This window comes from Pseudophryne corroboree, chromosome 6 (genome assembly GCF_028390025.1).
Source record: "Pseudophryne corroboree isolate aPseCor3 chromosome 6, aPseCor3.hap2, whole genome shotgun sequence".
NCBI lineage: Eukaryota > Metazoa > Chordata > Amphibia > Anura > Myobatrachidae > Pseudophryne > Pseudophryne corroboree.
In genome coordinates, this window is record NC_086449.1 from 508,051,128 (window position 1) to 508,123,216 (window position 72,089).

At 45.4% G+C, this 72,089-nt stretch overlaps 1 protein-coding gene across 2 annotated transcripts; it reads left to right on the forward strand.

Annotated features, from left to right (window-relative positions):
- Window positions 1-21,453: 21,453 nt before the first annotated feature.
- On the forward strand, window positions 21,454-51,878 carry NAP1L1 (nucleosome assembly protein 1 like 1). Of its 2 annotated transcripts, none has more exons than XM_063927430.1 (15): window positions 21,454-21,568; window positions 25,309-25,344; window positions 29,802-29,887; window positions 32,352-32,454; window positions 33,713-33,854; window positions 35,407-35,487; window positions 35,946-36,074; window positions 37,844-37,915; window positions 38,182-38,321; window positions 48,028-48,173; window positions 48,850-48,869; window positions 49,693-49,815; window positions 49,957-49,989; window positions 50,529-50,579; window positions 51,205-51,878. In XM_063927430.1, the coding sequence occupies exons 2-15, from the start codon at window positions 25,328-25,330 to the stop codon at window positions 51,238-51,240; spliced, it is 1,179 nt and encodes a 392-aa protein (XP_063783500.1). In that variant the 5' UTR covers window positions 21,454-21,568; window positions 25,309-25,327; the 3' UTR covers window positions 51,241-51,878. The 2 variants fall into 2 exon arrangements, with proteins under 2 accessions (XP_063783500.1, XP_063783501.1); XM_063927431.1 differs by having other exon boundaries at window positions 35,949-36,074.
- Window positions 51,879-72,089: the final 20,211 nt, after the last annotated feature.

The window sequence follows — 72,089 nt, forward strand, 5'->3', positions numbered from 1 at the left end:
GCCGCCGATTTTCCGGACCTCTTCTTGCTTCTGGCTCTGTAAGGGGGCCGGCGGCGCGGCTCTGGGACCGGACTCCATGGCTGGGCCTGTGTTCGATCCCTCTGGAGCTAATGGTGTCCAGTAGCCTAAGAAGCCCAATCCACTCTGCACGCAGGTGAGTTCGCTTCTTCTCCCCTTAGTCCCTCGATGCAGTGAGCCTGTTGCCAGCAGGTCTCACTGAAAATAAAAAACCTAAAACTAAACTTTTCACTAAGCAGCTCAGGAGAGCCCCTAGTGTGCACCCTTCTCGTTCGGGCACAAAAATCTAACTGAGGCTTGGAGGAGGGTCATAGGGGGAGGAGCCAGTGCACACCAGGTAGTCCTAAAGCTTTACTTTTGTGCCCAGTCTCCTGCGGAGCCGCTATTCCCCATGGTCCTTACGGAGTTCCCAGCATCCACTAGGACGTCAGAGAAATATATATATATATGCACATACACATGTCAGAGTACACAGCGCTATAACAGAGATATTATAGGTGGGTTGCCACTATGATTTTCAAAGTTATTCTGTTCCAAAGGTGCACTGCAGCCAACAAGATCTAGCTGTGTCAGCCCCCATCCGTCTCCTCTCTGCTTTGATGTCCCCCAGATACCTCTTCCACCCATTAGATCCCCAATAGGCCCCACGGACAAAGAGCGGGCACAAGCCTGTTAGACCAGTAGTTACCTATTCAGTGGGGATGGGAAACTCTTGAATCTCCCACCGCTTGCCCCAGACTCTGTAAAGCACCCCAGGCAAGGCTGCTTTGTATCTCCGCCTTTCTGTTCCTCACTCCCTACCCAGTGGTTAATGTTCTCGGGTGTTCAGCTTGTTTCACTGTGTCGGTGCAGAGAATCAACATCAGCCGGTTCACCACAGTAAAAAAATAAGATTTTACTTACAGATAAATCTATTTCTCGTAGTCCGTAGTGGATGCTGGGGACTCCGTCAGGACCATGGGGATTAGCGGCTCCGCAGGAGACAGGGCACAAAAATAAAGCTTTAGGATCAGGTGGTGTGCACTGGCTCCTCCCCCTATGACCCTCCTCCAAGCCTCAGTTAGGATACTGTGCCCGGACGAGCGTACACAATAAGGAAGGATTTTGAATCCCGGGTAAGACTCATACCAGCCACACCAATCACACCGTACAACTTGTGATCTGAACCCAGTTAACAGTATGACAAACGTAGGAGCCTCTGAACAGACGGCTCACAACAATAACAACCCGATTTTTTTGTAACAATAACTATGTACAAGTATTGCAGACAATCCGCACTTGGGATGGGCGCCCAGCATCCACTGCGGACTACGAGAAATAGATTTATCGGTAAGTAAAATCTTATTTTCTCTGACGTCCTAGTGGATGCTGGGGACTCCGTCAGGACCATGGGGATTATACCAAAGCTCCCAAACGGGCGGGAGAGTGCGGATGACTCTGCAGCACCGAATGAGAGAACTCCAGGTCCTCTTTAGCCAGGGTATCAAATTTGTAGAATTTTACAAACGTGTTCTCCCCCGACCACGTAGCTGCTCGGCAGAGTTGTAATGCCGAGACCCCTCGGGCAGCCGCCCAGGATGAGCCCACCTTCCTTGTGGAATGGGCCTTGACAGATTTAGGCTGTGGCAGGCCTGCCACAGAATGTGCAAGTTGAATTGTGCTACAAATCCAACGAGCAATCGTCTGCTTAGAAGCAGGAGCACCCAGCTTGTTGGGTGCATACAGTATAAACAGCGAGTCAGATTTTCTGACTCCAGCCGTACTTGAAATATATATATTTTCAATGCCCTGACAACGTCCAGCAACTTGGAATCCTCCAAATCGCTAGTAGCCGCAGGCACCACAATAGGCTGGTTCAGGTGAAACGCTGACACCACCTTAGGCAGAAACTGAGGACGCTTCCGCAGTTCTGCCCTGTCCGAATGGAAAATCAGATATGGGCTTTTATACGATAAAGCCGCCAATTCTGACACTCTCCTGGCTGAAGCCAGGGCCAGTAGCATGGTTACTTTCCATGTAAGATATTTCAAATCCACCGATTTGAGTGGCTCAAACCAATGGGATTTGAGAAAATCCAAAACTACATTAAGGTCCCACGGAGCCACTGGGGGCACAACCGGGGCTGTATATGTAGTACTCCTTTTACAAAAGTCTGGACTTCAGGAACTGAAGCCAATTCTTTCTGGAAGAAAATCGACAGGGCCGAAATTTGAACCTTAATGGACCCCAATTTGAGGCCCATAGACAATCCTGTTTGCAGGAAATGTAGGAATCGACCCAATTGAAATTCCTCCGTGGGGGCCTTCCTGGCCTCACACCACGCAACATATTTTCTCCAAATGCGGTGATAATGTTGTGCAGTCACCTCCTTCCTGGCTTTTACCAGTGTAGGAATGACCTCTTCCGGAATGCCTTTTTCCCTTAGAATTCGGCGTTCAACCGCCATGCCGTCAAACGCAGCCGCGGTAAGTCTTGGAATAGACACGGTCCCTGCTGAAGCAGGTCCCGTCTTAGAGGTAGAGGCCACGGATCTTCCGTGAGCATCTCCTGAAGTTCCGGGTACCAAGTTCTTCTTGGCCAATCCGGAGCCACGAGTATCGTTCTTACTCCCCTTTGCCGTATAATTCTCAGTACTTTTGGTATGAGAGGCAGAGGAGGAAACACATACACTGACTGGAACACCCACGGTGTTACCAGAGCGTCCACAGCTATTGCCTGAGGGTCTCTTGACCTGGCGCAATACCTGTCCAGTTTTTTGTTGAGGCGAGACGCCATCATATCCACCTTTGGTTTTTCCCAACGGTTCACAATCATGTGGAAGACTTCTGGATGAAGTCCCCACTCTCCCGGGTGTAGATCGTGTCTGCTGAGGAAGTCTGCTTCCCAGTTGTCCACTCCCGGAATGAACACTGCTGACAGTGCTATCACATGATCTTCCGCCCAGCGAAGAATCCTTGCAGCTTCTGCCATTGCTCTCCTGCTTCTTGTGCCGCCCTGTCTGTTTACGTGGGCGACTGCCGTGATGTTGTCCGACTGGATCAACACCGGCTGACCCTGAAGCAGGGGTTTTGCCAGGCTTAGAGCATTGTAAATCGCTCTTAGCTCCAGTATATTTATGTGAAGAGACATCTCCAGGCTTGACCATACTCCCTGGAAGTTTCTTCCCTGTGTGACCGCTCCCCAGCCTCTCAGACTGGCATCCGTGGTCACCAGGACCCAGTCCTGTATGCCGAATCTGCGGCCCTCTAACAGATGAGCAACCACCACAGAAGAGACACCCTTGTCCGTGGCGATAAGGTTATCCGCTGATGCATCTGCAGATGCGATCCGGACCATTTGTCCAGCAGATCCCACTGAAAAGTTCTTGCGTGAAATCTGCCGAATGGAATCGCTTCGTAAGAAGCCACCATTTTTCCCAGGACCCTTGTGCAATGATGCACTGACACTTTTCCTGGTTTTAGGAGGTTCCTGACTAGCTCGGATAACTCCCTGGCTTTCTTCTCCGGGAGAAACACCTTTTTCTGGACTGTGTCCAGAATCATCCCTAGGAACAGCAGACGTGTCGTCGGAAACAGCTGCGGTTTTGGAATATTTAGAATCCACCCGTGCTGTCGTAGAACTACTTGAGATAGTGCTACTCCGACCTCCAACTGTTCTCTGGACCTTGCCCCTATCAGGAGATCGTCCATTTTCTTTGAAGAAGAATCATCATTTCGGCCATTACCTTGGTAAGGACCCGGGGTGCCGTGGACAATCCAACCGGCAGCGTCTGAAACTGATAGTGACAGTTCTGTACCACGAACCTGAGGTACCCTTGGTGAGAAGGGCAAATTGGGACATGGAGGTAAGCATCTGTCCCGGGACACCATATAGTCCCCTTTTTCCTGGTTCGCTATCACTGCTCTGAGTGACTCCATCTTGATTTGAACCTTTTTATGTAAGTGTTCAAATATTTCAGATTTAGAATAGGTCTCACCGAGCCGTCTGGCTTCAGTACCACAATATAGTGTGGAATAATACCCCTTTCCTTGTTGTAGGAGGGGTACTTTGATTATCACCTGCTGGGAATACAGCTTGTGAATTGTTTCCACTACTGCCTCCCTGTCGGAGGGAGACGTTGGTAAAGCAGACTTCAGGAACCTGCGAGGGGGAGACGTCTCGAACTTCCAATCTGTACCCCTGGGATACTACTTGTAGGATCCAGGGGTCCACTTGCGAGTGAGCCCACTGCGTGCTGAAACTCTTGAGACGACCCCCCACTGCACCTGAGTCCGCTTGTACGGCCCCAGCGTCATGCTGAGGACTTGGCAGAAGCGGTGGAGGGCTTCTGTTCCTGGGAATGGGCTGCCTGCTGCAGTCTTCTTCCCTTTCCTCTATCCCATGGCAGATATGACTGGCCTTTTGACCGCTTGCCCTTATGGGGACGAAAGGACTGAGGTTGAAAAGACGTTGTCTTTTTCTCCTTTATACGGCAATACTTCCATGTGCCGTTTGGAATCTGCATCACCTGACCACTGTCGTGTCCATAAACAACTTCTGGCAGATATGGACATCGCACTTACTCTTGATGCCAGAGTGCAAATATCCCTCTGTGCATCTCGCATATATAGAAATGCATCCTTTAAATGCTCTATAGTCAGTAAAATACTGTCCCTGTCAAGGGTATCAATATTTTCAGTCAGGGAATCCGACCAAGCCACCCCAGCGCTGCACATCCAGGCTGAGGCGATCGCTGGTCGCAGTATAACACCAGTATGTGTGTATATACTTTTTAGGATATTTTCCAGCCTCCTATCAGCTGTCTCCTTGAGGGCGGCCCTATCTGGAGACGGTACCGCCACTTTTTTGATAAGCGTGTGAACGCCTTATCCACCCTAAGGGGTGTTTCCCAACGCGCCCTAACTTCTGGCGGGAAAGGGTATACCGCCAATAATTTTCTATCGGGGGAAACCCACGCATCATCACACACTTCATTTAATTTATCTGATTCAGGAAAAACTACAGGTAGTTTTTTCACACTCCACAAAATACCCTTTTTTGTGGTACTTGTAGTATCAGAAATATGTAACACCTCCTTCATTGCCCTTAACAAGTAACGTGTGGCCCTAAAAGAAAAATACGTTTGTTTCTTCACCGTCGACACTGGAGTCAGTGTCCGTGTCTGTGTCGACCGACTGAGGTAAAAAGACGTTTTAACGCCCCTGACGGTGTTTGAGACGCCTGGACAGGTACTAATTGGTTTGCCGGCCGTCTCATGTCGTCAACCGACCTTGCAGCGTGTTGACATTATCACGTAATTCCTTAAATAAGCCATCCATTCCGGTGTCGACTCCCTAGAGAGTGACATCACCATTACAGGCAATTGCTCCGCCTCCTCACCAACATCGTCCTCATACATGTCGACACACACGTACCGACACACAGCACACACACAGGGAATGCTCTGATAGAGGACAGGACCCCACTAGCCCTTTGGAGAGACAGAGGGAGAGTTTGCCAGCACACACCAAAACGCTATAATTATACAGGGACAACCTTTATATAAGTGTTTTTCCCTTATAGCATCTTAATATATATAATCATATCGCCAAATAAGTGCCCCCCCTCTCTGTTTTAACCCTGTTTCTGTAGTGCAGTGCAGGGGAGAGCCTGGGAGCCTTCCCACCAGCATTTCTGTGAGGGAAAATGGCGCTGTGTGCTGAGGAGAATAGGCCCCGCCCCCTTTTCGGCGGGCTTCTTATCCCGTTTTTCTGAGACCTGGCAGGGGTTAAATACATCCATATAGCCCCAGGGGCTATATGTGATGTATCTTTTAGCCAGTATAGGTATTTCATTGCTGCCTAGGGCGCCCCCCACAGCGCCCTGCACCCTCAGTGACCGCTGGTGTGAAGTGTGTGACAACAATGGCGCACAGCTGCAGTGCTGTGCGCTACCTCATGAAGGGGTATATGCAATAGCGGGCGAAATCGCGGCAATTATCGCCGTTTTTTCAATTCGACCAAATTCGCCAGGTGAATTCCGGAAGGTGGCTTCCGGAATTCACCATATGCAATGAAAAACGGATTCGCCAGGGTCGCGGGCGAAAATCGGCCGATTTGGCGGATTTTGCCGCGATTTTTAAAAACGGGAAAAAACGGGGAAAAACCCGAAAAAAAAATGGCGTGGGGTCCCCCCTCCAAAGCATAACCAGCCTCGGGCTCATCGAGCTGGTCCTGGTTCTAAAAATGCAGGGGAAAAATCGGCCAGGGATCCCCCGTATTTTTAAAACCAGCACCGGGCTCTGCGCCTGATGCTGGTGCCAAAAATACGGGGGACAAAACGAGTAGGGGTCCCCCGTATTTTAAACACCAGCATCGGGCTCCACTAGCTGGACAGATAATGCCACAGCCGGGGGTCACTTTTATGCCGTGCCCTGCGGCCGTGGCATCAAATATCCAACTAGTCACCCCTGGCCGGGGTACCCTGGGGGAGTGGGGACCCCTTCAATCAAGGGGTCCCCCCCCCCCAGCCACCCAAGGGCCAGGGGTGAAGCCCGAGGCTGTCCCCCCCCATCCAATGGGCTGCGGATGGGGGGGCTGATAGCCTTTGTGATAAAAAAAAAGATATTGTTTTTTCCATTAGTACTACAAATCCCAGCAAGCCTCCCCCGCAAGCTGGTACTTGGAGAACCACAAGTACCAGCATGCGGGAGAAAAACGGGCCCGCTGGTACCTGTAGTACTACTGGGAAAAAAATACCCAAATAAAAACAGGACACACACACCTTGATAGTAAAACTTTATTTCATACGCCGACACACACATACTTACCTGTGTTGACACGCCGACTGCAACGATCTCCGACGATCCGAGGGTACCTGTCAAAAAATTATACTCACCTTCCAGCGTCCGTCCAGAGGTCCAGGTCCAGAGGTAAATCCACGTACTTTGTAAAATAAAAAAACGATCACCGAGCCATACCGGACTAGAAAGGGGTCCAATGTTTTCACATTACACTCCTTTCTCCCGAATCTATTATGAAAAAGTAGCTGTAGTTTTGCCAGGGTTAACTAGTCTCGGGCAAGAATTTTGACACCTGAAATCAACTGAATAGGGTCACTTGCATATGACCCACATGGATTTTGCCTTGCCCAACGCTGGTTTTGCCATGAAATATGCTGCCCAAGTGGGCACATTCACAGTATTATGAATTACTAATTTGAATAAGTAGCTGTAGTTTTGCAAGGGTTAACGAGTCTCGGGCAAGAATTTTGACACCTGAAATCAACTGAGTCGGGTCACTTGCATATGACCCACATGTATTTTGCCTTGCCCAACACTGGTTTGGGCATGAAATAAGTTGCCCAAGTGGGCACCTTAACACTATCATTTTCTATTATGAATAAGTAGCTGTAGTTTTGCAAGGGTTAACGAGTCTCGGGCAAGAATTTTGACACCTGAAATCAACTGAATCAGGTCACTTGCATATGACCCACATGGATTTTGCCTTGCCCAACGCTGGTTTTGCCATGAAATACGCTGCCCAATTGGGCACATTCACAGTATTATGAATTACTAATTTGAATAAGTAGCTGTAGTTTTGCAAGGGTTAACGAGTCTCGGGCAACAATTTTGACACCTGAAATCAATAGAGTCGGGTCACTTGCATATGATCCATATGGATTTTGCCTTGCCCAACACTGGTTTGGGCATGAAATACGCTGCCCAAGTGGGCACCTTAACACTATCATTTTCTATTATGAATAAGTAGCTGTAGTTTTGCAAGGGTTAACTAGTCTCGGGCAAGAATTTTGAAACCTGAAATCAACTGAATCGGGTCACTTGCATATGACCCACATGGATTTTGCCTTGCCCAACGCTGGTTTTGCCATGAAATACGCTGCCCAAGTGGGCACATTCAAATTAGTAATTCATAATACTGTGAATGTGCCCACTTGGGCAGCGTATTTCATGGCCAAACCAGTGTTGGGCAAGGCAAAATCCATGTGGGTCATATGCAAGTGACCCGACTCTATTGATTTCTGGTGTCAAAATTGTTGCCCGAGACTCGTTAACCCTTGCAAAACTACAGCTACTTATTCATAATAGAAAATGATAGTGTTAAGGTGCCCACTTGGGCAACTTATTTCATGCCCAAACCAGTGTTGGGCAAGGCAAAATACATGTGGGTCATATGCAAGTGACCCGACTCAGTTGATTTCAGGTGTCAAAATTCTTGCCCGAGACTCGTTAACCCTTGCACAACTACAGCTACTTATTCAAATTAGTAATTCATAATACTGTGTATGTGCCCACTTGGGCAGCGTATTTCATGGCCAAACCAGTGTTGGGCAAGGCAAAATCCATGTGGGTCATATGCAAGTGACCCGACTCTATTGATTTCTGGTGTCAAAATTGTTGCCCGAGACTCGTTAACCCTTGCAAAACTACAGCTACTTATTCATAATAGAAAATGATAGTGTTAAGGTGCCCATTTGGGCAACTTATTTCATGCCCAAACCAGTGTTGGGCAAGGCAAAATACATGTGGGTCATATGCAAGTGACCCGACTCAGATGATTTCAGGTGTCAAAATTCTTGCCCGAGACTCGTTAACCCTTGCACAACTACAGCTACTTATTCATAATAGAAAATTATAGTGTTGAGGTGCCCAATTGGGCAACGTATTTCATGCCCAAACCAGTGTTGGGCAAGGCAAAATCCATGTGGGTCATATGCAAGTGACCCGACTCTATTAATTTCAGGTGTCAAAATTGTTGCCCGAGACTCGTTAACTCTTGCAAAACTACAGCTACTTATTCATAATAGAAAATGATAGTGTTAAGGTGCCCACTTGGGCAGCGTATTTCATGCCCAAACCAGTGTTGGGCAAGACAAAATCCATGTTGGTCATATGCAAGTGACCCGACTCAGTTGATTTCAGGTGTCAAAATTCTTGCCCGAGACTCGTTAACCCTTGCACAACTACAGCTACTTATTCATAATAGAAAATGAGAGTGTTAAGGTGCCCACTTGGGCAGCGTATTTCATGCCCAAACCAGTGTTGGGCAAGGCAAAATCCACGTGCGTCATATGCAAGTGACACGACTCTATTGATTTCAGGTGTCAAAATTCTTGCCCGAGACTCGTTAACCCTTGCAAAACTACAGCTACTTATTCAATTTAGTAATTCATAATACTGTGAATGTGCCCACTTGGGCAGCGTATTTCATGGCAAAACCAGCGTTGGGCAAGGCAAAATCCATGTGGGTCATATGCAAGTGACCGGACTCTATTGATTTCTGGTGTCAAAATTGTTGCCCGAGACTCGTTAACCCTTGCAAAACTACAGCTACTTATTCATAATAGAAAATGATAGTGTTAAGGTGCCCACTTGGGCAACGTATTTCATGCCCAAACCAGTGTTGGGCAAGGCAAAATACATGTGGGTCATATGCAAGTGACCAGATTCAGTTGATTTCAGGTGTCAAAATTCTTGCCCGAAAATCGTTAACCCTTGCACAACTACAGCTACTTATTCAAATTAGTAATTCATAATACTGTGTATGTGCCCACTTGGGCAACTTATTTCATGGCCAAACCAGTGTTGGGCAAGGCAAAATACATGTGGGTCATATGCAAGTGACCCGACTCAGTTGATTTCAGGTGTCAAAATTCTTGCCCGAGACTCGTTAACCCTTGCAAAACTACAGCTACTTATTCAAATTAGTAATTCATAACACTGTGAATGTGCCCACTTGGGCAGCGTATTTCATGGCAAAACCAGCGTTGGGCAAGGCAAAATCCATGTGGGTCATATGCAAGTGACCGGACTCTATTGATTTCAGGTGTCAAAATTGTTGCCCGAGACTCGTTAACCCTTGCAAAACTACAGCTACTTATTCATAATAGAAAATGATAGTGTTAAGGTGCCCACTTGGGCAACGTATTTCATGCCCAAACCAGTGTTGGGCAAGGCAAAATACATGTGGGTCATATGCAAGTGACCAGATTCAGTTGATTTCAGGTGTCAAAATTCTTGCCCGAAAATCGTTAACCCTTGCACAACTACAGCTACTTATTCAAATTAGTAATTCATAATACTGTGTATGTGCCCACTTGGGCAACTTATTTCATGGCCAAACCAGTGTTGGGCAAGGCAAAATACATGTGGGTCATATGCAAGTGACCCGACTCAGTTGATTTCAGGTGTCAAAATTCTTGCCCGAGACTCGTTAACCCTTGCAAATCTACAGCTACTTATTCAAATTAGTAATTCATAATACTGTGAATGTGCCCACTTGGGCAGCGTATTTCATGGCAAAACCAGCGTTGGGCAAGGCAAAATCCATGTGGGTCATATGCAAGTGACCGGACTCTATTGATTTCAGGTGTCAAAATTGTTGCCCGAGACTCGTTAACCCTTGCAAAACTACAGCTACTTATTCATAATAGAAAATGATAGTGTTAAGGTGCCCACTTGGGCAGCGTATTTCATGGCCAAACCAGTGTTGGGCAAGGCAAAATCCATGTGGGTCATATGCAAGTGACCGGACTCTATTGATTTCAGGTGTCAAAATTGTTGCCCGAGACTCGTTAACCCTTGCAAAAATAAGATTTTACTTACCGATAAATCTATTTCTCGGAGTCCGTAGTGGATGCTGGGGTTCCTGAAAGGACCATGGGGAATAGCGGCTCCGCAGGAGACAGGGCACAAAAAGTAAAGCTTTTCCAGATCAGGTGGTGTGCACTGGCTCCTCCCCCTATGACCCTCCTCCAGACTCCAGTTAGGTACTGTGCCCGGACGAGCGTACACAATAAGGGAGGATTTTGAATCCCGGGTAAGACTCATACCAGCCACACCGTACAACTTGTGATCTAAACCCAGTTAACAGTATGATAACAGCGGAGCCTCTGAAAGATGGCTTCCTCCAACAATAACCCGAATTAGTTAACAATAACTATGTACAATTATTGCAGATAATCCGCACTTGGGATGGGCGCCCAGCATCCACTACGGACTCCGAGAAATAGATTTATCGGTAAGTAAAATCTTATTTTCTCTATCGTCCTAGTGGATGCTGGGGTTCCTGAAAGGACCATGGGGATTATACCAAAGCTCCCAAACGGGCGGGAGAGTGCGGATGACTCTGCAGCACCGAATGAGAGAACTCCAGGTCCTCCTTAGCCAGAGTATCAAATTTGTAAAATTTTACAAACGTGTTCTCCCCTGACCACGTAGCTGCTCGGCAAAGTTGTAATGCCGAGACCCCTCGGGCAGCCGCCCAAGATGAGCCCACCTTCCTTGTGGAGTGGGCCTTTACAGATTTAGGCTGTGGCAGGCCTGCCACAGAATGTGCAAGTTGGATTGTGCTACAGATCCAACGAGCAATCGTCTGCTTAGACGCAGGAGCACCCATCTTGTTGGGTGCATACAATATAAACAACGAGTCAGATTTTCTGACTCCAGCTGTCCTTGCAATATATATTTTTAATGCTCTGACAACGTCCAGTAACTTGGAGTCCTCCAAGTCACTTGTAGCCGCAGGCACTACAATAGGCTGGTTCAGATGAAATGCTGACACCACCTTAGGGAGAAAATGCGGACGAGTCCGCAGTTCTGCCCTGTCCGAATGGAAAATCAGATATGGGCTTTTGTAAGATAAAACTGCCAGTTCTGACACTCTCCTGGCCGAAGCCAGGGCTAGAAGCATGGTCACTTTCCATGTGAGATATTTCAAATCCACCTTCTTTAGTGGTTCAAACCAATGAGATTTTAGAAAGTCCAAAACCACATTGAGATCCCACGGTGCCACTGGAGGCACCACAGGAGGCTGTATATGTAGCACTCCCTTAACAAAGGTCTGGACTTCAGGGACTGAAGCCAATTCTTTTTGAAAGAAAATCGACAGGGCCGAAATTTGAACCTTAATAGATCCCAATTTGAGACCCATAGACAATCCTGATTGCAGGAAATGTAGGAATCGACCCAGTTGAAATTCCTCCGTCGGAGCACTCCGATCTTCGCACCACGCAACATATTTTCGCCAAATTCGGTGATAATGTTGCACGGTTACTTCCTTCCTTGCTTTAATCAAAGTAGGAATGACTTCTTCCGGCATGCCTTTTTCCTTTAGGATCCGGCGTTCAACCGCCATGCCGTCAAACGCAGCCGCGGTAAGTCTTGAAACAGACAGGGACCCTGCTGAAGCAAGTCCCTCCTTAGAGGTAGAGGCCACGGATCTTCCGTGATCATCTCTTGAAGTTCCGGGTACCAAGTCCTTCTTGGCCAATCCGGAACCACTAGTATCGTCCTTACGCCTCTTTGCCGTATAATTCTCAATACTTTTGTTATGAGAGGCAGAGGAGGAAACACATACACCGACTGGTACACCCAAGGCGTTACCAGCGCGTCCACAGCTATTGCCTGCGGATCTCTTGACCTGGCGCAATACCTGTCCAGTTTTTTGTTGAGGCGAGACGCCATCATGTCCACCATTGGTCTTTCCCAACGGGTTACCAGCAAGTGGAAGACTTCTGGATGAAGTCCCCACTCTCCCGGGTGAAGATCGTGTCTGCTGAGGAAGTCTGCTTCCCAGTTGTCCACTCCCGGGATGAACACTGCTGACAGTGCTATCACATGATTCTCTGCCCAGCGAAGAATCCTTGCAGCTTCTGCCATTGCACTCCTGCTTCTTGTGCCGCCCTGTCTGTTCACATGGGCGACTGCCGTGATGTTGTCCGACTGGATCAACACCGGTTTTCCCTGAAGCAGAGGTTCTGCCTGGCTTAGAGCATTGTATATTGCTCTTAGTTCCAGAATGTTTATGTGAAGAGACGTTTCCAGGCTCGTCCATACTCCCTGGAAGTTTCTTCCTTGTGTGACTGCTCCCCAGCCTCTCAGGCTGGCGTCCGTGGTCACCAGGATCCAATCCTGTATGCCGAATCTGCGGCCCTCCAATAGATGAGCACTCTGCAACCACCACAGAAGAGACACCCTTGTCCTTGGAGACAGGGTTATCCGCAGGTGCATCTGAAGATGCGACCCTGACCATTTGTCCAACAGATCCCTTTGGAAAATTCTTGCGTGGAATCTGCCGAATGGAATTGCTTCGTAAGAAGCCACCATTTTTCCCAGGACTCTTGTGCATTGATGTACAGACACCTTTCCTGGTTTTAGGAGGTTCCTGACAAGCTCGGATAACTCCTTGGCTTTTTCCTCCGGGAGAAAAACCTTTTTCTGAACCGTGTCCAGAATCATCCCTAGGAACAGCAGACGAGTTGTCGGCATTAACTGGGATTTTGGAATATTCAGAATCCACCCGTGCTGTTTTAGCACTTCTTGCGACAGTGCTAATCCCATCTCTAGCTGTTCTCTGGACCTTGCCCTTATTAGGAGATCGTCCAAGTATGGGATAATTAATATGCCTTTTCTTCGAAGAAGAATCATCATCTCGGCCATTACCTTTGTAAAGACCCGAGGTGCCGTGGACAATCCGAACGGCAGCGTCTGAAACTGATAGTGACAGTTTTGTACAACGAACCTGAGGTACCCCTGGTGTGAGGGGTATCCCCCTCTTCCAGGTTCGCTATCACTGCTCTGAGTGACTCCATCTTGAACTTGAACTTCTTTATGTACAGGTTCAAGGACTTCAGATTTAGAATAGGCCTTACCGAGCCATCCGGCTTCGGTACCACAAAAAGAGTGGAATAATACCCCTTCCCTTGTTGTAGAAGAGGTACCTTGACTATCACCTGCTGAGAGTACAGCTTGTGAATGGCTTCCAAAACCGTCTCCCTTTCGGAGGGGGACGTTGGTAAAGCAGACTTCAGGAAACGGCGAGGTGGATCTGTCTCTAATTCCAACCTGTACCCCTGAGATATTATCTGCAGGATCCAGGGATCTACCTGCGAGTGAGCCCACTGCGCGCTGTAATTTTTGAGACGACCACCCACCGTCCCCGAGTCCGCTTGAGAAGCCCCAGCGTCATGCTGAGGCTTTTGTAGAAGCCGGGGAAGGCTTCTGTTCCTGGGAAGGAGCTGCCTGTTGCTGTCTCTTCCCTCGACCTCTGCCTCGTGGCAGATATGAATAGCCCTTTGCTCTCTTATTTTTAAAGGAACGAAAGGGCTGCGGTTGAAAAGTCGGTGCCTTTTTCTGTTGGGGAGTGACTTGAGGTAGAAAGGTGGATTTCCCGGCTGTAGCCGTGGCCACCAAATCTGATAGACCGACTCCAAATAACTCCTCCCCTTTATACGGCAAAACTTCCATATGTCGTTTTGAATCCGCATCGCCTGTCCACTGTCGCGTCCATAAAGCTCTTCTGGCCGAAATGGACATAGCACTTACCCGTGATGCCAGTGTGCAGATATCCCTCTGTGCATCACGCATATAAAGAAATGCATCCTTTATTTGTTCTAACGACAGTAAAATATTGTCCCTGTCCAGGGTATCAATATTTTCAATCAGGGACTCTGACCAAACTACCCCAGCACTGCACATCCAGGCAGTCGCTATAGCTGGTCGTAGTATAACACCTGCATGTGTGTATATACTTTTTTGGATATTTTCCATCCTCCTATCTGATGGATCTTTAAGTGCGGCCGTCTCAGGAGAGGGTAACGCCACTTGTTTAGATAAGCGTGTTAGCGCCTTGTCCACCCTAGGAGGTGTTTCCCAGCGCTCCCTAACCTCTGGCGGGAAAGGGTATAATGCCAATAATTTCTTTGAAATTATCAGCTTTTTATCAGGGGCAACCCACGCTTCATTACACACGTCATTTAATTCTTCTGATTCAGGAAAAACTATAGGTAGTTTTTTCACACCCCACATAATACCCTGTTTAGTGGTACCTGTAGTATCAGCTAAATGTAACGCCTCCTTCATTGCCAAAATCATATAACGTGTGGCCCTACTGGAAAATACGGTTGATTCGTCACCGTCACCACTGGAGTCAGTGCCTGTGTCTGGGTCTGTGTCGACCGACTGAGGCAAAGGGCGTTTCACAGCCCCTGACGGTGTTTGAGTCGCCTGGACAGGCACTAATTGATTGTCCGGCCGTCTCATGTCGTCAAACGACTGCTTTAGCGTGTTGACACTATCCCGTAGTTCCATAAATAAAGGCATCCATTCTGGTGTCGACTCCCTAGGGGGTGACATCCTCATATTTGGCAATTGCTCCGCCTCCACACCAATATCGTCCTCATACATGTCGACACACACGTACCGACACACAGCAGACACACAGGGAATGCTCCTAACGAAGACAGGACCCACTAGCCCTTTGGGGAGACAGAGGGAGAGTTTGCCAGCACACACCAAAAGCGCTATATATAACAGGGATAGCCTTATAATAAGTGCTCCCTTATAGCTGCTTTATATATATCAAAATATCGCCATAAATTTGCCCCCCCTCTCTGTTTTACCCTGTTTCTGTAGTGCAGTGCAGGGGAGAGACCTGGGAGCCGTCCTGACCAGCGGAACTGTGAGAGGAAATGGCGCCGTGTGCTGAGGAGATAGGCCCCGCCCCTTTTCCGGCGGGCTCGTCTCCCGCTATTTAGTGAATCCAGGCAGGGGTTAAATATCTCCATATAGCCTCTGGGGGCTATATGTGAGGTATTTTTAGCCTTTATATAGGTTACATTTGCCTCCCAGGGCGGCCCCCCCCAGCGCCCTGCACCCTCAGTGACTGCGTGTGAAGTGTGCTGAGAGGAAAATGGCGCACAGCTGCAGTGCTGTGCGCTACCTTTAGAAGACTGCAGGAGTCTTCAGCCGCCGATTCTGGACCTCTTCTGACTTCAGCATCTGCAAGGGGGCCGGCAGCGCGGCTCCGGTGACCATCCAGGCTGTACCTGTGATCGTCCCTCTGGAGCTGATGTCCAGTAGCCAAGAAGCCAATCCATCCTGCACGCAGGTGAGTTCACTTCTTCTCCCCTCAGTCCCTCGTTGCAGTGATCCTGTTGCCAGCAGGACTCACTGTAAAATAAAAAACCTAAGCTAAACTTTTTCTAAGCAGCTCTTTAGGAGAGCCACCTAGATTGCACCCTTCTCGGCCGGGCACAAAAATCTAACTGGAGTCTGGAGGAGGGTCATAGGGGGAGGAGCCAGTGCACACCACCTGATCTGGAAAAGCTTTACTTTTTGTGCCCTGTCTCCTGCGGAGCCGCTATTCCCCATGGTCCTTTCAGGAACCCCAGCATCCACTAGGACGATAGAGAAACTACAGCTACTTATTCATAATAGAAAATGATAGTGTTAAGGTGCCCACTTGGGCAGCGTATTTCATGGCCAAACCAGTGTTGGGCAAGGCAAAATCCATGTGGGTCATATGCAAGTGACCCGACTCTATTGATTTCTGATGTCAAAATTGTTGCCCGAGACTCGTTAACCCTTGCAAAACTACAGCTACTTATTCATAATAGAAAATGATAGTGTTAAGGTGCCCACTTGGGCAACGTATTTCATGCCCAAACTAGTGTTGGGCAAGGCAAAATAAATGTGGGTCATATGCAAGTGACCCGACTCAGTTTATTTCAGGTGTCAAAATTCTTGCCCGAGACTCGTTAACCCTTGCACAACTACAGCTACTTATTCAAATTAGTAATTCATAATACTGTGTATGTGCCCACTTGGGCAGCGTATTTCATGGCCAAACCAGTGTTGGGCAAGGCAAAATCCATGTGGGTCATATGCAAGTGACCCAACTATTGATTTCTGGTGTCAAAATTGTTGCCCGAGACTCGTTAACCCTTGCAAAACTACAGCTACTTTTTCATAATAGAAAATGATAGTGTTAAGATGCCCAATTGGGCAACGTATTTCATGCCCAAACCAGTGTTGGGCAAGGCAAAATACATGTGGGTCATATGCAAGTGACCCGACTCAGTTGATTTCAGGTGTCAAAATTCTTGCCCGAGACTCGTTAACCCTTGCACAACTACAGCTACTTATTCAAATTAGTAATTCATAATACTGTGTAGGTGCCCACTTGGGCAGCATATTTCATGCCCAAACCAGTGTTGGGCAAGGCAAAATCCATGTGGGTCATATGCAAGTGACCAGACTATATTGATTTCTGGTGTCAAAATTGTTGCCCGAGACTCGTTAACCCTTGCAAAACTACAGCTACTTATTCATAATAGAAAATGATAGTGTTAAGGTGCCCACTTGGGCAACTTATTTCATGCCCAAACCAGTGTTGGGCAAGGCAAAATACATGTGGGTCATATGCAAGTGACCCGACTCTATTGATTTCTGGTGTCAAAATTGTTGCCCGAGACTCGTTAACCCTTGCAAAACTACAGCTACTTATTCATAATAGAAAAGGATAGTGTTGAGGTGCCCACTTGGGCAACGTATTTCATGCCCAAACCAGTGTTGGGCAAGGCAAAATACATGTGGGTCATATGCAAGTGACCCGACTCAGTTGATTTCAGGTGTCAAAATTCTTGCCCGAGACTCGTTAACCCTTGCACAACTACAGCTACTTATTCAAATTAGTAATTCATAATACTGTGTATGTGCCCACTTGGGCAGCGTATTTCATGGCCAAACCAGTGTTGGGCAAGGCAAAATCCATGTGAGTCATATGCAAGTGACCCGACTCTATTGATTTCTGGTGTCAAAATTGTTGCCCGAGACTCGTTAACCCTTGCAAAACTACAGCTACTTATTCATAATAGAAAATGATAGTGTTAAGGTGCCCACTTGGGCAACTTATTTCATGGCCAAACCAGTGTTGGGCAAGGCAAAATACATGTGGGTCATATGCAAGTGACCCGACTCAGTTGATTTCAGGTGTCAAAATTCTTGCCCGACACTCGTTAACCCTTGCAAAACTACAGCTACTTATTCAAATTAGTAATTCATAATACTGTGAATGTGCCCACTTGGGCAGCGTATTTCATGGCCAAACCAGTGTTGGGCAAGGCAAAATCCATGTGGGTCATATGCAAGTGACCCGACTCTATTGATTTCTGGTGTCAAAATTGTTGCCCGAGACTCGTTAACCCTTGCAAAACTACAGCTACTTATTCATAATAGAAAATTATAGTGTTAAGGTGCCCACTTGGGCAGCGTATTTCATGCCCAAACCAGTGTTGGGCAAGGCAAAATTGATGTGGGTCATATGCAAGTCACCCGACTCTATTGATTTCTGGTGTCAACATTGTTGCCCGAGACTCGTTAACCCTTGCAAAACTACAGCTACTTATTCATAATAGAAAATGATAGTGTTAAGGTGCCCACTTGGGCAACGTATTTCATGCCAAAACCAGTGTTGGGCAAGGCAAAATACATGTGGGTCATATGCAAGTGACCCGACTCAGTTGATTTCAGGTGTCAAAATTGTTGCCCGAGACTCGTTAACCCTTGCACAACTACAGCTACTTATTCAAATTAGTAATTCATAATACTGTGAATGTGCCCACTTGGGCAGCGTATTTCATGGCAAAACCAGCGTTGGGCAAGGCAAAATCCATGTGGGTCATATGCAAGTGACCCGACTCTATTGATTTCTGGTGTCAAAATTCTTGCCCGAGACTCGTTAACCCTTGCAAAACTACAGCTACTTATTCATAATAGAAAATGATAGTGTTAAGGTGCCCACTTGGGCAGCGTATTTCATGCCCAAACCAGTGTTGGGCAAGGCAAAATCCATGTGGGTCATATGCAAGTGACCCGACTCAGTTGACTTCAGGTGTCAAAATTCTTGCCCGAGACTCGTTAACCCTTGCACAACTACAGCTACGTATTCATAATAGAAAATGATAGTGTTAAGGTGCCCACTTGGGCAGCGTATTTCATGGCCAAACCAGTGTTGGGCAAGGCAAAATACATGTGGGTCATATGCAAGTGACCCGACTCTATTGATTTCTGATGTCAAAATTGTTGCCCGAGACTCGTTAACCCTTGCAAAACTACAGCTACTTATTCATAATAGAAAATGATAGTGTTAAGGTGCCCAGTTGGGCAACGTATTTCATGCCCAAACCAGTGTTGGGCAAGGCAAAATAAATGTGGGTCATATGCAGGTGACCCGACTCAGTTGATTTCAGGTGTCAAAATTCTTGCCCGAGACTCGTTAACCCTTGCACAACTACAGCTACTTATTCAAATTAGTAATTCATAATACTGTGTATGTGCCCACTTGGGCAGCGTATTTCATGGCCAAACCAGTGTTGGGCAAGGCAAGATCCATGTGGGTCATATGCAAGTGACCCGACTATTGATTTCTGGTGTCAAAATTGTTCCCAGAGACTCGTTAACCCTTGCAAAACTACAGCTACTTATTCATAATAGAAAATGATAGTGTTAAGGTGCCCAATTGGGCAACGTATTTCATGCCCAAACCAGTGTTGGGCAAGGCAAAATACATGTGGGTCATATGCAAGTGACCCGACTCAGTTGATTTCAGGTGTCAAAATTCTTGCCCGAGACTCGTTAACCCTTGCACAACTACAGCTACTTATTCAAATTAGTAATTCATAATACTGTGTATGTGCCCACTTGGGCAGCGTATTTCATGCCCAAACCAGTGTTGGGCAAGGCAAAATCCATGTGGGTCATATGCAAGTGACCCAACTCTATTGATTTCTGTTGTCAAAATTGTTGCCCGAGACTCGTTAACCCTTGCAAAACTACAGCTACTTATTCATAATAGAAAATGATAGTGTTAAGGTGCCCACTTGGGCAACTTATTTCATGCCCAAACCAGTGTTGGGCAAGGCAAAATACATGTGGGTCATATGCAAGTGACCCGACTCTATTGATTTCTGGTGTCAAAATTGTTGCCCGAGACTCGTTAACCCTTGCAAAACTACAGCTACTTATTCATAATAGAAAATGATAGTGTTGAGGTGCCCACTTGGGCAACGTATTTCATGCCCAAACCAGTGTTGGGCAAGGCAAAATACATGTGGGTCATATGCAAGTGACCCGACTCAGTTGATTTCAGGTGTCAAAATTCTTGCCCGAGACTCGTTAACCCTTGCACAACTACAGCTACTTATTCAAATTAGTAATTCATAATACTGTGTATGTGCCCACTTGGGCAGCGTATTTCATGGCCAAACCAGTGTTGGGCAAGGCAAAATCCATGTGAGTCATATGCAAGTGACCCGACTCTATTGATTTCTGGTGTCAAAATTGTTGCCCGAGACTCGTTAACCCTTGCAAAACTACAGCTACTTATTCATAATAGAAAATGATAGTGTTAAGGTGCCCACTTGGGCAACTTATTTCATGGCCAAACCAGTGTTGGGCAAGGCAAAATACATGTGGGTCATATGCAAGTGACCCGACTCTATTGATTTCAGGTGTCAAAATTGTTGCCCGAGACTCGTTAACCCTTGCACAACTACAGCTACTTATTCAAATTAGTAATTCATAATACTGTGAATGTGCCCACTTGGGCAGCGTATTTCATGGCAAAATCCATGTGGGTCATATGCAAGTGACCCGACTCTATTGATTTCTGGTGTCAAAATTCTTGCCCGAGACTCGTTAACCCTTGCAAAACTACAGCTACTTATTCATAATAGAAAATGATACTGTTAAGGTGCCCACTTGGGCAGCGTATTTCATGGCCAAACCAGTGTTGGGCAAGGCAATATCCATGTGGGTCATATGCAAGTGACCCGACTCTATTGATTTCAGGTGTCAAAATTGTTGCCCGAGACTCGTTAACCCCTGCAAAACTACAGCTACTTATTCAAAATGGTGAATTATAGTGTATGTGCCCACTTTGCCAGCGTATTTCATGCCCAAACCAGCGTTTGGCAAGCCAAAATACAGGTGGGTCATATGAAAGGGACCCTACTCTGTGAATTTCAGGCGTCAAATGTGTTGCCCAAGACACATTAACCCTTGCAAAACTGAATGATCTGAATAAGAAGCTGGAGCTCGAATAAGAAGTGAATAAGAAGCTGGAGCTTGAATAAGAAGTGAATAAGAAGCTGGCCGAATAAGAAGCTAACTTCAGCCTCGTAGCTCCAGGCCCATGTGGACCTTAATCTGGCTCTGGTCACAGACCATACATGACTGCAGTCAGAAAACAGATTATGTAGAAGCATTGGAAACACAGGCTACTGTGAGCAAGAGAATAATGTTACTGCTGAACCCGGGATTCCTGCGGTGCTGCTGTGGAGAAGTGAATATGCATCACTCTCATACACTCAGCGTATAAACTCCCATTGCAGGATGAGTTAGAACTGCCATACTGAAAATGAGACACAAGTTCCATGAGAGGAGAGCAACGGCCGCACTCTGCAACGCCTCACCTGCGACCGCAACTCCGCTCCCCTACACACAGCTGTGTGACTGACAGCTCAGACATCTGCACGCGCCGGCCACGCCCTCCAAAGACGCGCGCGAACCGGGCGGCAGACGACGCTCGTTGCCATGGAAACAGGGGGGGGGAGACTACGTGCTGACGCCTCCTGATCTATATGAGCGTGAGCGGCGGGATCATTGCTCCTCTTATTATTTTTGCCGCCATCCCAGAGGGGCGCTCCCTCCCTCCCTGCTCCTGACAGCACTGCGCGGCGGCAGCGGCGGATCCCTCTCTCTGTCACCCCGGTAAGAGCATTGCCTGAGCGGGCGGAGTCTGCCGTCATCCGGTCCGCACGTTGTATGGTCGGCGGTGCAGGGTGATGTGGATGGGCCCGTGGCGTGATCCGGGGAGCTTTGTCATGTGTCACCCGGGGGCTTCTGGTAACACCCCGATCCTAGGCCGCTCTCGCACCATAGTACGTACACAGGCCGCGGCCCGCTAACATGTCAGGCTTGCGGTCGCCAGGTGGGGTCATGGGATCCAGCCGGGGCAGCAGCCTGGCAGTGCGGGGCCTGTGTTGTGTGTGCGTGGTGCCAGGCGGCTGCAGCAGGGCCCTGCACGTGTCTGAGGCTCATCGCACCCAGCGGCGGATGCAGTGCGGCCTTTCCTGCTTCTGCTTCCTGCTCTCACCCCCACGTTCTGTCCGCGGCCCACAGCTGGCCGGGCGGTGGCCTGACGATGAGTCCGCTGTGTGCGGCAAGCCGTATAGGCAGTGACGGCAGGACCGGTTACTGCAGTGCCATAGCTGCATCCTCCATCACTAGCTGGTTTGTAATAAGTAACTTCATGCCCCACTCCCTGTTAAGAACGCATTAAGCATTTAGTGCCCCTAGCCGTAATGTCACGTCCTGTGTCACCGCTTACACCTAGTGGGCCAGATGTACTAAACCATGAAAAGTGATGAAGCACCAACCGGCTCCTGTCATTTTTCAGAGGGCTCCTAAGTGCCCACATAGCAGTCTAAAGCTGATTGGCTGGTACTTTATCGCTCTCCTCTTTATCACTTTTCAAGGTTTAGTACATCAGGCCCAATGTTCATATTTTTCTTGTTTTTATCCTTTCCTGAAATGCTATGAGACAAGAGCACAGTTGTCTATAAGAGCAGTGACTGTAACCACATGTTTGTGGGCTCGCTTAAGTGTTGAGCACTAAAGTGCTTCACTGTGCCCCCACATCGCCAGAAACAAACGGCCATGGACTTGCTCATATCTGTCTATGCTAGTGTCTTCAGGCTGTTGCTGCTTTATTTATACCTGACCACTGCAAGAGAATGTGGTGTGTGCCCTGTTGATTACTGTCTGACCTCCAAGACAAACTCTAGTTCTATGACTGATGCCTTTGAAGTGGTAGTCTCATGCCAGTGGGTGTTCAGCCTAATTTGGGGTTCTTTGAAAGTTTTTTTTTGTTTGGGAGTAGGCTCATTTAGAGAAATATTGTCTGTGCCGCCACAACATTACATGCGTTCGCTAAGTTTTCAATGTTGGGTAAATCTTGGTGTGTAGCCACGCATCGCTACTGTCTGTTGCAGAGAACAGTTGCTCCCAAAAATGCTACTATACGTGAAGTGACCACGGAGGGAAAATGGTCCTAATCATCGATGGGGTGTGTTAACCCAGTGATTTGCTTGATAGAACAGTAGATGCTAGAACCAAGTGGGCTAAAGGACCTCTGATGTCAGGGGAGGAGCTAGGCCTGCAGATTAGCACTTTCGCTATCCATATCCCCTACCCCCTTTAGAAATCCAGGTGCAAGTGGAGCAAGGGTACATTGAGTCCCATGTTCTGATGTTGTTCCTTCCCCTCTGCAGCAGGTCATGTGGTGGTGACATCAGAGGTTCTTCAGCCAACTTGTGTTTAGCCTTAACAATAGTTGAACTGTGTTCATGGCAACAGTGGCTTACACAAGGTGCATCACTATTATAAAATGGGATGTGAAGACCAAACTTAAGTTGGTGGCCTCTTGTTAAATCCAGTACTCTTTAAAATCAAGCTTTGCATTTAGCATGTGAGATTACACCCTGCAGAAGGTTCATTAATTCTGGGACCTTTGTTTATCTCCACTGTCATTCTAAAATAAACACTTTAAAGTGTGTTTTTTAATGGTTTTACATGTGTCAAGAAATGTACAGGATAAATCCCAGATCTATTTTTATTTATTGACACTTTCATCATTGTTGCTTGGTTTGGCCTCCCTACTGTCCACTTCCAAGTGCACTAACAAAACCAATTGATCATAATGGAAGCAATCCTCATTGGATGAGGCGATGCCTGGATTTTGATTAACTTTGCCACCTGTTACTAAACTTGATGTTGGTCAGGCTGTGATGTCTGGTATAGTGCTCAACTCAATCATATCAATGCGCAGATCTCTAATATCCTGGGGCAACAAAACTCTAGCTGATAATCGTAGAAGGAATCTAGTCATGATGGAGTGCCCCATTTTATTCCCATACATCACAATCACTGGCAGGCTATAGGAAATGTAATATTTATAAGTGTGCTTTGTTCAGACAATTGTTTCTGCATTGTATGGTGTCGGTACAGGGGCCGCCAGTCACTAGGTAGGGAACAGAGCTTTAACATGCTCTCATGTATGTTTCCATTGACCTCTTCCCACTCTGCCATCAAATGACCTGATGGAAGCCTGTGTCTGGCAAGCAGTAACTTTCCTCCAAAGTGGTTTTGAACCATAGATTTAATTTTAGGACAAAAATATTGTGTACATGCTTAGTGCTTAACTTGTACAGAGCAACATAGTATTCTGATTTTAGGTGACATTGCTTCTGTTGTAAGAACTCAGACTTTGCATAAGTGCTGCAAAAGTTTCTTGTTTAATATGGAGCGGAGCAACACTTGAATTGCTCTGGGTGCCATCTAGTGGCCTTGACGTGCAAAACACTTGACTACCCACCATAGAGGTGAGGCGTATCATTAGCTGTTTATTATGTAGGATTGGTTCCTTTGTTCTAGTTTGCCGGAGACTGTGTGGCCTTTGGGCAGTGTGGACGGTGTAATTGTTACCATTACTGCCTCACAGCACTGAGGTAATGGGTTTGATTCCCACCATTGCTGACCTAAAATGAACCCTAGTGTGTGCATGCACATGTTTAGGGCAGACTAGGTGGGCCAAGTGGTTCTTATCTGCTGTCAAATTTCTGTGTTTCAATAGCTCAGATTGTCTTAGTACTTCAGACTAAAACAGGTTTCTTTCATGGGGCAGTTCAACTTAGCGGAATGTGCCACTGCTGCTCACATCTTCCGTATTTGGTACTTGCAATACAATTGCTGTTGCTGGCCGTGATGTAATGTTGTGGACCAGCACATTATGGCCATCATATCTAATAAAGGAGAATAATTGAATCACCCCCCAACGTGTAACAGGCGTAGGCTGCGATCTGCAAAATGCCAGTAATACAACCTTCTAGTTTGTGCTTCACCAAATAAGATGTAATAGAAATCCTGTATGAAATAAAAAAATAAATGCATTTCATGGAGGAATTGTAATGTTGCCCCCAACCTTCCGTATAAAGTGAGGGGAGATTGCAGGGGGCGATATACATTTGATTCTCCCATTAGTGTTGGGTTTAGCTGCATAAAGTGGCTAAACCCGACTAAAGTAATAGGCGCTATTAGGAAAAGTGCCGTTTGGGTGCCCAAATGGATCACTTTTCACACAATTCAGGTCTCCACCCCTGGCAGGTGCGAGCTGATATGTAGACGCAGGCAGCCGATCGCACCCAAATGGAGCTACATTTTAATATCTCCGTTTAGTGCCATCTAGTGGGTGCCACCCAAAAAATCATTTGAATCGCACCCTATATGTCAAACTTGCTTGAAAGCCCACCTATCACTGGTGGTAGGAGGAGCATAGCATGGGGTCTCAGTTGATAAGTGGGTATGTAAAAGGGATATTTGATTTGCTTTGTAGGGTTTCTTTTGTTTCAGATAAAGACATAGACATCTAATGTATTTCTTTTTCCACCTAGGTGTTGAAACCCATACAGAATGGCTAACATAGACAAGTAAGTGTTGCAGTAATTTTTCTGCCATTTTTAGATTGAGCATGGATGTTTACAGGTTGAGTATCCCATATCCAAATATTCCGAAATACGGAATATTCCGAAATACGGACTTTTCTGAGTGAGAGTGAGATATTGAAACCTTTGTTTTCTGATGGCTCAATGTACACAAACTTTGTTTAATACACAGTTATTAAAAATATTGTATTAAATGACCTTCAGGCTGTGTATAAGGTGTATATGAAACATAAATGAATTGTGTGAATGTACACACATTGTTTAATGCACAAAGTTATAAAAAATATTGGCTAAATTGCCTTCAGGCTGTGTATAAGGTGTATATGTAACATAAATGCATTCTGCTTAGATTTAGGTCCCATCACCATGATATCTCATAATGGTATGCAATTATTCCAAAATACGGAAAAATCCCATATCCAAAATACCTCTGGTCCCAACCATTTTGGATAAGGGAGACTCAACCTGTATTATGTTAAGACCCTTTTGCCTTCAAATGGCAGTTCAGAATGTACATTTTGCATACAATTGCTTGGGTATAAGAATGTCTAGATCAGGGGTCTTCAACCTTTAAGACAGTGTGGGCCACATAAAAAAATGAAACGAAGCCGAGGGCCACTAAGCTATACTGCGGTATTTAGAATCTAAATTTTAATTTATGATTGTAATGAGACCTTTTCTAGACTCATAAGACCATAAAAAAGACTTCAAAAGATAATTATTGTAATTTAATGAATGAAACATGGTCTACTTTACCTTTGTTATTATAATAAGTTCATATCAGTGGGAAACTTGGCATTGTTTTTGCTTGGCCAGCTTGTCGATGTTGGCATCAATGTTAGAAGTCGCTATGCGCAGAGTATTCTCAAGATGTTGGTCTGTAAGCACTGAACTGGACTCATACGGCAGTATCACTGGACTGGTGGGTATAATGTGGGCATGCTTTCACAATATTGCTGCTGTCTGTCTGTGATGGGGGGAGGGAGGGTATGATAGCGCCTATGTCAAGACATAGGTGCTATCATACCCTCCCTCCTCCCCATCACAGACAGCAGCATTGTCAAAGCATGCTCCCTGCCATCTCTGCTCTTAATACTTAATACACCCCCTGCTGGGTCCCCCGCCACGCCCCCTGCCCTCAATACTAATTTATTCACTGCCATGCTCAGGCTGCCGCACCCCCGTCCCCGCCGCTCCCGCACGCCGGGTTCCTGCACTGCCCCCTGCCCTCAACACTTATACACTTTTATTCTCCTGCCGCAGCCCCCCCCCCCCCCCCCCCCGCGCCGGGTCCCCGCCGCACACAGCCATGCTCAGGCTGCATACATGCTGCCGCACCCCCTCCGCTCCCGCCCGCTGGGTTCCCGCACTGCCCCCTGCTCTCAATGGTAACTTGCCGCACCCCCCCCAGCCGGGTCCCCGCCGCTCTCACCCACCTATTCAACACTGCAGGCGGAGGGAGACACAGGGAGGGAGACACAGTAAGGGTGACCAGACCACTGACCAGCCTAAGAGGAGCTACTCCCCTTCTTCACAGGCAACCAGTGACAGTGCGGGGGAGTCACATGACTCCGGGAAAGGGAAAAAAATTTTTTTTTTTTTTGTGTTCATATGTGCGCTGCGGGTGGGCGCGTCGGCGGGCCATGGAAACCATAGCAGCGGGCCACCTGTGGCCCGCGGGCCACGGGTTGAAGACCCCTGGTCTAGATGATACTTGATGATTTCATTACTTATTTGAGGTGTACATAGTGCTGTACTATTACACTAAATGCATGCTATGTGGAGACACCAATGGAAAGGGTCTGGTGGTACATGAAGTTGCTCCCATGCAATTGATGATTATTTGCAGTGCTTGGTCATTGGTACACTCGCCTCCTAGGTGGGTATACAATCAAAATGAATACATGGGTCCTAAATTGGTATGGGACATTTATTTCAAGTTGAACACCTTTAAGTCTAGGACCCAGGCTAATGCCATTTATAGGAGTATTGGTGCATGCAAAACAATGTTTGGACTTTGTTCAGTCTAAAGTGTGACACAACAACTCAGTCACTTGCAACCTCAAGTGAAACATACTTGAATTCAGCATTTCTAGTTCTGTAATTCTTTAGTTCAGGGTTGGGGGAACCTTTGGCCCTCCAGCTGTTAAACTACACATCCCAGCATGCCCTGCAACAGTTTTAGCAAAACTGTAGCAAGGCATGCTGGTATGTGTAGTTAAACAGCTGGGCGGCCAAAGGTTCCCCATCCCTGCTTTAGTTGATGGAGCAGTCGTTTAGCTCTAAAACACATGACTGGTTAAAGCTAGTCAACAGACTTGATTCTTCCTACGTGCAAAGTCTCCAAGCAAACAATACCTGTTGCTGGCATATATGCTATAGCCAACAATTGTAGCATTTGTTGGTGTAGAGGACTGCATTCCTTTGCTGTTACTACATTCTACACCTTAGTTATCAATTAAGGAAATACTTGACCATTTGTAGTATAATTTCATACAATTGCCTTTTAACAGTTGGTCAGGAACGTGTGGTGTATCGGCCTGCAGCATTTTTTTATAACCATTGTTGACGTCCCAAATAGAAATGCCTTCTATTACATATTCTGCTAGTATTTCTCTAACACTAACATCACACTGGGGAAAATTAAAATCTCATGGGTAACTGGTTAGCTAATTTCTGAGGTTGGGTGGCCTCTGTCAAAATTGGCAATAACCATGTGTACACTTAACATAGATGTGTGTGCTAGTAAAGAGCTGAACTGCAATCATTGGAGTTCTACATCTGCAGTAACGGCCAGATGAGGCCTGTTTCCATAGGTAGTGCCTGCATGAACATGATTTTCATGTTTGCACAACCTAGATCTCAAACTAGGCTAAAGCCAAGCTCAATCATAGTGCTTGGCTTTAGCATAGTTTCTAGTTGGCCAGGGAATCATAAACTATAACTTGCCTCTAGCCTTGATTCAATTCAGCGCAAATTGGGTAGTGCCAGGAAAGCTACTGGAGTTATTCAATTCGGTGCACTGTTATTTTTGTTAATTCCTCTTCTCGTGCCTTAATTATGGTGGTTAGTCGCAAGAATGGGCGTTCTCCAAATTAAGTGCCCTGTTGCGATGCTTTGTCCTGCATCAGGGTGCAAAACAGTATTGTCTGATAGAAATCCACTAGTGAGACTTAACAGCGTGCTGAATTGGATAGCACTAGGACCTCCTTTCTTGTGCGTTTCAATTTACATTGAATTAAAGAGACCCCGGTATTTCCTTTCCCAATTGCAATACATTTTCATTTAAATAACCTTTGTCCTATAGTAAATAAGGGGGTTAATGCATGCTAACCCACTGATCCTGTGTATAATGCAGGGGTTTTCCCAGTGTGTGTGTCTTCTCCTCCTCCTCCCCCCCGAAAAAAAAAAAAAATCTCAACACCTGAGGATGTGGAGTCATGCCTTGGTGATTACCGTGCAGGGTAATCCATACTTACTGTTTATAGTGGGCGCAACCCATCAACTACTTGAATTCCCTTTTGTGTAAGGGATTATTGCACCCCCTGGGACAAGTAAAAATGACTATACATGTATGGAAGACTTGAGTTGCCTGCCTGATCTAAAGCTACATTACTCTTCTCCCAGTCTGAAATGGCAGTAAGAGGTTTTATCAAGTAAGTTTTAGGTAAACTCTAAAATACTACTGTTGTATGTGGCAGACATTCAACTGACTTATTTAAAGAGTGCTTTCAGTAAACTATCAATTATACTTTACTAATTAGACTTGCATGGTAGATGGCAAATAGATTGTAAGCATGTGAACGGGGCCTTCCTACCTGACTTAGGTAGGTTTTTATTTGTCAATGTTGCAATTGTAAAGTGCAACAGAATTTGCAGTTCTCTATTAGAAACTTAAACTATTATAAAAAATTGTTCTTTGTGGTTTTGCAGCCTCTGTGCTGTTTTGTACATGGTTGCAGGCTTTTACATGCCCAGGCTGAACAGCAGTCGGCTTTGAGTCTATGGGGAGGTGGATTCAGTTATCGCTGCCCGATCTCTTAAAAATAACAAGAGATCACAGGGGGGGATATTCAATAGATGCTCATTATCGCACCATTAGTGTCGAGTTAGTGTCATAAAGCGACTAAACCTGACTAAAGTAATGAACCAGGAGTACCATTTGAACTCTCAAACAGATATCTTGGCACACTTCAACTTACCACCCCCGGGGGTTTGAGCTTAAATGACAGCACTAGTAGCTGTACATTCCTGACAGGAGCAATAATTGAATAGCTCCGTCAGGTGCCCAGGAGTGACAGCTTCTGGCACTAACAATTGAATCCCCCCTATTTGTCAAATGTGACAGAGATGGAAGATGAGCAGTTTTTCTGTTTGAAAATTATGCACTGTAAACTTGCTAAGGTAGAAGCAGACTGGTAATAGCATGATTCTATTTACAGCAAAGAGACAGAACTTGATCAACAGGATATGGAAGATGTCGAAGAAGTTGAAGAGGAGGAGACTGGGGAGGATGCTAACTGTAAAGGTATCAAGAGTGCAGATTTAAAAAGCAGAGACTGGCCTGCTTCTTGGCAACTGCATGCTTTTGGAAGGGTTGTGTAAAGCTTCCCATTAAAAAGGGACTGTTAGTACACTTTCCATACCCTCCGACACTAACTGAACATTAATTAGTACAAAACTGCCACCAATTTGTATGTTCCTTTCAAGTATGTACTTCATATGGGTAGTTGGTACTGTTAGACATTAGCTTCTTAACCTGTGGCTCAAGAACAAAACGGTTCATTAAAAATGTATTTGTCTGCTGCTACTGGATATTCTGTGATTAAACTTCCGAGAACCATACACCTTTACTGGAGTATGTATATTAAGGGCGGTATCCTATTACCTGCAATGAAGCATCGGGAGCAAAAGTTTTTCATTCGAAAACATAGGTACAGGAAAACCTATGTCTTTGCTGCCAAGGACACAGTTTGCGCTTATTGGGAATCTTGTTCCCGCCTGACTGAGACAGGTGAAACAAAATTCCCGATATGCAGTGGTGACCCCTACGGTCAGCACACCATGCATGCAGCAGCAGCTGGGGACTGCACAGAGGGTGCCTGGGAGCTAGCATTCACACCCAAGATCCACAGCATCATACATACCCTTCCTCCGCCTCAGATGCACTGGCCAGGCAGGGGTCATGGGACATGTAGCTGCATGTGACGGGGCAGCGGGACCAGAGCTGTGTGGAAACCACTGGTGTGCTGCTGACGCAGGTGACAATCCCTGATAAGCTGCACTCGTGCTGGCTTATCAGGGCTAATAGGTTAGCCCCAGGCGTTACCATTACCCACGGTAATGTACCGCATTTAATAGGATAATGTCCTGATGGTGATGCACTATATATTGTAGCATAACCACCACAGTCATAGCTGGCAGAATACATCATGCTAAACAGCTGCCTATATAAAGGTTACCTTCTTGTGATGCTGGAGCAGTTGCAAGTTTCACTTGCCTTTGAGTTAAGATAATGGACTCAAAATATGGTATATAGTTGGTGTACAGCATTTTACATAGTAACATAGTTTCTGAGGTTAAAAGACAACCTGTCCTTTGAGTTCAACCTATTTGTGGACTCTACACTGTATTTTTACGGCTAATTGTATTTGTTGTGAAAGTCAGCTGTTGCGTATATTCCCCCTTTTTCTTCTTTTTTTTTTTTTTCCCCCAGTGCGTGATCTACCCACCATAACCCTGTATAACCTTAACCATTAGGAATTTATCTAGCCCCTTTTTTTCAAGTTTTGTAGTCTGCCATTGCTACTGTAGTCTGCCATTGCTACTGTAGTCTGCCATTGCTACTGTAGTCTGCCATTGCTACTGTAGTCTGCCATTGCTTTATACAGAGACCTGGGATTGTGTCCAGACCTATCAAAGTTAACTGTTAGCAGTACCGGTTGTTTCAATGTTGCTTTCACCTGACAGCTGATCTACAACTTGCTGTTTGATCAGTGTTGCCCTAGTGTTTGGTGCTGACAGACTAGAGGTATCTGGGCTCCTAACAAGGTTCTGTAGGCTTTCCTTCACTGATAGGTTTCTGTAATGCTATGGGGTTTCCCTTAAACAGTGCAGAGACATGGTTTTGACTGTGCTGTGCTTGGTGGCTACAAGGGCTAGAATGAAACTGCAGGAACTAGACTGACATAGTTGCACACTCATATGGAGAATACATGTACTCTGTGGAAAGCATGCTGCCTCCTATTGCTAAGGAGGTGAGTGTTAAGCGGTTATTACAGCTACAGTCAGTTTGCGGGTTTTTCCCACCAGTCTGCACCCTTATGGGCCCTACACACTGGACGAGAATACTGAAAGATATGAACGATCTCGTTCATTAATGAACGAGATACCGTTCAAATCCTTCAGCAGAAGGCATCGGTGAACAATGCACAGCCCTGGTGCCCCATTGCTTGTGCATGCAGGCCAATATGGACCATCTCGTCCATATTTGCCTGCACTGCTATGGTGACAGGGGAGAGTGAAGAAACTTCACTGCCCCCCCCCCCCCCCCCCCCCTGCCGCCGGGTTGCCTGTATCTGCCGTCTGGCAACTCGGCGGCGGATCGACAAATGTGTAGGCCCATTACTCTAGAAATTTTCCGTCATTATGCAGATCATGTTCATCAAATATAGGTTTACTAATTTTTTTTTTTTTTTTTAAAGCTCATTTTACTAGAAATGGTCTCTAAATCTGCTTGGAAAACAAATTTCTTCCTATTAGATAAGTGGGCCTCAAATATTTTCAGGTTGTCCTTGGACCAGATGGTGACTTTAATATGGACTGTATGAAGATAATGGTCAAAAATTATCTTTACACAAGTCATCATGGGACCTATTAACTTCTATATTAATTTGAATATAATTCTGCAGTGGTGTGCACATCTGCAAACTTTCATTCATTTAGTATGTGGGTTACTGGAGTATGCTTAATAATATGTGCTTCTATTTCAGCCAGACAATTGACTGCCCAAATGATGCAGAATCCACAGATTCTTGCTGCTCTTCAAGAAAGATTAGATGACCTTGTTGGTACTCCTACAGGATACATTGAAAGGTAAGTTTCCTTTCCCCTGTTATGCCTTAAATCAAGGATAGGCAACCTGTGACACGTCATGTGCTATGCAGTGACCTAGCCAAGCATGGCCTACCACAATTTCCACCAAAACTTTAGCAGCAGTGCTGGAAGAGTGATGCCCCTTTTTTCACGATCTCAATACCCTGGGTTATTGAGTGTTTTACCAGGGTTGCAGCTTGGTGTAAAAGGGTCCTTCAAAAATAGCCCTAGCCGCTTTAGATGGTGCTTATGGGATTGCCAATACTAATGGTCATATGATCAGAGAAACCATTTAACTGCTGCTTCAGGTGCCTATTTTGTATGAACAACCAGCAGGCATGTTAACATTTGAAGTGCCCTCTAGTTTGTGTGTATATATTTATTATTTATTATTATTAATTAATGTTCCTGATATGTTCAGGAAAAACTCTTAAGTTGTCTCTCAAGCTGTCTTTAAAGGAGTTGTTTGAAGATGCTTTCTAGTCCTCCTAAATACTGGTGACTCGGTGAGCATGGAGTATGACCAGCCCATTAACGGAGCAGGGTTACTCTGTACTTTCTGCTTCAGGTTTTAGTCATTTTAGAATTGCAGTTATTTGAAGTGGTACAGAGGTGTACATCTTTGGTCTATGCGCCATAAGTTGTTACACAACATGTAAGTGCCGTTTGACTTGGTAGTGCTGAGGCAAAACTTGTGTGTAGACTTCAGTCATGTTGAGTTAAATTTCTTCCTCAAAACTAAATCCAGCTGTTAGACCTCCAAATAGTGTGAAGTATTGGAATATTGGGAGTTTTTTTTTTTTTTTTTTAAATACGGTTTGGATCATTTCTATTTGGATTATTGAATTTTTTTTTGTACAATAGTCTAAATTGGTTTTCCCTTATATGCAACTGTTGGGGCTGTAAGTTAGCTTGAAGTTCTAAGTATTTGCTGGCAAATATATTCTTTGACTGTATTAGGACAAAAAGTCAACACCACTTAGGTCAACACCTGAAATAAGATGACATGAACAAGGTCGATGCGAGTCTTCTTTTTTTTTTTTACATTTTTTTAATTTTAATTTTTTGAACTTTTTTCATACTTTATGATCCACATGGACTACAATTTAGTGCACTAAATGGGGATCCCAGTCACATTATGGTGAAAACACAAAAAAACAAACTTGTGTCGACCTTTTGTCCATGTCGACCTTGAGTCCCAGACCCCCTTTGACAGTTTGAAAATCTAAACTCTAGTCCAATGCTTTGTTTCCCATAGCTTGCCTAAAGTAGTAAAGAGAAGAGTAAATGCGCTTAAAAATCTTCAAGTAAAGTGTGCACAGATTGAAGCTAAATTCTACGAGGAGGTCCATGCGTTGGAGAGGAAGTATGCAGACTTATATCAGCCCCTCTTTGACAAGGTACTTGTGTTTTTGTGGGGGTGGGTGAAGGGGTCTGTGTGCTGCTTGGTTAGCTAAAGGCAGTCTGAGGGAGATCAACTTATGGAGGTTTTCAAAATCTTACTCCAAAGAGCGCAGCTACTGAATCTTGCCTGTAATCTTAACTACTGATTTTGCTAAAGTAGTGGCCAGCCCCTAATGCAGCGCTGTTACTCCAAACATTGACATAATGCTTCCAAACAAATAGTTTGTTCTTCGAGAGCACTTTTTAGGACTGTAACTGTAGACTGTTCAAATTATAATGCAGAGTAGGGTGGCAGAGGGCAAGTTAGCTTCTTCGCCAGAATAAGACCCAAACAAAGTTATTTTCTCTAAGAGCACCATGGACACAATTGAATTATGCTTTGGTTTAAGGTTGCCTTCTCGGGCTACTTCTAAACAAGAACACAGCTTGGTGACTACCTTTTCTTTAGGACCCATAGGCACAAGTTTGGTTTGTCTCCTTCCTTGTATAGCTGTTACAGATTCTGTCAATTGCCGGTGCCTACTGTGCCCCCTCTTAAAACGCCCTTGGTCCTATACAATGCTTTGGACCTGTTGGCCCTTGAGAATCTTTTAAGGTCAGAATAACTGGTGCTCTTTCAGGCATTATTACATTGTTGGCCTCTTGTGCCAAACATAGGAACACTTGTGCTGTTGACTTGTAAGTATCAAAAGTGGTTTTGACACTGTTTAAGTGACCACACTCAAAAACCAGACATCTGGAAGGCTGAGTAGTCCAGGCATGAGCCCAATCAAGTAGTCTCCATTTAAAACATTATACAGAACAGAGATCTATTTAACACTGCATCTAAATGATGTAGGTTATTTAAATGTTTAATAAACACATTAGGTGGTATGAGAGAACATTGGGTGCGAAAAATGTCAGGTTTCTTTGCACTTTTACTAGTTAATTTTTTTTTTTTTAGATCACAGTAAAAAAAACTTTTTGGAAGGAGACTGGTACATGCAAAAACAGGGCTGTTTCTGGGGATTGTTTTTGGCTAGCCCAGCGCACTAATTACCTGCAGTCAATGACCTCAGGTAATAGGGTACCGCCCATTGTTAATGCTCTAGAAGTTTAGTGGCTGCTTCAGCTCGCATCATGCACACCAGTTAGGTCAGACAAGGGACACAAACATCCTTCAATTTGACCATGATTATTCTTCTATACACACTGGTTACAATCCTCTTGCCACACTTCAGTGACTTTTTATTGGCTGGTTCCTTACTGATGTCTGTACTTTGGCCAGTATGTTCAGTTGTGTAGTTGTTGCTACTGTGTTAAGAAAATCATTCAGGTTTCGTTTCATTACTCTTCAATTAAGTTTGTCCCTTTACTGCTGAAGGAAAATTTGTGGTCATTCTTTATTTTGCTCTAAGTGTTTGTGTATGAGGGAAGAGCAAGGGATGTCTTGTGTTGGTCTTCTCCCTGCATCCTAAGGGGAAAACATGACAAGGCAGTTTTTTTTTTTTTTAAATACACCGTACCAAATATTGTATTTTCTACATATGCTTCAATTGTGTTTCCTAGAGAAGCGAGATCATAAATGCTACATATGAGCCCACAGAAGAGGAGTGCGAGTGGAAAGTAGATGAAGAAGAAGAAATTTCAGTGAGTAACTTCTTACTTTTTTTTTTTCTAGCTAAAAAAATTAATTTGTAACAAAGACTAACCTTCAGACTGGCTTTCTTTCATCCAATTTCCCTATGATATGTTTTAGTTTGGAATCTAGACTTCTGAATCCAGTACATTTGGGGTTTAATCAGAACAAACTTCTTTCACTCTATGGAAAGCTAGTAGTTAATGTTAACATGTTCTAGCTTGGCTTATACAGATTAGAAAGCATTGCTTAGCTTGAAATACCCTTGCAAAATTAGATGGGGAATGTTCTTTGGAAAAGCCCTATTGTCTCCAAGTTCTGAAAGATTGCTCTTTTAGTTATCAAGCTAAATATAAATGGCTTTTTACTGCTAGCTTGCACATCTTGGATGAACAATTGATATGCTGTCGGCAATACTGCATCAGTTGGTTATGTTGGGGATTAGCAGTGTTTGTTTCTTTTTCTCAAGGAGGATCTGAAAGAGAAAGCAAAGCTTGAAGAGGAAAAGAAAGATGAAGAAAAAGAAGACCCAAAAGGAATTCCAGAGTTCTGGTTAACTGTATTTAAAAATGTAGATCTGCTAAGTGACATGGTCCAGGTATGTTTGTCAACACGTTTAAGGTCACTGATTAATAATTAATTCTGGATAACTGATGCTACAATAAGGAATACTGCAACCCTCTACATGTGGCCAAAGTAGTGAATGAAGTGCTGTTAACTAGCTATAGTCACAGGTAAAAATAAAACTGCTGGTGTAAAATGTAACCTAAAATCCTAACCAAGCAGACTCTAAAGAAGGCTTAGAACATGCAGATAAACATTGTTTAGTCGTAGTGTGTAAGCAAAGGCAGTTGTCCACACAGTGAACTGTAGATGTTGCAGATTATTGCCTAGTATTAACCACAAAGTTCGTTATTTATATATACATACATACAATATTACCACCACTGTATGGCCAGCTCCAGAGTATGATTGGCTGCTGCTGATTCCTATATTGCAGCTTAGAGGAGGAGCTGCCCAATATAAGCTTACAAAGGATCTCTTAAACTGGGTTGTGTTAAGCTCTGTATTTGTGACTCCACCTACATTATATATATATATATATTTGTCACTGCAAAGGATTCAGGGTGTTTTTGTTCAATTGTGCAAGTGATGCCACTTGTAGCCTCAGACATGTATTGCTGGTCTTCAAACAAAACAGTCTCTTTTCCACAATTCTGACGAAAAGTACACCTAGTGCTGTGCTGAGGCTCCTACTCACATTTCAGTTACTATGTCCGAATAAGAGAATCCTGTAGGACAGTGGTTCCCAAAATGTGCCCTGGTACCTTGGCTAGTTGGTCCAGGGCCAGTTCATAATTCTGGTTAGTGTAAAAGCACTACATAAAATGTGTAGACAGAAGCAAATGTTGTCCCTCACTACAACTGGAGATATAAAACAATTTTCTTTTTTCCCCCAAAAAATTTCTCAATTTTGGCCTTTGAGTGCTGTGATAAATTGATACTCTATGGTGCTGTAATTCAAGAAAGTTTGGTCACCACTGCTGTAGCATATTATTATTATTTTTTTTTAAACTGCAGTTTAGACAGTACTGTTTAATTGCTTGAACTATTTTTTATATGGTAACCTTTGGTGAATGTAATGTCTAATTTTGACATGGCTTGGATCAAATTTGATATTGGTATTGCTTGGGTGTAGTGGTGGTAAATGCATTGTGTATTTGGATTTGTGTTGTCGGTCTTGCGACTGAGGTTGACATCGGGTTGAAAGGTTTCATTTACCATGTGTAGCGTAACTACTTTTGATGCTCTGACAACTTTACCACGACTGAATTTTTTTTTTTCAAAAAGTTTATATTGCATTCTGTTTTAGTTTGGTTGACATGAGAGAATATCCAATATTTATGTAAACTTTTTTTTTTTTGCCATTTCCAAGCGGCTGCTAATGTTTGCAGCAGCTGGGTAGAGAGCTACAGGGCTGACCAACTAGTAGCACAGCAGACACTGGCAAGGCAAGCGGTTAAAAGATTAAACTAAAATATTTTAATTTGTCCCTTCCTTGTGTAGAAAGGATGTATTAAACAAATTGGAATGAAGTGGATTCAAATGCAGTTTTATACTTTACATGCGTGAGGTTTATTTCCTTTGGGTTGCTGGGTAAGCAGTGTACATTTACAAGTCAGATACGCATTATCACTCTTTCAACAAGTGTTTGAAATACCATTAAGTTAATTTCTATTAAACACAAATCTTTCATGTAATGTGAAATACAGTAATGGGTTGTCCAGACGATAAATCTGCATTTTACACCTGTGTTTAATACGTCTTTTTGATTGTTTTGTAAGAAGCTTATCCCTCTGATTACAGGAGCATGACGAGCCAATCCTGAAGCACTTAAAAGACATAAAAGTGAAGTTTTCAGATGTTGGTCAACCTATGGTAAGATACATAATAAAAAATGTAATGAACATACATCAGTTGAGCGGAGTTAACCATGTGCAACACTAATTCTTACTCTGAACTCTTGGCTTTTTTATTTTGGATTAACTGGTTGAACTAAACAACTGATAGTTTAGGTATCAGACTAGTATTTGAGTTCCTGGAAAATGTATTTCTCTCGCCCACCTCTTACTATGTGATTGACTTTCAATAGTAGGGTAAAAATGGTAACAATGGTTATAATAGGCTGCTTTCTTTTCCCTCAGAGTTTCACTTTAGAATTCCATTTTGATACAAATGAGTTCTTCACAAATGAAGTTTTAACGAAGACATACAAAATGAGGTCTGAACCGGACGAGTCTGATCCCTTCTCTTTTGATGGACCAGAAATTATGGGCTGTACTGGGTAAGTGGTCTTCAAGCTTCAAGTTTATGAATGAATATTATGCCTAAGGCATATTATTATTTATTTTATTTATTTATTTTGTCCATTAATCTAGACAATCCTAAATTGTCTAAAGTGGCTCATTTGACACTGGAGTGTCATGCTGTGTGGGTTCCCTAGGTGTATTAGTAAAAGAATGTGGCATATGTCTGTACACAGTATATTCAAATTGAGAATTGTTTCAGCCTGGTTCCCTGTCTGTTCCTTGTATAACTCATGGTGTTGAGTAAAACTAAAGCATTTTGGCACTTGATGCTGCCTGATCTATAATCCCTCTAGAAACAATATGGAGGGAATTCAGTTTCCTGATTTCCTGACATTTTAGACTAGAAATCGCAGGGGCGATACTTAATTGATGCTGGTTTTCGCACCCATTAGGGTTGGATTTAGTTGCATAAAGCAGCAAAGCCCAAGTAAACTAATGGGGGTGACATGAAGTCACATTTGAGCACTCAAGTCACTTGCTGCACATTTTAGCCCTCCACCCCCCTGCTGGTGCCAGCAGCCGATCACATCCAAATGGAGCTACAATTGAATAGCTATGTTGGGTGTGATCTGCTGGTGAAAACTAACAATTTCATTCAACCATTCACCCTTTGTCTCCTCTGCTGGCCTGGGAGAGGGACATCGGGGAGACTCATTACTACTTAAATTTAAATTTAAACTTATTTTTAATAAAGAAAAAGCTCTTGGACAAAACACATTTCCACTTGGCAATCTTTAGGTGATGGAAATGTGTCTACTAACCCCAAAAGTAAAACTGAAGGTACATAGTTTAGTGTTCTTTTCACTACAGTTCTAGTCAGATGGTATTGTAAAGCAGACATGTCAAACTTGCATGCCGCATGCGGCCCTTGACGCAAGTTTGCTTTAAAAACAATGGAATGTGGACTGCCATTGCTGGATGAGTTAATTGCCCCATCTGCCATGATTGGAGCTTAGCTCTGATTGGGCAGCATTCACTGTTCTGCTCACACGCAAGAAGATGGGTAAAATGTCCATGAAGGGAGCTACTGCACATGCACGGCTGCCTTTGCAAAGCTCTGCCCCCTGCCATTAGCACTGTAACTGTCCCTCCCTGTATGTCTGTGTGCTTGACTGCCCTGTGTACCCAGCTGCCCTAATTGCATCAGGATTTCTCTGGAATCTGGATAAACATCTCTCAATGAGAAGGAAAATTCAGGGGGACTGGCATGGGTTGGATGCTGAATAGACACAGGGGGCACAAAGGGCTTTTGGCTGGAGGGGACACAAGCAGCAAGAGGTAATACCAGGGGTTATGTGGCTGGACTGGAGAGACAGGGGTGCTCGAAGTGACATTATACTAGCTCACACTGATATGTACTATAGAGCAGAGGGGACAGCACAGTACGCATTAGGGGAATAACTGCTCTCGGCTCACACGGATATGTGGCGTAGCCCTCTTTTTGTATGGGGTCAATAGGCAGTTACCCTAAGGTCCCGGAGGGGTATTAGGCCCCTAGTGTGATGGCTCCACATGCCTGGTATGCAGTTTTATACTTTTGGCGGATTGCTCTGGCTCCTGAGCTCTGATCCCCAAGTCCCCAGTACCTCCTAAAGGTGGGGCTCTAGTTTTTATCCCATTGAAAGTAAATCTTCAGGAGCTGGATATCTGCTGTCAAGAAATCTGCCCTCCCACTGGAAAATGATTAATTTTAAGCCCACTCTACTATCCACTCCTCCCTTGCATACTAAACACCCTCTACCACGTGGTCTTGAAGTCATGTACCGGGGCCTCTTCATTCATTCACCCCAATGCCCCTTCTACAGTTTAGTGTTCTCCAAAGCACTCAATCTTTGCAGTAAAGGAGTAATTACCAGAAATTACTGCTCCAGGTCCTACTTGGTGAGCGCAGGATGTAAGTCCCCTTACTGCCCACGGGACATCAAAGCTGCTGCTGATAGTAACCCTTACTGCTGGAGGATTGGTAGGGGACCCAGTGCATTGCTTTGCCCAGGGGCCTACACAGCTGATAAGGTGGCCCTGATATGTGGTATTTATAATATATAGAGGAGAGGGGACCGCACAGTGATATGATTGGGAGTAACACAGCTCCCAGCTCGCACAAAGTTTTCCTTTCAGATACTTGACATCTCTATAATTATACTTTATTGGTTTTTCGAATAAACCTTTATTTCTCTGACGTCCTAGTGGATGCTGGGAACTCCGTAAGGACCATGGGGAATAGACGGGCTCCGCAGGAGACTGGGCACTCTAAAAGAAAGATTAGGTACTATCTGGTGTGCACTGGCTCCTCCCTCTATGCCCCTCCTCCAGACCTCAGTTAGATTTCTGTGCCCGGCCGAGCTGGATGCACACTAGGGGCTCTCCTGAGCTCCTAGAAAGAAAGTTTGTTAGGTTTTTTATTTTACAGTGAGACCTGCTGGCAACTGGCTCACTGCAACGAGGGACTAAGGGGAGAAGAAGCGAACCTACCTGCTTGCAGCTAGCTTGGGCTTCTTAGGCTACTGGACACCATTAGCTCCAGAGGGATCGACCGCAGGACCCGTCCTTGGTGTTTGTTCCCGGAGCCGCGCCGCCGTCCCCCTTACAGAGCCAGAAGCATGAAGATGGTCCGGAAAATCGGCGGCAGAAGACTTCAGTCTTCACCAAGGTAGCGCACAGCACTGCAGCTGTGCGCCATTGCTCCTCATACACACTTCACACTCCGGTCACTGAGGGTGCAGGGCGCTGGGGGGGGGGGTGCCCTGAGCAGCAATAAAAACACCTTGGCTGGCAAAATAATCACAATATATAGCCCCAGAGGCTATATATGTGATTACCCCTGCCAGAATCCATAAAAAAGCGGGAGAAAAGTCAGAAAAAGGGGCCGAGCTATCTCCCTCGGCACACTGGCGCCATTTTCTCTTCACAGTGTAGCTGGAAGACAGCTCCCCAGGCTCTCCCCTGTAGTTTTCAGGCTCAAAGGGTTAAAAAGAGAGGGGGGGCACTAAATTTAGGCGCAATATTGTTTATACAAGCAGCTATTGGGGAAAATTCACTCGGTGATAGTGTTTATCCCTACATTATATAGCGCTCTGGTGTGTGCTGGCATACTCTGTCTCCCCAAAGGGGCTGTGTGGGGTCCTGTCCTCGGTCAGCATTCCCTGTGTGTGCGGTGTCGGTACGGCTGTGTCGACATGTTTGATGAGGAGGCTTATGTGGAGGCGGAGCAGATGCCGATAAATTGGATGTCGATCCCTGTGGGCCGACACCAGAGTGGAAGGTATTAACCGACAGTGTCAACTCCTTACATAAAAGGCTGGATGACGTAACAGCTATGGGACAGCCGGCTTCTCAGCCCGCGCCTGCCCAGGCGTCTCAAAGGCCATCAGGGGCTCAAACGCCCGCTCCCTCAGATGGCAGACACAGATGTCGACACGGAGTCTGACTCCAGTGTCGACGAGGTTGAGACATATACACAATCCACTAGGAACATCTGTTACATGATCCCGGCAATAAAAAATGGGTTACACATTTCTGACATTATCCCAAGTACCACTAAAAAAGGGTTTTATGTTTGGGGAGAAAAAGCAGGCAGTGTTTTGTTCCCCCATCTAATGAGTGAATGAAGTGTGAAAAAGCGTGGGTTCCCCCGATAAGAAACTGGTAATTTCTAAATAGTTACTGATGGGGTACCTGTTCCCGCCAGAGGATAAGTTACGCTGGGAGATATCCCCTAGGGTGGATAAGGCGCTCACACGTTTGTCAAAAAAGGTGGCACTGCCGTCTTAGGATACGGCCACCTTGAAGGTACCTGCTGATAAAAAGCAGGAGGCTATCCTGAAGTCTGTATTTACACACTCAGGTACTAGACTGAGACCTGCAGATAGTGCTGCTGCAGCGTGGTCTGTAACCCTGTCAAACAGGGATACTATTTTGCGAACATAAGACGTCGTCTTATATATGAGGGATGCACAGAGGGATATTTTGCCGGCTGGCATCCAGAATTAATGCAATGTCCATTCTGTCAGGAGGGTATTAGAGACCCAACACTGGACAGGTGATGCTGACTTTAAAAGGCACATAGAGCCTTATAAGGGTGAGGAATTGTTTGGGGATGGTCTCTGGGACCTCGTATCCACAGCAACAGCTGGGAAGAAATTTTTTTACCTCAAGTTTCCTCACAGCCTAAGAAAGCACTGTATTATCAGGTACAGTCCTTTCGGCTTCAGTAAAGCAAGCGGGTCAAAGGCTCTTTCTACACAGACTAGTGAAGAGGGAAAAAGCTGCACCAGTCAGCCAGTTCCCAGAATCAAAATTCTTCCCCCGCTTCCTCTGAGTCCACCGCATGACGCGGGGGCTCCACAGGCGTAGCCAGGTACGGTGGGGGGCCGCCTCAAAAATTTCAGCGATCAGTGGGCTCGCTCACAGGTGGATCCCTGGATCCTTCAAGCAGTATCTCAGGGGTACAGGCTGGAATTCGAGGCGTCTCCCCCCGCCGTTTCCTCAAATCTGCCTTGCCGACAACTCCCTCAGGCAGGGAGGCTGTGCTAGAGGCAATTCACAAGCTCTATTCCCAGCAGGTGATATTCAAGGTGCCCCTACTTCAACAAGGACGGGGTTACTATTCCACACTGTTTGTGGTACCGAAACCGGACTGTTCGGTGAGACCCATTTTAAATTTGAAGTCCTTGAACACATACATAAAAAAAATTCAAGTTCAAGATGGAATCGCTCAGGGCGGTTATTGCAAGCCTGGAGGAGGGGGATTACATGGTATCCCTGGACATCAAGGATGCTTACCTACATGTCCCCATTTACCATCCTCAACAGGAGTACCTCATATTTGTGGTACAGGATTGCCATTACCAATTCCAAACACTGCCGTTTGGACTGTCCACGGCACCGAGGGTCTTTACCAAGGTAATGGCAGAAATGATGATACTCCTTCGAAAAAGGAGTTTTTAATTATCCCGTACTTGGACGATCTCCTTATAAAGGTGAGGTCCATGGAGCAGTTGTTGGTTGGAGTAGCACTATCTCGGGAAGTGCTACAACAGCACGGATGGATTCTATACATTCCAAAGTCACAGCTGGTTCCTACCACACGCCTGCTGTTCCTGGGGATGGTTCTGGACACAGAACAGAAAAAAGTGTTTCTCCCGCAGGAGAAAGCCAAGGAGCTGTCATCTCTAGTCAGAGACCTCCTGAAACCAAAACAGGTATCAGTGCATCACTGCACAAGAGTCCTGGGAAAAATGGTAGCTTCTTACGAAGCAAAATTCCATTCGGCAGGTTCCATACAAGAACCTTTCAGTGGGACCTCTTGGACAAGTGGTCGGAATCGCATCTTCAGATGCATCTGCTGATACCCTGGTCCTTGGAGACAGGGTTATCTCTACTGTGGTGGCTGCAGAGTGCTCATCTTCAAGAGGGCCGCAGATTCGGCATACAGGACTGGGTCCTGGTAACCACGGATGCCAGCCTTCGAGGCTGGGGGGCAGTCACACAGGGAAGAAATTTCCAAGGACTTTGGTCAAGTCAGGAGTCGTCCCTACACATAAATATTCTGGAACTGAGGGCCATTTACAATGCCCTAAGTCTGGCAAGGCCTCTGCTTCAAAACCAGCCGGTACTGATCCAATCGGACAACATCACGGCAGTCGCCCATGTAAACCGACAGGGCGGCACAAGAAGCAGGACGGCGATGGCAGAAGCCACAAGGATTCTCCGATGGGCGGAAAATCACGTGATAGCACTGTCAGCAGTGTTCATTCCGGGAGTGGACAACTGGGAAGCAGACTTCCTCAGCAGACACGACCGACACCCGGGAGAGTGGGGACTTCATCCAGAAGTCTTCCAACTGTTGGTAAACCGTTGGGAAAGGCCACAGGTGGACATGATGGCATCCCGCCTAAACAAAAAACTAGATATTGCGCCAGGTCAAGGGACCCTCAGGCAATAGCTGTGGACGCTCTAGTGACACCGTGGGTGTACCAGTCGGTTTATGTATTCCCTCCTCTGCCTCTCATACCAAAGGTACTGAGAATAATAAGAAAACGAGGAGTAAGAACGATACTCGTGGTTCCGGATGGGCCAAGAAGAGCTTGGTACCCAGAACTTCAAGAAATATCAGGACCCATGGCCTCTACCGCTCAGACAGGATCTGCTACAGCAGGGGCCCTGTCTGTTCCAAGACTTACCGCGGCTGCGTTGGACGGCATGGCGGTTGAATTCTGGATCCTAAAGCAAAAGGGCATTCCGGAGGAAGTCATTCTTACGCTGATAAAAGCCAGGAAAGAAGTAACCACAAACCATTATCACCGTATTTGGCGAAAATATGTTGCGTGGTGTGAGGCCAGGAAGGCCCCAACAGAGGAATTTCAGCTGGGTCGTTTTCTGCACTTCCTACAGTCAGGAGTGACTATGGGCCTAAATTTGGGTTCCATTAAGGTCCAGATTTCGGCTGTCTATTTTCTTCCAGAAAGAACTGGCTTCACTGCCTGGAGTTCAGACATTTGTAAAGGGAGTGCTATATATTCATCCCCTTTTTTGTGCCTTCTGTGGCACCTTGGGATCTCAACGTGGTGTTGAGTTTCTTAAAATCACATTGGTTTGAGACACTTAAAACTGTGGATTTGAAATATCTCACGTGGGAAGTGGTCATGTTATTGGCCTTGGCTTCGGCCAGGCGTGTGTCAGAATTGGCGGCTTTGTCATGTAAAAGCCCTTATCTGATTTTCCATATGGATAGGGCAGAATTGAGGACTCGTCTCCAGTTTCTCCCTAAGGTGGTATCAGCTTTTCACTTGAACCAACCTATTGTAGTGCCTGCAGCTACTAGGGACTTGGAAGATTCCAAGTTACTGGACGTAGTCAGGGCCAAAAAAATTTATATTTCCAGGATGGCTGGAGTCAGGAAAACTGACTCGTTTGTTATCCTGTAGGCACCCAACAAAATAGGTGCTCCTGCTTCTAAGCAGACTATTGCTCGCTGAATTTGTAGCACAATTCAGCTGGAGCATTCTACAGCTGGATTGCCGCATCCTAAATCAGTAACAGCCCATTCCACGAGGAAAGTGGGCTCATCTTGGGCGGCTGCCCGAGGGGTCTCGGCTTTACAACTTTGCCGAGCTGCAACTTGGTCAGGGGCAAACACGTTTGCTAAATTCTACAAATTTGATACCCTGGCTGAGGAGGACCTGGAGTTCTCTCATTCGGTGCTGCAGAGTCATCCGCACTCTCCCGCCCATTTGGGAGCTTTGGTATAATCCCCATGGTCCTTACGGAGTTCCCAGCATCCACTAGGACGTCAGAAAATAAGATTTTACTCACCGGTAAATCTATTTCTCGTAGTCCGTAGTGGATGCTGGGCGCCCATCCCAAGTGCGGATTGTCTGCAATATTTGTATATAGTTATTGCCTAACTAAAGGGTTATTGTTGAGCCATCTGAGAGGCTCAGTTGTATTTCATACTGTTAACTGGGTATAGTATCACAAGTTGTACAGTGTGATTGGTGTGGCTGGTATGAGTCTTACCTGGGATTCAAAATCCTTCCTTATTGTGTCAGCTCTTCCGGGCACAGTATCCTGAGGTCTGGAGGAGGGGCATAGAGGGAGGAGCCAGTGCACACCAGATAGTACCTAATCTTTCTTTTAGAGTGCCCAGTCTCCTGCGGAGCCCGTCTATTCCCCATGGTCCTTACGGAGTTCCCAGCATCCACTACGGACTACGAGAAATAGATTTACCGGTGAGTAAAATCTTATTTTTTTTTTTTTCTTTCCCCTTTTCTTTCTTGCGGACCACACAAGACTTAGACCATGGGTCTTCAACCTGTGGCCCTCCAGCTGTTTTGTAACTACACATCCCAGCATGCCCTGCCACAGTGTTGCTGTTAAGGCATCTTACAACTGAGGCAGGGCATGCTGGGATTTGTAGTTCAGCAGCAGGAGGGCCACAGGTTGAAGACCTATGACTTAGACCTTGATTATTCAGCCCAGTTGGGATTTTGCGTTTGACATGCCTGTTGTAAAGTGTTAACTCCAGGCCTTTGGCTGGCTGAGGCTTCAGTGGACAGAGCATTCCCTGCTTTACCATTATCTAAGATATTAACTTTAATTTATGGGACATTTGTGGCCATGCTCATGTTTAAAACGAGTCTGCGGCGTATATGCCAAACTGCCTGGTGGTAGAAAGTGCTTCACCCAACACTGCAACCTTCTGCAGACGTGTCTTAGAAAATGTTTTTTTTACCAGCAGTTTTTACACTTGTTAGTCTTTGTAATACAGCCTCTTGCTCTGTATTTTACTTGCAGCCTAATATCTATTCAAAATTGCAGTTATGAGTAATTAAATAAGGATTTTAGTGCATGGTGCAGAGTTTTAAGTAGCCGACAATCCCAAACATTGCAGTTTTATACGTTTCCCCATTACACCCCATCAAAATCCATAAGACAATGTTCGAGCAATCAATCCTCCAGGCTGGAAACGGATGCAGTTCCTGCAGCGTAGTATTAGGGCAAATGGAACAAATAGTTTGAGCACATTGTTCTAACTGGATTATGTTGCCAAATCTCACTTGATTTAAGAGTGCTTTATTAAGCAATTATAAGGTGTCAGAAATAAAAAAAATCCTAACATTACTCACATTTAACAGTTACACATTTTTGTGTTTGTGGGTTAATGAAGAGAAAATATGGTAAGCCGTGTAGTTTCAAATGGGTTGGGTGGGGATGCCAGAATAGTTTAATGTACTCCTATTTTGCCATTTCGGAGTTGCCTTCTGGTCCGTGTGTAGTTTTTCTTGTGTTTTTTTTTTTTTGGGGGGGGGGGAGAGAAGTAGTCTAAAATTGCTGTCATCTGAATACAGACTGTCGTGGATGACACCATTTATAGTTGTCCAGTTTCTTCCCTGCTAAAGTGATGGTTGTAGTTTAGAACCATATGCAAGAGTACCCTTTCATCTAGTAATAAATAGCTGACAAATGGGAGAGGCGCTGATATAAACAAATGGTGTAATGGCTAGCATTAATGCCTCACAGCACTGAGGTCATGGGTTCGATTCCTGCCATGGCCCTAACGAGAGTTTATATATTCTCCCTGTACTTGCGCTTGTTTCCTCGGGGTACTCTAGTTTCCTCCAACAATCCAAAAATATACTGGTAGGTTAATTGGATCCCAACAGAATTAACCTTAGTGTGAATGTGTACATGTGGTAGGGACTATAGATTATAAACTCCACTAGGGCGGAGACTGGTGTGAATGGCCAAATGTTCTCTAAAGCGTTGCAGAATGTCTGCTATATGAATGGTAATAAATACATACTTCACTGACCCTTACAACCCTGTCGGGAGACTGTGGTTTGCCTATGAGCATAATCTCTGTATACGAGTCTATAGCCTGGTACTTTTGGTGGCTGAGCAGTAATTTTCAGTCTGTGCAGATTATTTTAAACTGATAACATGTCGTTCCCATTTGTGCTCTATCAATTTTTGCATGCTAGATTCCTTATCAGACTGCACAATAGTGTTTCTGTGGCTACATACAGTACTGTAGTTTGGATATTTGAAATGGTGCAATTCTGTAGCCTTTATGTTTAGAAGTTTTATAAGTCTTATCACATGGCTAATAAAATATCCTTATGATTGCAGAATTACTATATTCTACTTTGTAAAGTGATAGCATGTCCCTTTCTTACATAGGTGCCAGATTGACTGGAAGAAAGGCAAAAATGTTACTTTAAAAACTATCAAGAAGAAGCAGAAACACAAGGGTCGTGGTACAGTAAGAACTGTGACAAAAACTGTTCCTAATGACTCGTTCTTCAACTTCTTCAGTCCCCCTGAAGGTAAGCTAGTGCAGTTACCCCCAACCACATCTGTAACCTTAAGCGTAGCTTCCATGTTTGGATTTTAGCTCCTGGGTTCAGTAGGGTGTGCAGTGTGAATTCCTTAGAGTAATATGTAAACATCAGTGTTAACATTCTGGACAATTTCATCTGGATGGTTTGGAGAGAGATTTATATTTAAAATCTAAGCAGTCTGACTAGATTGCTTAGAAGTTGAGCACGGAACGTGTGTGTATGCCCCACACCGCTAGATTGTGCGGCCAATCTAGCACATTGCTCACTTCACCAGCTGTGCTGAGGGGGGAGGAGGAGAGCGCAAAGATTTTTCATCCCTTCCTCCTCCTGCACTTCATTTTGGCTTTCATGACTATTGTATCCTGGTTTTACTCCACCTCCTTTCTTGCAGCCCTTTCTACCACTTCATGTTGTAGCCCCTGCAAGGCTCCATCCTTGGTCCTCTGCTCTCGCTGAACAACTTCTCCCTTGGTCATCTAATGTTTTTGATATCCACATGCTGATCACTAGAATTTCTCTAAGCTTTCTCCTAACTTATGTATACAACACTACTGAAATTAATATTTTATTCATGCATTTTAAAGGTTTTAAATACATATTTAGGTCAAATTGAAAACTAACTTGGCTTTTTCTTGTGGTTTTTTTTTTTTTTTTTTTTTAGTACCTGAAAATGGGGAATTGGTAAGTATGTGTTAAAATTCTTTGAAAGGTTGAATGATTGCGACACTACCCCATCTACTCCCTTTTTATCCGGCTTATGGCTTGTTCCTTATTGGCTGTGCATTTACTATGATGTGGGTTGAGACATCAAGGGTCATTATGGCCTAATGTGAAAGCTAGCAACAAATCAGGGAGTACACCAGTTTGTATTTCTAATCTTTAATTTACCATATCTAAAGATTGGTCCTACCTGCAAGGTGTGTGGTGTGTTTTTTTGTTTTTGTTTCGCCCTTAGTAGGGGCATTCCCGTAATTCCTTTGTAGAGTACTGGGCATTCGGAGTAGGAATGGTTAACATACTCATAACAGATAATGGGGCTTATTCAGGTTTGTTTGCAAACAAAGTTGGCAATTGAGCAAAACCATGCTGCACTACAGGTGGGGCAGATGTAATATATGCTCAGATCAGATTTGGGTGGGATATGTTCAAACATACATTGAAATTGCAGTGAAGAAATTAAGCAGCCAGTTTTTACCTTGCACAGAAACAATATAAAACTCCCAAATCTAAATGTCTCTGTACATGTTACGTCTGCCCCAGCTGCACTGCAACATGGTTTTGCCCAATTGCTAACTCTTTTGGTCTGTTAATCCAGAAAAACCCCCAAAGTCCCTCTAGAATAGTTCATGTTGTAATGCTTTTGTAAAGGCTGCAACTTTTTTTCAGTGATGTAGGTTTAATCTCTATTTCCATTGCTTTAACGTACTATCCTTAAAAACAAATTCTATATTTGCATGACTGTTCATCTATTTACCTCCTGGGTAATTTGCCTTGTAATCTTTAGGATGATGATGCAGAAGCAATTCTTACTGCAGACTTTGAAATTGGACACTTTCTCCGTGAGCGCATAATCCCTCGATCTGTGCTTTACTTCACTGGTGAAGCTATTGAAGATGATGATGACGATGTGAGTGCACTTTATAAAATACACTTCCCTAAAGCATAACCTAATTGTTTCCCTTGCTAGCTTTTTAAATAGTCTGAAATTTCTGATGGTACACAATGGTTGTGCTTAAACAATATCACCATTTATCTTTTTATTTCTTAGTATGATGAAGAGGGTGAAGAAGCAGATGATGAGGTAACTTTTTTTTTTTTTTTTTTTTTTTTTTTTAAATATACTTTTATCTCCCCAGGCTATTGTTAAACACTCAGATACAGAACCATACCACATCAGATATAACATACAGTACTATTGAACTGGTATGACACTCCTGGGCAAAGTTATCAGGACTATCATATGGTTACAGTAAATTGGTCCGAAACAAAGGTAGACTTCTCTCTAACCTGCAAGGGGAAGAAAATATACAATGTGCTAGCACCTACTTTTCCTGGACTCCTGACTCTATTAACTAAAAAGGCAAAGCAACTCCCAGTTATATCAGTTACATTCAGAATTTGTATACACCAGTTTTAGAAGTTTCTTTAAGATAGTGAAGACTAAGCACTGCAGGCTCTCACCAGTCTACTTGAGTGGCTGGCATGGAGTGCTCCCATTGTCTAGTGTCCATTGATACTATAGGATAGTGGAACTATGGCTTCACTCTCTCGCTCCATGAATCATTCCCCCTCCCCCCACCTTAACACTAGTTTTAAATCTAATTTGCTGTTCCACTGTAGGAAGGGGAAGAGGAGGCAGATGAAGAAAATGATCCAGACTATGAACCGAAGGTGAGAACCATTCTATATATTTAAAGTATACTTATTTCAACATACATGTTTTCAAATGGTAAGCTGACTTAACTCCAGTATCTATGGATATTTAGAATGCCCCAGTAACTTTGTACAAGTACAGTAATCCTAAAACCCTCCTTATGTATAAAAATTAACTGCATTTTATTTTTGTATGTGTACTATTGACATTTTTCCCTACTAGGTGTAAATTGTGTCTAAAATTCTTGTCCTGGGTATGTAAACCTTGCTGTTTGAGTGGTTTAATACACTAATGGTATTTGTAATACCTCACTAGCACTAATCCATCGTACTGTGTTGAAGTTAAGTCTTTAGTTTATGCAATAAGCTGTAGATTTATTTTTTACCTAGTTACCAGCCCATCAAAATGTCACCAACATATTAGTGTTGGCGTCTGTGCGCTCCTGAATGGAGCAACACTTAAATTGCTCCATCGGATGCCATCTAATGACTGCCAGTGTGCAAAACAGGAATTTTTAGGAAATTTTGTTCATTTGAGAGGAATGGGCACATTTATGATGAATTGATGCAAATTTTGTGAAATATGGCACAATGGTTTGAGACTTGTATTGTGTTTAATATACGTAATTTTTTTTTTTTACAGAAAGATCAAAATCCAGCTGAGTGCAAGCAGCAATGAAGTGATGTGTATGTGGCCTTGAGGATTACCTGCACTGTAATAAGTTAAATTACTATTAGTTACTTACCGCCTTATGTTTTGTATCTTCTTGGTAGAATAAAGTAATCAATTTTTGTTAAAAAACAAATAAAATTTAAACCTTTAAAAAACTGTTTAAATTGTAAGATCATTGGACTTAGTATTAAATGTACTTTTCTGCCAGGTATCTAATTGGGGGCAGAGATCACCTAAAGCATGTTCTTCACCGCTTCATAGTCTTGGTTGTTGTGAAGTCTTTTGCCATGTAGATCTCTGCAGTTCTGAATCTTCAAAGCTGCAGTCAGATCAGTCCTTGTTTAGTGCTCTCCTAAGGAACCAAAGTATCTTTCAGCCCAGTAGTTCAAACAGGTGTCAGTCGCTTGCAATAGCTGTGCCTTCAGGACTTTGTTCTAGAAATAGTTATTGCCTTGGAAATGGTACATTTATGAACTTAACCCTTGCAATGAATTTGCAATCAGACTGTCCATTTGATGTCTGCTTGTTTATCCTATGGGTTTTTGTATTGTATGTGACTGTGATCTACAAAGCAATCTGCTGGTCAACATAACAAGGTTACTGTTTACCACTGGGGTGTGAATAAAACCTAGTATTTTCAGAAAGTGGTGTCTTTATTTCTGTATCTTTGTGTATTGAGCAAACTTGCATTGAGTAAGCCAAATATTCTGCAACTTATGTATATTGCTCAGGTATTGGCATATTTTTTAGCTGGCAGTGTTGGGTGGCTATCACAAGCCGTGGATTACATTATAGAAAGAACATACACATTACCTGTACAATAAGCAGCCCATGTGCTAACATATTCCACCCTCTGCACTTAAACATTGTCTTCTACGTTATCGGGCAGGAGTATGGAATCTGTTCTAAGCATGTGTCAAGCTGTGTGAATGGTAGACAATATTTTGGACTATTTTCTCTTATGTCCTACTGGATACTGGGAATCCATTTAGTACCATGGGGTATAGACAGGTCCACTTGGAGCCATGGGCGCTATAGAAGTTTGATAACGTGTGCTGGCTCTTCCCTCTGTGCCCCTCCTACCAGACTCTGTTTAGCTAATGTGCCTGACTGAGCAGGTCACATCTCTGGAAGCTCCTGAAGAGTGTTCTGCGTTTTTATTTTCTCTGACGTCCTAAGTGGATGCTGGGGACTCCGTCAGGAAAATGGGGAATAGCTGCACCGCAGGAGACGGGGCACAAAAGTAAAAGCTTTAGGATCAGGTGGTGTGCACTGGCTCCTCCCCCTATGACCCTCCTCCAAGCCTCAGTTAGGTTTTTGTGCCCGGCCGAGAAGGGTGCAATCTAGGTGGCTCTCCTAAAGAGCTGCTTAGAGTAAAAGTTTTGTTAGGTTTTTTATTTTCAGTGAGTCCTGCTGGCAACAGGCTCACTGCAACGAGGGACTTAGGGGAGAAGAAGTGAACTCACCTGCGTGCAGGATGGATTGGCTTCTTAGGCTACTGGACACTAGCTCCAGAGGGACGATCACAGGTACAGCCTGGATGGGTCACTGGAGCCGCGCCGCCGACCCCCTTGCAGATGCTGAAAAGAGAAGAGGTCCAGAAATCGGCGGCTGAAGACTTCTCAGTCTTCATGAGGTAGCGCACAGCACTGCAGCTGTGCGCCATTGCTCTCAGCACACTTCACACGGCAGTCACTGAGGGTGCAGGGCGCTGGGGGGGGCGCCCTGGGCAGCAATGAAAGTACCTATACTGGCTAAAAATACATCACATATAGCCTCTGGGGCTATATGGATGTATTTAACCCCTGCCAGGTTGTCGGAAAAACGGGAGAAGAAGCCCGCCGAAAAGGGGGCGGGGCCTATTCTCAGCACACAGCGCCATTTTCCCTCACAGAACTGCTGGTGGGAAGGCTCCCAGGCTCTCCCCTGCACTGCACTACAGAAACAGGGTTAAAACAGAGAGGGGGGGCACTTATTTGGCGATATGATTATATATTAAGATGCTATAAGGGGAAAACACTTATATAAAGGTTGTCCCTGTATAATTATAGCGTTTTGGTGTGTGCTGGCAAACTCTCCCTCTGTCTCCCCAAAGGGCTAGTGGGGTCCTGTCTATCAGAGCATTCCCTGTGTGCTGGGTGTCGGTACGTGTGTGTCGACATGTATGAGGACGATGTTGGTGAGGAGGCGGAGCAATTGCCTGTAATGGTGATGTCACTCTCTAGGGAGTCGACACCGGAATGGATGGCGTATTTAGGGAATTGCGTGATAATGTCAACACGCTGCAAGGTCGGTTGACGACATGAGACGGCCGGCAAACAAATTAGTACCTGCCCAGGCGTCTCAAACAGTCAGGGGCTTTAAAACGCCCATTTACCTCTGTCGGTCGACACAGACAGGGACACTGACTCCAGTGTCGACGGTGAAGAAACAAACATATTTTCCTTTAGGGCCACACGTTACATGTTAAGGGCAATGAAGGAGGTGTTACATATTTCTGATAATACCCTTTTTTGTGGTACTTGTAGTATGTGGGGTGTGAAAACTACCTGTAGTTTTTCCTGAATCGGATAAATTAAATGAAGTGTGATGATGCGTGGGTTTCCCCCGATAGAAAATTATTGGCGGTATACCCTTTCCCGCCAGAAGTTAGGGCGCGTTGGGAAACATCCCTTAGGGTGGATAAGGCGCTCACACGCTTATCAAAACAAGTGGCGTTACCGTCTCCAGATACGGCCGCCCTCAAAGAGCCAACTGATAGGAGGCTGGAAAATATCCTAAACAGTATATACACACATACTGGTGTTATACTGCGACCAGCGATCACCTCAGCCTGGATGGGCAGCGCTGGGGTGGCTTGGTCGGATTCCCTGACTGAAAATATTGATACCCTTGACAGGGACAGTATTTTATTGACTATAGAGCATTTAAAGGATGCATTTCTATATATGCGAGATGCACAGAGGGATATTTGCACTCTGGCATCAAGAGTAAGTGCAATGTCCATATCTGCCAGAAGATGTTTATGGACACGACAGTGGTCAGGTGATGCAGATTCCAAACGGCACATGGAAGTATTGCCGTATAAAGGGGAGGAGTTATTTGGGGTCGGTCCATCGGACCTGGTGGCCACGGCAACAGCTGGAAAATACACCTTTTTTTTTTACCCCAAGTCACATCTCAGCAGAAAAAGACATCGTCTTTTCAGCCTCAGTCCTTTCGTCCCCATAAGGGCAAGCGGGCAAAAGGCCAGTCATATCTGCCCAGGGATAGAGGAAAGGGAAGAAGACTGCAGCAGGCAGCCCATTCCCAGGAACAGAAGCCCTCCACCGCTTCTGCCAAGTCATCAGCATGACGCTGGGGCCGTACAAACAGGTGCGGTGGGGGGTCGTCTCAAGAGTTTCAGCACGCAGTGGGCTCACTCGCAAGTGGACCCCTGGATCCTACAAGTAGTATCCCAGGGGTACAGATTGGAAATTCGAGACGTCTCCCCCTCGCAGGTTCCTGAAGTTTGCTTTACCAACGTCTCCCTCCGACAGGGAGGCAGTATTGGAAACAATTCACAAGCTGTATTCCCAGCAGGTGATAATCAAAGTACCCCTCCTACAACAAGGAAAGGGGTATTATTCCACACTATATTGTGGTACTGAAGCCAGAGATTCTTCTTCAAAGAAAATGGACGATCGCCTGATAAGGGCAAGGTCCAGAGAACAGTTGGAGGTCGGAGTAGCACTATCTCAAGTAGTTCTACGACAGCACGGGTGGATTCTAAATATTCCAAAATCGCAGCTGTTTCCGACGACACTTCTACTGTTCCTAGGGATGATTCTGGACACAGTCCAGAAAAGGGTGTTTCTCCCGGAGAAGAAAGCCAGGGAGTTATCCGAGCTAGTCAGGAACCTCCTAAAACCAGGAAAAGTGTCAGTGCATCATTGCACAAGGGTCCTGGGAAAAATGGTTCCTTCTTACGAAGCGATTCCATACGGCAGATTTCACGCAAGCACTTTTCTGTGGGATCTGCTGGAAAAATGGTCCCGATCGCATCTTCAGATGCATCAGCGGATAACCCTGTCTCCAAGGACAAGGGTGTTTCTTCTGCGGTGGCTGCAGAGTGCTCATCTACTAAAGGGCCGCAGATTTGGCATTCAGGACTGGGTCCTGGTAACAACGGATGCCAGCCTGAGAGGCTGGGGAGCAGTCACACAGGGAAAAAATTTCCAGGGAGTGTGATCAAGTCTGGAGACTTCTCTCCACATAAATATACTGGAGCTAAGGACAATTTACAATGCTCTAAGCTTAGCAAGACCTCTGCTTCAAGGTCAGCCGGTATTGATCCAGTGGGACAACATCACGGCAGTCGCCCACGTAAACAGACAGGGCGGCACAAGAAGCAGGAGGGCAATGGCAGAAACTGCAAGGATTCTTCGCTGGGCGGAAAATCATGTGATAGCACTGTCAGCAGTGTTCATTCCGGGAGTGGAAAACTGGGAAGCAAACTTCCTCAGCAGGCACGACCTCCACCCGGGAAAGTGGGGACTTCATCGGGAAGTCTTCCACATGATTGTGAACCGTTGGGAAAGACCAAAGGTGGACATGATGGCGTCCCGCCTGAACAAAAAACTGGACAGGTATTGCGCCAGGTCAAGAGACCCTCAGGCAATAGCTGTGGACGTTCTGGTAACACCGTGGGTGTACCAGTCGGTGTATGTGTTCCCTCCTCTGCTTCTCATACCCAAGGTACTGAGAATTATAAGACGTAGAGGAGTAAGAACTATACTCGTGGCTCCGGATTGGCCAAGAAGGACTTGGTACCCGGAACTTCAAGAAATGCTCACAGAGGACTCATGGCCTCTGCCGCTAAGAAGGGACTTGCTTCAGCAAGTACCATGTCTGGTGCCTCCAGTGGCACTGTGGGATCTCAACGTAGTTCTGGGATTCCTCAAATCACATTGGCTTAAACCGCTCAAATCTGTGGATTTGAAATATCTCACATGGAAAGTGACCATGCTGTTGGCCCTGGCCAGGCGAGTGTTAGAATTGGCGGCTTTGTCTCACAAAAGCCCATATCTGATTGTGCATTCGGACAGGGCAGAGCTGCGGACTCGTCCCCAGTTTCTCCCTAAGGTGGTGTCAGCATTTCACCTGAACCAGCTTATTGTGGTACCTGTGGCTACTAGGGACTTGGAGGACTCCAAGTTGCTAGATGTTGTCAGGGCCCTGAAAATATAGGTTTCCAGGACGGCTGGAGTCAGGAAAACTGACTTGCTGTTATCCTGTATGCACCCAACAAACTGGGTGCTCTTGCTTCTAAGCAGATGATTGCTAGTTGGATGTGTAGTACAATTCAGCTTGCACATTCTGTGGCAGGCCTGCCACAGCCAAAATATGTAAATGCCCATTCCACAAGGAAGGTGGGCTCATCTTGGGCGGCTGCCCGAGGGGTCTCGGCTTTACAACTTTGCAGAGCAGCTACTTGGTCAGGGGCAAACACGTTTGCCAAATTCTACAAATTTGATACCCTGGCTGAGGAGGACCTGGAGTTCTCTCATTCGGTGCTGCAGAGTCATCCGCACTCTCCCGCCCGTTTGGGAGCTTTGGTATAATCCCCATGGTCCTGATGGAGTCCCCAGCATCCACTTAGGACGTCAGAGAAAATAAGAATTTACTTACCGATAATTCTATTTCTCGTAGTCCGTAGTGGATGCTGGGCGCCCATCCCAAGTGCGGATTGTCTGCAATACTTGTACATAGTTATTGTTACAAAAATCGGGTTATTATTGTTGTGAGCCATCTTTTCAGAGGCTCCGCTGTTATCATGCTGTTAACTGGTTTCAGATCACAAGTTGTACAGTGTGGCTGGTATGAGTCTTACCCGGGATTCAAAATCCTTCCTTATTGTGTACGCTCGTCCGGGCACAGTATCCTAACTGAGGCTTGGAGGAGGGTCATAGGGGGAGGAGCCAGTGCACACCACCTGATCCTAAAGCTTTTACTTTTGTGCCCTGTCTCCTGCGGAGCTGCTATTCCCCATGGTCCTGACTGAGTCCCCAGCATCCACTACGAGAAACAGAATTATCGGTAAGTAAATTCTTATTTTTAAAGTTTGTTTTCAGGCAGGACTGGATGGCACCAGCTTGCCTGCTTCGTGGGACTTAGTGTGGTTGGGCCGTTCTCAACTCTTATGGGTTAATGGTCCCGTTTCCTGCTGACGGGTCGCTAGCACTATTCACAAGCCCACCACGGCGAGGGTACACTCCCGCAGCATGCCGCCACCCCTAACAGCCAGAAGATAGAGTACTAAGCCGGCGTACAAGAAGCTACCCACGGCTTACATGCACTGCTTTAAGTGGTAGGGGAGAGAGGTTGTGGCGGTCCCTATTCCATATAAGGGGTGGTGCCCAGAGGTGTAAGGGGCATAACTGGCTTTTAAGCCTAGGTTATGAGTGCTTTCAGGGATACATAGGTTTTACATCTCGGGTATAGTTAAAGTGTATGTATGTATAAAAAAAAAAAATCCCATGCTGGAACGCCATTTTTACAAGCCTACTTCCTGCACAAATATGTTGGTCCTACAACACAGCCACTGTAGGGTGCAGATGTTGGTAAGTGGCACAGTGGCCACAAACTTCATAACTAAAGAGATTTTCTGTCTAAATATCTTTTCCCACAGGCTATGACTCTAAATCGCCACCAGTGGAGTTGGCTGTATCAAAACTTTCACAAAAGTTAACTGTTTCAGTCCCAGCTGCAATGACTCTTAAAGACTCCTCATAGCAGAAGCTGGAGGCAATGCTACAGTCCATGTATACCACAACAGAAATGTTGCTTACACCTGTTGGAGTTTGGGTTAACAAGGCTGTCGTTGCATGGGCAAAACAGCTCAGGTTAGGCCTACAACAGGGTTTTTCCTCAGATCAGCTTATACTTACCACATTTGTGCTTTGGCTGAGTATTTAGGTACAACTTCTGTGGATGTCTGCCAAGTTTGTTCTAGGCTTTCAGCTTCACTAATTGTGGCCTGAAGGCCGCTGTGGTTGCGTTCTTGGAAGGCTAAGGCTGAGTTGAAATGGGGCAAGGATGTGCACATAGAAAAGGCGTTGCCTTATACTGAAATGTTATTGGACAAATTAATTTCTCTGATGTTATAGTGGATGCTGGGTACTCTAAGGCCCATGGGGAATAGACGGGCTCCGCAGGAGACTGGGCACTTTTTTAAAGAAAAGATTACGTACTACATCTGGTGTGCACTGGCTCCTCCCTCTATGCCCCCTCCTCCAGACCTCAGTTAGAATCTGTGCCCGGCCAGAGCTGGATGCACTCTAGGGGCTCTCCTGAGCTTCCTAGAAAGAAAAGTATTTGTTAGGTTTTTTTATTTTCAGTGAGATCTGCTGGCAACAGACTCACTGCTACGAGGGACTTAGGGGAGAGAAGCAAACCTACCTGCTTGCAGCTAGCTTGTGCTTCTAGGCTACTGGACACCATTAGCTCCAGAGGGATCGAACACAGGGCCTGACCTCGATCGTCCGTTCCCGGAGCCGCGCCGCCGTCCCCCTTGCAGAGCCAGAAGACGGAAGAAACCGGAGGAAATTGGCGGCTGAAGACTTCGGTCTTCAATAATGTAGCGCACAGCACTGCAGCTGTGTGCCATTGCTCCCACAGCACACCACACGCTCTGGTCACTGGTGGGTGCTGGGGGGGGGAGCCCAAGGCTGCAATTAATATACCTTTTGGCAATAAAAAGCACATAATACAGTGTTTAACACTGTATATGTGCAGAAACACCCGCCATTAACGATATAAAAAGTGGGAGAAGCTTGCTGTTGAAGGGGCAGGGCTATCTCCCTCAGCACAGCCAGCGCCATTTTCTCTTCACAGCTCCGCTGGAAGGACGCTCCCCAGGCTCTCCCCTGCAGTATACACTACAGAAAGGGTAAAAAAGAGGGGGCACATAAATGTAGGCGCAAATTGTGATATAAGCAGCTATAGGGGGAAAATTCACTTTGTGTATAGTGTCTATCTCTCTGTTATATAGCGCTCTGGTGTGTGCTGGCATACTCTCTGTCTCCCCAAAGGACTTTGTGGGGTCCTGTCCTCAGAGCATTCCCTGTGTGTGCGCGGTGTCTGTACGGCTGTGTCGACATGTTTGATGAGGACGCTTACGTGGAGGCGGAGCAGGTGCCGATAAGTGTGATGTCGCCCCCTGCGGGGCCGACACCTGAGTGCATGGATATGTGGAAGGTATTAACTGACAGTGTCAACTCCTTGCATAAAAGGTTCGATGACGCAGCTTTGGGACAGCCGGCATCTCAGCCTGCACCTGCCCAGGCATCTCAGAGGCAGTCGGGCTCAAAAACGCCCGCTACCTCAGATGGCAGACACAGATGTCGACACGGAGTCTGACTCCAGTGTCGACGAGGATGAGACAAATATACAATCCACTAGGGCCATCCGATGCATGATTACGGCAATGAAAAATGTGTTGCACATTTTTGACATTAAACCGATTACCACAAAAAAGGGTATTATGTTTGGGGAGAAAAAGCAGCCAGTGACTTTTTCCCCCATCTGATGAGTTAAATGAATTGTGTGAAGAAACGTGGGGTTCCCCAGATAAGAAACTAGTAATTTCTAAGCGGTTACTAATGGCGTACCCTTTCCCGCCAATGGATAGGTTATGTTGGGAGACATCCCCTAAGGTGGACAAGGCGCTCACACGCTTATCAAAAAAGGTGGCACTGCCGTCTCAGGATACGGCCGCCTTAAAGGAGCCTGCAGATAGAAAGCAGGAGGCTATCCTGAAGTCTGTGTATACACACTCAGGTACTATACTGAGACCTGCTATTGCTTCAGCATGGATGTGTAGTGCTGCAGCAGCGTGGTCTGATTCCCTGTCGGATAACATTGATTCCCTTGACAGGGACACTATATTGCTAACCATAGAGCATATTAAAGACGTAGGGGTAAATTTACTAAGATTTGTAATTTCCGAAAAAAGGTCAAAGTTCAATCACGAATGACATCGACAGTGTAAAACTGCAACTTTTTGAATTGATTACGATGGATTTACTAAGCTGTCGTATTCGGGTTTTTCTTTTCTTCCGATGTCGTTCGTTTTTTTTTACCTATTTTTACGGCAGTGATTAGCAAAACACTGCCGTTTTTTTTTACAATCAATCTCGGCCGGATCTGTGTGATCCGTGCTGGGGTTCTTATTTTTTTTTTTTTTAATTAAACAATGTAAAATCCCCCAAAAAAATGCGTGGGGTCCCCCCTCCTAAGCATAACCAGCCTCGGGCTCTTTGAGCCGATCCTGGTTGCAGAAATATGGGGAAAAAATTGACAGGGGTTCCCCCATATTTAAGCAACCAGCATCGGGCTCTGCGCCTGGTCCTGGTCCCAAAAATACGGGGGACAAAAAGAGTAGGGGTCCCCCGTATTTTTAAAACCAGCACCGGGCTCCACTAGCTGGACAGATAATGCCACAGCCGGGGGTCACTTTTATATAGTGCCCTGCGGCCGTGGCATCAAAAATCCAACTAGTCACCCCTGGCCGGGGTACCCTGGGGGAGTGGGGACCCCTTCAATCAAGGGGTCCCCCCCCCCCCAGCCACCCAAGGGCCAGGGGTGAAGCCCGAGGCTGTCCCCCCCCATCCAATGGGCTGCGGATGGGGGGGCTGATAGCCTTTGTTGTAATTGAAAAGATATTGTTTTTAGTAGCAGTACTACAAGTCCCAGCAAGCCTCCCCCGCATGCTGGTACTTGGAGAACCACAAGTACCAGCATGCGACGGAAAAACGGGCCCGCTGGTACCTGTAGTACTACTACTAAAAAAATACCCAAAAAAACACAAGACACACACACCGTGAAAGTATAATTTTATTACATACATACACACATACATACATACATACTTACCTTAAGTTCCCACGCAGGTCGGTCCTCTTCTCCAGTAGAATCCAAGGGGTACCTGTTGAAGAAATTATACTCACGAGATCCAGGGGTCCAGGCTCCTCGGCAAATCCAGGGGTAATCCACGTACTTGACAAAAAAAACAAAACGGTGTCCCGACCACGAACTGAAAGGGGACCCATGTTTGCACATGGGTCACCTTTCCACGAATGCCAGAAAGCCACTCTGACTTCTGTCTAAGTGGGTTTCTTCAGCCAATCAGGGAGTGCCACGTTGTAGCACTCTCCTGATCAGCTGTGTGCTCCTGTCCTCACTGACAGGCGGCACACGGCAGTGTTACAATGTAGCGCCTATGCGCTACATTGTAACCAATGATGGGAACTTTCTGCCCTGCGGTTGACCTAAAGTGACGTCACCGCTGAGCTGAAAGTTCCCATCATTGGTTACAATGTAGCGCATAGGCGCTACATTGTAACACTGCCGTGTGCTGCCTGTCAGTGAGGACAGGACCACACAGCTGATCAGGAGAGTGCTACAACGTGGCACTCCCTGATTGGCTGAAGAAACCCACTTAGACAGAAGTCAGAGTGGCTTTCTGGCATTCGTGGAAAGGTGACCCATGTGCAAACATGGGTCCCCTTTCAGTTCGTGGTCGGGACACCGTTTTGTTTTTTTTGTCAAGTACGTGGATTACCCCTGGATTTGCCGAGGAGCCTGGACCCCTGGATCTCGTGAGTATAATTTCTTCAACAGGTACCCCTTGGATTCTACTGGAGAAGAGGACCGACCTGCGTGGGAACTTAAGGTAAGTATGTATGTATGTGTGTATGTATGTAATAAAATTATACTTTCACGGTGTGTGTGTCTTGTGTTTTTTTGGGTATTTTTTTAGTAGTAGTACTACAGGTACCAGCGGGCCCGTTTTTCCGTCGCATGCTGGTACTTGTGGTTCTCCAAGTACCAGCATGCGGGGGAGGCTTGCTGGGCTTTGTAGTACTGCTACTAAAAACAATATCTTTTCTTTTACAACAAAGGCTATCAGCCTCCCCATCCGCAGCCCATTGGATGGGGGGGGACAGCCTCGGGCTTCACCCCTGGCCCTTGGGTGGCTGGGGGGGGGGACCCCTTGATTGAAGGGGTCCCCACTCCCCCAGGGTACCCCGGCCAGGGGTGACTAGTTGGATTTTTGATGCCACGGCCGCAGGGCACTATATAAAAGTGACCCCCGGCTGTGGCATTATCTGTCCAGCTAGTGGAGCCCGGTGCTGGTTTTAAAAATACGGGGGACCCCTACTCTTTTTGTCCCCCGTATTTTTGGGACCAGGACCAGGCGCAGAGCCCGATGCTGGTTGCTTAAATATGGGGGAACCCCTGTCATTTTTTCCCCATATTTCTGCAACCAGGATCGGCTCAAAGAGCCCGAGGCTGGTTATGCTTAGGAGGGGGGACCCCACGCAATTTTTTTGGAAAAAATAAGCACTTTCCCACCCCTTCCCACTGATATACATGCACGGATCTCATGGATCCGTGCATGCCTATCCAATCACGAATAAAAAAAGCAGGTCTGTTTTTTTTTAGCACTTTTTTACGAGTTGTAATTTTTCACGGCAGTGTTTGTTCTTTTTTTGCTTTGCACTTCTTAGTAAATGACCGAGATTCATACTTAAACAGCCGCGTTTTGACCGATGGTGTATTCATTCGTAATTTTTTACCTGAACTTGCAAAAAATTACGAATGCCCTCATCACTGCCGTGATTAGTGTTTAGTAAATGACCGAGATGACACTTTGAAGAAAAAACGCCATCTCGGTCAAAATCGGGAGCTTAGTAAATATACCCCGTAGTCTTTATATATGAGAGATGCACAGAGGGACATTTGCCGGCTGGCATCTAGAATTAATGCGATGTCCATTTCTGCCAGGAGAGTATTATGGACTCGGCAGTGGACAGGTGATGTTGATTCTAAAAGGCACATGGAAATTTTGCCTTATAAGGGTGAGGAATTGTTTGTGGACGGTCCTTCGGACCTCGTATCCACAGCAACAGCTGGGAAGTCGTCTTTTTTTTTTTACCTCAGGTTCCCTCAGCCTAAGAAAGCACCGTATTATCAAGTACAGTCTTTCGGCCTCAGAAAGGCAAGCGGGTTAGAGGCGCGTCCTTTCTGCCCAGAGGCAGGGGTAGAGGGAAAAAGCTGCACCATACAGCCAGTTCCCAAGAACAAAAATCCTCCCCTGTTTCCACTTAGTCCACCGCATGACGCTGGGGCTCCACATGTGGAGCCAGGTGCGGTGGGGGCCCGTCTCCGGAACTTCAGCGACCAGTGGGTTCGCTCACAGGTGGATCTCTGGGTTCTACAAGTGGTATCTCAGGGATACAAGCTGGAATTTGAGACGTCTCCCCCTCGCCGTTACCTCAAATCAGCCTTGCCAGCTACTCCCCAGGACAGGGAGGTAGTACTGGCGGCAATTCACAAGCTGTACCTCCAGCAGGTGATAATCAAAGTTCCCCTCCTGCAACAGGGACGGGGTTACTATTCCACAATGTTTGTGGTACCGAAACCAGACGGTTCGGTGAGACCCATTCTAAATTTGAAATCCTTGAACACTTATATAAGAAGGTTCAAGTTCAAAATGGAATCGCTCAGGGCGGTTATTGCAAGCCTGGAAGAAGGGGATTACATGGTATCACTGGACATCAAGGATGCTTACCTGCATGTCCCCATTTACCCACCTCACCAGGTGTACCTCCATTTTGTGGTACAGGACTGCCATTACCAATTCCAGACGTTGCCGTTTGGTCTGTCCACGGCACCGAGGGTATTTACCAAAGTAATGGCCGAAATGATGATACTCCTTCGAAAGAAGGGAGTTATAATTATCCCGTACTTGGACGATCTCCTTATAAAGGCGAGGTCCAGGGAGCAGTTGTTGGTCGGAGTAGCACTATCTCAGGAAGTGCTACAACAGCACGGCTGGATTCTGAATATCCCGAAGCTGCTGGTTCCTACGACGTGTCTGCTGTTCCTGGGTATGATTCTGGACACAGAACAGAAGAAGGTGTTTCTCCCGGAGGAGAAGGCCAAGGAGTTGTCATCTCTGGTCAGAGACCTCCTAAAACCAAAACAGGTGTCGGTGCATCACTGCACGCGAGTCCTGGGAAAGATGGTAGCTTCTTACGAGGCAATTCCATTCGGCAGGTTCCATGCACGGATCTTTCAGTGGGATCTGTTAGACAATTGGTCCGGATCATATCTTCAGATGCATCGGCTGATCACCCTGTCCCCGAGGGCCAGGGTGTCTCTGCTGTGGTGGCTGCAGAGTGCTCATCTTCTCGAGGGCCGCAGATTCGGCATACAGGACTGGGTCCTGGTGACCACGGATGCAAGCCTCCGAGGTTGGGGGGCAGTCACTCAGGGAAGAAACTTCCAAGGACAATGGTCGAGTCAGGAAGCTTCCCTACACATAAATATTCTGGAACTAAGGGCCATTTACAATGCCCTAAGTCAGGCAAAACCCCTGCTTCAAAACCAGCCGGTGCTGATTCAGTCAGACAACATCACGGCGGTCGCCCATGTAAACCGACAGGGCGGCACAAGAAGCAGGATGGCAGAAGCCACAAGGATTCTCCGATGGGCGGAAAATCACGTGATAGCACTGTCAGCAGTGTTCATTCCGGGAGTGGACAACTGGGAAGCAGATTTCCTCAGCAGGCACGACCTCCACCCGGGAGAGTGTGGACTTCATCCAGAAGTCTTCACGCAGATTGTAAACCGTTGGGAACGGCCACAGGTGAACATGATGGCGTCCCGCCTCAACAAAAAGCTAAAAAAATATTGCGCCAGGTCAAGGGACCCTCAGGCGATAGCTGTGGACGCATTAGTGACACCGTGGGTGTGCCAGTCGGTTTATGTGTTCCCTCCTCTTCCACTCATACCCAAGGTACTGAGGATAGTAAGAAAGAGAGGAGTAAGAACTATACTCATCGTTCCGGATTGGCCAAGAAGAACTTGGTACCCAGAACTACAAGAAATGTTCTCAGAGGACCCATGGCCTCTGCCTCTCAGACAGGACCTGTTACAGCAGGGGCCCTGTCTGTTCCAAGACGTACCGCGGCTGCGTTTGACGGCATGGCGGTTGAACGCCGGATCCTAACGGAAAAGGGCATTCCAGATGAAGTGATTCCTACGCTGATAAAAGCTAGGAAGGATGTGACGGCAAATCATTATCACCGCATATGGCGGAAATATGTTGCCTGGTGTGAGGCCAGGAAGGCCCCAACAGAGGAATTCCAGCTGGGGCGATTTCTGCACTTCCTACAGTCAGGAGTGACTATGGGCCTAAAATTGGGGTCTATAAAGGTCCAGATTTCGGCTCTGTCTATTTTCTTTCAAAAAGAACTGGCTTCACTGCCTGAAGTTCAGACGTTTGTTAAGGGAGTGCTGCATATTCAGCCACCTTTTGTGCCTCCAGTGGCACCTTGGGATCTTAACGTTGTGTTGGATTTCCTGAAATCCCACTGGTTTGAGCCACTTAAGACCGTGGAGCTAAAATATCTCACGTGGAAAGTGGTCATGCTATTGGCCTTAGCTTCAGCTAGGCGTGTGTCAGAATTGGCGGCTTTGTCATGTAAAAGCCCTTATCTGATCTTCCATATGGACAGGGCAGAATTGAGGACTCGTCCCCAATTTCTCCCTAAGGTGGTATCAGCGTTTCATTTGAACCAACCTATTGTGGTGCCTGCGGCTACTCGGGACTTGGAGGACTTCAAATTACTGGATGTAGTCAGGGCTTTGAAAATCTATGTAGCCAGGACGGTTGGAGTCCGTTAAACTGACTCGCTGTTTATCCTGCATGCACCCAACAAGCTGGGTGCTCCTGCTTCAAAGCAAACTATTGCGTGCTGGATCTGTAACACGATTCAGCAAGCTCATTCTGCGGCAGGGTTACCGCATCCTAAATCGGTAAAAGCCCATTCCACAAGGAAGGTGGGCTCTTCCTGGGCGGCTGCCCGAGGGGTCTCGGCTTTACAGCTTTGCTGAGCTGCTACTTGGTCGGGTTCAAACACATTTGCTAAGTTCTACAAGTTTGATACCCTGGCTGAGGAGGACCTTGCCTTTGCTCATTCGGTGCTGCAGAGTCATCCACACTCTCCCGCCCGTTTGGGAGCTTTGGTATAATCCCCATGGTCCTTACGGAGTTCCCAGCATCCACTAGGACGTCGGAGAAAATAAGAATTTACTCACCGGTAATTCTATTTCTCGTAGTCCATAGTGGTTGCTGGGCGCCCGTCCCAAGTGCGGACTCTCTGCAATACATGTATATAGTTATTGCTTAACTAAAGGGTTATTGTTATGAACCATCTGTTACTGAGGCTCAGTTGTTGTTCATACTGTTAACAGGGTATGGTTATCACAAGTTGTACAGTGTGATTGGTGTGGCTGGTATGAGTCTTACCCTGGATTCCAAATCCTTTCCTTGTTGTGTCCGCTCTTCCGGGCACAGTTTCCCTAACTGAGGTCTCGAGAGGGGCATAGAGGAAGGAGCCAGTGCACACCAGATAGTACCTAATCTTTCTTTTAGAGTGCCCAGTTTTTTCCTGCGGAGCCTGTCTATTCCCCATGGTCCTTACGGAGTTCCCAGCATCCACTACGGATTACGAGAAATAGAATTACCGGTGAGTAAATTCTTATTTAATACTATATCTATCTATAGCCCACTATAGCATGTGGATGGATTACGCAAGCCATTGCTACATGGTCTGGTAATTTGATTGAGGGGTTAGACACCTTAGTTCAAGAGGAAATTGTTTTACTCCTGCAACACATCTGAGACTGTAAACTTTATGGTTGAAGCCGTTCAGGAGATAGGTTTGCTTAATGCACGCACCACAGCTATGGCAGTGTCTGCACGCAGGGGATTATGGCTACGTCAATGGACTGCTGACGTGGACTCCAAAAAAAGCGTGGAAGGCCTTCCTTTTACAGGTGAGGCCTTATTTGGCGAAGAACTCGATAAGTGGATTTCACGAGCCACTGCGGTAAGTCCACCTATCTACCTTCTGCAGCTCCGCCAGCTAGGAAGGCCTACTCAGGACCCAATTTACAGTCTTTCAGACTGCAAAGTTTTGGGGCAAGGCCAGAGGTTCTTCTACCGCCGCCAGAGGTGCTAGAGGTAAACCACGCAAACCAGCGGCTGCTGGCTCTCAGGAACAGTGGTCCGGCACTGTCTCTTCAAAGCCTTCCGTTTTGGTGGGAACCCGGCTAAAATTCTTCAGTCACACCTGGACAAGATCTTGCCAGGATCCCTGGATCATATACCTTATATCCCAGGGCTACAGGCTGGAGTTCCAGGATCTCCCACCTCACAGATTCTTCAAATCAGGAGTACCAGTTTCACAAGAAGCAAGAGTAACCTTACAAGAAGCCATTCAAAAACTGTTATAGACCCAGGTCCTTGTTCCAGTTCCACCTCATCTACAAAACAAGGGATACTATTCCAGCTTGTTTGTAGTTCCGAAACCGGACGGTTCGGTAACACCGTTTCTGAATCCTAAGTCATTGAACCCAAACTTACGAGTGTTCAAATTCAAGATGGAGTCTCTGAGAGCGGTGATGTCAGGTCTAGAAGAGGGGGGATTCCTAGTGTCTGTGGATATCAAGGATGTGTACCTTCACATTCCGATCTGGCCGCCTAATCAGGCTTAGCTAGGGTTTGCACTGCAGGACTGTCACTACCAGTTTCAGGCCCTGCCATTTGGTGTTTCCACGGCACCGAGAGTGTTCACCAAAGTGATGGGAGAGATGATGATACTCCGCAAACAGGGAGTGAACGTAATTTCTTACCTGGACGATCTTCTGATAAAGGCTACGTCCAGGGAGCAGTTGTTGGAGAACATTGGTCTCACAACCAGATTACTCCTGGATCATGGGTGTATTCTGAACCTGCCAAAATCCCACCTAGAATCAACGCAGAAGCTTCATTTCCCCTCCACAAAGAGGTGCCCAAAAAAGAGGAAGAGAACTAGGGAATCCAGGGGAGGAAGAGGGAAACATAGAGAAAAATGTTTGAATGAGATTACCACTAAGGGTATCTTTAACCTCTCCTCCAAACAATTAAATGATTATGAACTATGACTCCTATCCAAAGGTCTTAACTTTGCACCTAAAAGTAAGCCCAACATGTTTGAATTGTCGATCTCAATAGATACACTAGAACATTAAGCAGGAAGCGGTATTTTGCTATGAAATTATTGAGGGCTCTTAATTCAACTGAACTCCCTATTATTTTAGGCGATTCAGATCAAGCAGCATTGGAGATTTTACAATCTCTGAATGCTGAAACTGACACGGAAAGACGATTAGATGATCAAACTGTATATAAAAAACTATCTACCAACCCAACAGCTGCCTTTCAAACCAAGTTAAGGAATATGCTTTCCCGGGCCCTGACCTCTGGAGTGATATCCAAGGACACTTTTAAGGTTTTATTGACAGTTCACCCAGTAACACCAACTTACTACCATTTACCCAAGATACATAAGACATTGATTGCTCCACCTGGTCACCTGATTATTTCGGACCTAAATTCACTTACTAATAATTTGTCACACTATGTAGACTCCTTTTTACAAGGATATGTTCGGAATTTGAAATCTTTTATTAAGGATACCACTCAATTTCTTAATATTATACATGACACTCCGTGGAAAAAGGGTTATTATTTAGTCACTTATGACGTAGAAGCACTTTATTCAAATATACCTCAGGATTTGGGTGTTGTTGCAGTAGAACACTATTTAAGAGCAGATCAGTCGGTAACAAAAGAATTATGTGAGTTTCTAATACAGTCTATTGAATTTATACTGCATCATAATTATTTTATTTTTGACACATTATTTACAGTTGAAAGGAACCACTATGGGGACGAGATTCGCAAACCTGTATATGGGCCTATTTGAACAGGAACATGTGTGGGGGGGTGGACTCGGTGCGGATCTCGTCCTCTACTGTCTGTTTATTGACGATCTGTTTTTTTTTTATCTGGGGGGGGTGTGTGAGGAGTCAATAACCTTTTTGACTAGTTTAAACACTAATTGCTTTGGTTTAAAGTTTACTTACACGTATAGTTTAATATTTCCTCATTGGAGATCGCTCTAGAGGCAGGGGGGGATGAATTAAAGACCTGTACCTTCACGAAGGAGGTTGATCAGAATCGTTATTTAAATTATGGGAGTAGTCATTTACAGAAATGGTGTGATAATATACCTAAGGGCCAGTTCATTAGACTAAAAAGAAATAGTTCCTCTATGGAAATGTTCAATATACAGGCAGAAAAATTGAAAACATTGTTTCTGGAACAAGGTTATCCCCTTGATAATAGTGAACAAGGCCTATAGAGATGTTTGTCATATTGATAGGGCTCAATTATTGCAAGGAAAGAAGATTAAGGAAAGTATTGAACCTTTGGCATGGGAGAGTGATAGATCAGAAAATTTTGTTCCAAAATTCAACTCGCATGCTTATGAAATCAGAAAGATTATAAAGAAAAATCATTCCTTATTGAAGATAGATGAAATTCTGAATAAGGGATCGGGGTGTAGTGACAAAGTAATTTTTAGGAGATCTGATAATCTCAAATTAAGGTTGGCACCAAGTCATATGAAGAGTGTAGTGCCCGCTAGAAATGTACGGAGTTGGTTACCTGAGAAACCGGTGGGTTTCCACAGGTGTGGGAACACTAGATGCCAGACCTGCTCTTTTTGCAACCGCAAAGTGACCACTTTTGACTCCCTAAATACAGGAGTCTTTTGATATTAAGGAATTTATTAATTGTAAGTCTTCTTTTGTGATTTATTTGTTGATCTGCAGATGCAGAAAACAATATGTTGGTCGGACGACGATAGACTGATGGAACATAAGAGAAATATAGTGAATAAAACAAGAAAACAAAATCTCTATGCCCATATTAATAGTTGCGAAATGGGGAATATAAACAATATCCGTATGTTTGGCATTGAACAGGTAAGAAAAACCTATCGAGGAGGAGATCGTTATGGCCTCCTTTGTAAGAGAGAGGCATACTGGATATTCCGTTTAGGGACATTAGTACCGTACGGTTTGAACGATACGGTGGAGCTTAATAACATACATTAGAATGTCCCGTATAGGGAATCCAGTGTGCCTCTCACTAAATATTACTCAAGATATTCTTTTGATTTTATTCCTTTGACCTTACTGGATTATGATTATATTAATCAATTGGCACTTGGTATTTGATTATAGATACGATATGTGTTATGGTGTAATGAATTGATCAGAATTACAATTGTTGGGTGATTGACATCATGTATTATAGTAGGGGGATGTTATATATGTTAGAATGGATATATTATAGGTGAGCGGGGATATTGTTCTTTTCTCGGCTCACATGTAGTAACTATGCTGTTTAATTATCCATCTGTTTTATTTTCTAAAATAGTTTTTTAAGTTTAGATATGAAAAGGTAGATAGATGTATATCATATTTTAATAGTAAATAGAAGTTTGAATAAGAGACAGCGTGGAGAGATTGCTGTGAATATTCAGGGGGACTTCTGTATTAAATAAGGAATATTTAGTGGGTGCTCATGTGACTAGAGAGGCATGTACATATAAATTGATATTGAGCAATAGGACTATGAAATGACAAATTAATGAAAGGCTATTGGAAATATAATTGGCACGTAGGTGGATGTGTGTGTAATAAAATTAAGTAATAAAGATTTCTGTAGTTCGAACATGGACTACAGGTGTCGCGCATGAAGTGCGCATGCGCAATCTAGCGCTGCCCGGAAATTGAACGATGACACGCAAGTGGAGCGCACGAAGTGCGCAATGTGAGAGCGCCCGGAAACAGATGGTGCCTTCATTATTTAAATGAATAGATGGGAGCAGCGGTAATACTACTCCTGAGGAAGCAGCCGAGTACAAAGGCGGGGAAACGCGTTGCGGTTGTGCATGGATCGGATATCCTGACGGAAAATACCATCTTCCAGTACTATCTGCAGTCGCAGGGGGAGACCACTGTGTAGTAAGCCGACCAAGGGACCAGTGTCCATGTGTCAGTTATCATACCCGAGGTTTCGGGAAGCGCACCAAGTGATGGGTGCTTGCTGAGTATTAACAGTCTTGAGTGATTGAATTGCACTAATCTACTAACTGGCTAATACATTTCTGCTATGGGTGTTTGCCCACTCATTTACTAACCAACTGCAGTTCTGTTCTGGGCTTTGCAGGCCATTCTTAATGATTACTAATTTAGAAAAAACGTGGGCGCTAGTTACACTAATGTTATGATGTTACAATCCGTAATAGGATATGGATTTTCTGGCAGCCCACAAAAGGAGGATCTGGGAGTCCACCGATAATACACACAAATAGAAAATAAAATGATGTGGGCGCACTATAGAAAATACTTTAGTGGCAGCTGCTAGTTTTGTAAACACAATTTATTCTTAAAACATACAATAATTGATGAAACTTTTGATCCTTCACAACACTACTTAAGAACAACTGTGATAGATTTGGACACGTGTCCTAAAGCTAAAAACTTGCTAATTTAGCATATTATTGCTGGTTAAATAAACATAAATTGCATGCATGCACTAGGAATTAGTAACCACTGGTTAATATTGCACTTTGAGCTCAAATAAGATGTTAGTAGGCACGGCAGTTCTTGTATTATCAAAGCCTGTTTACCAGTGTAAAGCCAATCCTATAATCCAGTTACATGTATATGCACATATATCCTCTCAATGAATAGTGTCCACGTGTATAATATAGTCCCATGTGCATGGAATATGGTCACTTACTCACTGACCGATTTGTATTGGCCCCTCAGCGGCGGTGCCCCGATGTGTCCTGGGGCTCGGCTAGCGTGTGTCCGCCACAGCCGCGAGGTGGCTATGGTTG

What these genes read in the sequence shown, in the direction of transcription:
- NAP1L1 (XM_063927430.1), top strand. An exon ending in GGAGGATGCTAACTGTAAAG is followed by an intron (nt 29,888 to 32,351) that starts GTATCAAGAGTG and finishes CTTCTATTTCAG; the next exon opens with CCAGACAATTGACTGCCCAA. An exon ending in CTTCTTCAGTCCCCCTGAAG is followed by an intron (nt 48,174 to 48,849) that starts GTAAGCTAGTGC and finishes TTTTTTTTTTAG; the next exon opens with TACCTGAAAATGGGGAATTG.